The sequence below is a fragment of the Lissotriton helveticus genome, chromosome 2_2 (genome assembly GCF_964261635.1).
Source record: "Lissotriton helveticus chromosome 2_2, aLisHel1.1, whole genome shotgun sequence".
Lineage (NCBI taxonomy): Eukaryota > Metazoa > Chordata > Amphibia > Caudata > Salamandridae > Lissotriton > Lissotriton helveticus.
In genome coordinates, this window is record NC_136060.1 from 307,723,730 (window position 1) to 307,795,818 (window position 72,089).

The 72,089-nt window shown below is 49.3% G+C and overlaps 1 protein-coding gene across 1 annotated transcript; it reads left to right on the plus strand.

The window, feature by feature from the left end:
* The first annotated feature begins 43,322 nt into the window (after window positions 1-43,322).
* Window positions 43,323-49,092, plus strand: NKX3-2 (NK3 homeobox 2). Its single transcript, XM_078678988.1, has 2 exons — window positions 43,323-44,379; window positions 47,196-49,092. The coding sequence occupies exons 1-2, from the start codon at window positions 44,025-44,027 to the stop codon at window positions 47,672-47,674; spliced, it is 834 nt and encodes a 277-aa protein (XP_078535114.1). The 5' UTR covers window positions 43,323-44,024; the 3' UTR covers window positions 47,675-49,092.
* Window positions 49,093-72,089: the final 22,997 nt, after the last annotated feature.

Below are 72,089 nucleotides of genomic sequence, written 5' to 3' on the forward strand. Positions count from 1 at the left end.
GGTGTCTCTGGGAGTGTAATTTAAATTCCTAAACTTATGGTGAAGTCAGATTTTAAATTGCAGTTTACAGTTAGCCATGTGATGCCTGCAGCCTGTCCCGGGTCATATGACTGGGTGTAATTGACATTTGGGCTCTGTGCCTTCCACATGGACAGCCACATATATTGGGGAGCTTATTTGTGACTGGATGGCCCATCACTGGCAAAATGGGAAGGAGGAGCTCAGCCCAGCACCACTGTTGGTAATGGCCCTTTTTGCAGGTCTATCTCCAAACTTTTTGCGTCCTCCTCCTATTTTTTCCTGACCCGTCTTTGTTGGTTTTAAGATTCTGGGCACTTTTCCATTGCTGATCAGTGCTAAAGTGCATAGGCTCTCTGTATAAATGGTGTATTGGATTGGTGTTTCCATGATTGGCATATTTGATTTACTGGTAAGCCCTTAGTAAAGTGCACTAAGTGTGTGCCAGGGCCTGTAAATCAAATGCTACTAGTGGGCCTGCAGCACTGATTGTGCCACCCACATGATGAGTAGCCCTGAAAAGGTAGCTGAGCACTGCCACTGCAGAGTCTGTGCGCAGTTTGTAACTGCCATGTCGACCTGGCAATTGCACCCACTTGCCAGGCTGTAACCTTCCCTTTTCTTACAAATAAGTCACCCCTAAGGTAGGCCCAAGGTACCCCTGTGAGCAGGGTGCTGTGCATGTTAAAGGTAGGACATGTACTGGTGTGTGTAACATGTCCTGGTGGTGAATTACAGTGTATTTCGTTTTTCACCACTGCAAGGCTATCTGCCCCATAGGAAAGAATGGGAGTTTGACTTATAACATCTTATAAGCATAACTTCCCATTGGAGCAAGAAAGGGAAATAGAGTTTTGTGTGCCTGGACTCAGAATGTAAAAGTGCATCTTTTAGTGAAGATGATTTTTATGTTCTGTGTTTGAAAATACCACTTTTAGAAAGTAGGTGTTTTCTTTCTTAGCCATCCAGTGTGCCTCTGCTGGGTTTGTGGATTGGCTGTCTGGCTTTGGAGTGAAAGGGGCTGGGGTGTGCAGTTGCTCCAGATAGTCTGGGTGAGTTCAGGCTGGGCTGAATAGACATGGACTGCATTTAGAGTAGGGGGGAGATTTCCTTTCACATTAATGGGCCTGGTCTGCTTTCCGACATGCTGTCTCCACCTCCTGCCAGGAAGCTGGGCCACAGAGGACCGAACTGGTTTGGACTAAGCACAGACACTCCCTGCCTGAGAGAACAAAGGGATTTTGATCATAAATATTGGGGCTGAGACCCCTGATTTTTAGAACTTGCTGGAATCAAGGAACCTGCCAAGAGGAACAGCTAGAAGAGCTGCCAGGAGGAGTACTGCCCCTTTGCTGTGTCATTGCTTTGTTGGGTTGGCCTGCAGTTGCTGCTTCTGCCTAAGGCAGTGAAAGGACTGGACTGAACTTTCTTTTACTTGTGCTGAGTATCTCCAAGGGCTTGAAGTAGAGCTTGCCTCCTATTCTGAAGTCTCAGGGACTGCAAAGTCTTTACCGACCTCTGGGTACCGCTTCTGGAACTGCTGGTATGGTTGCCACAGAGAAGGGAAACGGAACCGACTCCGCCATTGGCTCTGTGTCCTGACGCACCGCAGAAGGCACCGTCCACATCTTGCACTGCAACCCTAGTCTCACCAACTACAACGACCGACACCAGCTTGCACCTTGACCTGTAGGCACGCACACCGCACTGCTTCCCTTCACTTCGCCATCCTGGTATCACCGACGCCATCACTGCTGCTGACTCTGACACCTGTGAGTGCATCGTGGCTGGGGGCACCACTCGTAAGTTTCACAACGCACCACCTCATCCCACACAGCAATCTGGGCCACCCGACGCCAGCTCCCACTAACCGGCTCTGTCGCTTGCACCGCATCGAGCACCGCCTCACCTAGCACCGTAAGATTGGTCTCACCAACACCAACTGATGACCATCACCGAGCCGCTGCCTGCACTGCATCAAGAGGGCACCGCACCATGCGCTGCTTCCATTTTGCAACGCAACCGCGACGGTTGCCACGACCGGCTCACACAAACGTGCCAGCCACAACTAGAACTGTACTGTTACCGCGTCTGCGGACACATTCACTAGTACGTACGGATGCGGTCGGCTGAAACTGTTAGACTCTGTTGTTTTCTGCATCGAGGTAGCCCCGGAAGTAAAGTATAGTATACATTTTTAAGTACTTTATGTTGGATTCTTATCAGTTTAGTCTTGTTTTGAACATATAAAATATTGGGTATTTTTCTAGACTGGTGTGGTGTCCTTTTGTGTTGCTGATATTGTATTAATGTTGGTTAGGTGCGGGGGGCGGAGCTAGCCAAGCTACGAAATGTCGGCGCCTTGAGCGAGCTCCTCCGGGAGGCTTTAAACAACATCCCTATCCTGCACACATAGCGTACCACAGACCCCAGAACAATGCTACCATAACCGGAATGAAAGACCCCCTACCTCCGCTGTAACTTTCGGAGCGCTCGGCGGTGTAGAAACGTAGGGAACACCGATCGGAGGCTGGCGTGTTGAAGGGCCCGAAGCACCGACCCACAGCTCGAAATCAAGCCGTGACGCACGGCACGCACGCCGGATCGCGGCGGCCGGCCCCGCCGGGAGATCGGGAGACAAAAACCCGGGCCTCTTGCCGGACACTAGATGAGGTCAGGAAGTCAGCGCTGACAACGGCAATAGCGGAACCAGGTGAGCTGATCCCTATCCCGTGCCTGTATACTCCAGACAGCCGCAGCGTCGGAAGGACAGGAAAGACCCGGTAGGCACAGGACTCTGCCGACGCTGTACTCGTGTTACCGCTCAGAGTAGCGCACACCATGGCGGGCCATCGTACAGCACTGGGCACGGCCTCTGACAGCGGACATACTTTACTCCTGCATTACACTGGGGGCAAAGAGCAGTAGCACTATAGCGTGAACACCCGTCCCATCTGAAAAAGGAGGCTGTGGGCTTATATACAGCTGAAAGGGGGCACGAGACCTGCAGTAAACGTGCACGGCTGTGGGGGGAGAGCTGACATCACGGGATTAAAGGCGAGAAGTGAGAAGACCCCGAGATTGGAGCCACCCTCAGGGTCCGGTAAGTGCACACAATAGAAAGCACCTAATGGGACACTAGCGATTCCCTCCCCCCTGTGTAGAAAACATACATATAATAACTATTTGCGAACTACACTGGTGTATAGGGGGTGTACTGGACAGCGTGGAGCGTGGCGAGTATCCTTCATCGCTGGAAACCATATCCGTGGATGATTCTATACCCATAGTCTACGGGCTCATGCCCACAGGATTTACGATATAAAAAGCTGCCGCACTGCTATCTCTCCCGGGGCCACCACTCATTAGAGGTTGTGGACAACCACTGTGGCCTCTTGCATAAAACCTGTGGCTTTACGACTCTATACCTCCACATTGTGTCCTGAGAGGGAGTGGCACGCTAGACGACGCAACACCGGGTATACTGTGGTGACAAGATGGGGAAACCTGATAAATCCCAACCCAAGCTCACATTTGATCAATCCAAAAAGCAGGCGGAACAGACTGGAGAAGGCCAACACCATACCCTGTCCACGGCGAACACGTCCGGAGGGGCATCGACGGACAATATACAAGCAATGTTTCAGACCATCCAAACTGCACTGACCAACATAGATAGCAAAATAGACTCTCTCACACACAGAGTTGATCGTATGTCGGAGAGACTAGACAGACATACAGAGAGGATTGATATGGCTGAACGCAGAATCTCGGATGTGGAGGACACAACCACCCAAATTACGACTAAACAATCTGGAATGGACAAACAACTGGCTGCACTTTCTGCCAAAGCTGAGGATTTGGAAGCCAGATCCCGCAGGAGCAATATCCGCCTGATGGGCATTGCGGAAACCACAAATACGGGCCCCATGGAAAAGTACGTGGAGCAGCTCCTAATCACGCTAATGAGAAGGGACACCTTCTCAGAGGTGTTCCTCGTTGAAAGGGCGCACAGCTCCCTTGCTCCCAAACCTCCACTGGGTGCCAGACCGAGACCCATCATAGCTAAACTGCTAAATTATAGAGACAGAGATGCGGCATTGCGGAAAGCTCGCGTGATAGGTGCCTTACGACATGAGGGAATGGACATAGCGGTCTATCCGGACTTTACGCAAACAGTGCAGGAAGCACGGAAAAGGTATAGCCAAGCGAAACAAAAACTTCGTGACCTCCAAATCCCATACGCTATGCTGTACCCGGCGCGACTTAAGATCACGGACGACAGGACCACAAAAATTTTCAACGAACCAAAAGACGCCATGAAATATATACAACAGCGGAGACCGAAAGGAGAGCACAGACGATCACCTAGAGACAGACATGCAGAACAAGAGCCACTATCCGATGTCGAATGACACACATCTGACGGAGCCGAGCACACTGACCTGTTGGATGAGGACCTGATCTCACTGCTTTAGATAAATCTCTTTAGACCCTACCTGACAATTCGGCGGGCCTTGCCTCATAGGTTGTCGGAATGAGGATGAACTGCCTGCTGTTGCATCACGAAATGTACACTTGGTCGTGCGGAGGAGGCTGAGAAGATGACACGCCAAACAGCTAAGTGGTCACTGCGGGAACTATTATGATAATCAGGACAATGCTAACTGAAGATGTCACATTGTTATTAATGTTCTGCATAGTTCTTAATAAGCATATATTGTTGCTGAATGGGGGTAAGAAAGTCTGTCGAAGTTATGGTGCACAATAACGAGGCCATAAGACCTTCCCCTTCGCGCATTTTGGCAAAGGTGAAGGGCTTGGCAGCTACTGCCCACTCGTGTAAACCACACTTGTTTCATATTTTGGGAATTAGTTCTTGTTCTTGGAGGGGAGGGAGGGGGGAGATTTTGATTGAGATGCAGGGCAATGTCTTCGTTGTTGCGGGAATGACGGAGTGGGAGGGGGAGGGGAGGGGGGGGCACCACAAAAACCACCAGGCGGCGACAGTTGGGTTCATGCTACATGCTCATGCCTAATGTTTATGGTTTACATGCCCACATGTACAAGTAGACAGAATCACAATTATATTATATTGTGATGGATGTCAGACAAGTGAGAAAATTGACTTTAATGTCCTGGAATGTTAGGGGCCTACAAAATCCACATAAAGTACGCAAATTACTTGCCTATCTCGACAGACACAAAGTAGATGTGGCATGTCTCCAAGAAACGCACCTGACACCACACCGCGAATATAGAATGGGCCATAGGTGGGCACAATACCAGTTGGCGTCATCCTATTCAAACTATGCACGGGGAGTGTTAATATTGGTTAAACGCCAGAACCCGTTTACACTTATACATGCACAGACTGATGATCAGGGACGATATGCCATTGTGCGGGGATCTTTTGCGGGTACGGACCTTATGATTATATCGGTATATGGTCGTAATGTAGACGACCAGCAGTCCTTTGAAGATATTTGGTCCAAACTCAGAGACATACAGCCCACGACAATATTATGGGGAGGAGATTTCAACACATGCCTAGATCCCGCCCTGGATAGGGCATCGGGCGCCGATAGGTATGGTAGACGTGCAGCCAAATCACTACTGGAGGGCATCAAGGACTGGCACTTAGTGGATGTGTGGAGGGTGAGACATCCGAGACGACGGGAGGGAACGTGTACCTCAATGACACATAACACCTGGTGGAGACTTGTCTACTGGCTGACTACCAAAGAGGTTAGTACCTGGGCCACGGTGATAGAACATCTGCCAAAAACACTTTCGGATCATTCCTCGGTACGGCTGGAACTGGATGTCCCCACACACACGCCTAGACAATTCACGTGGCGTCTCCAGCCATCTGCGCTAAAAGATCAGGTGTTCCGCAGCGACTTGAAGCAGGCAATAATAGACTTCTTTCAACTTAATGAGGGCTCCGTGGACAGCGCTGGGACTTTATGGGAGGCATTTAAGACAACCATCAGAGGCCACTGTATAGGCAAACATGTGGGGATCCTTAGGGATATAAAGAACAAAGAGCCTGTAGGTCGAGTAACGCTGAGATACTTAAACTAACACTGGATTATTTGCACATCAGAGATTACATCAATAATCAAAAGTCAAACTGGCTACCAACAATTGCTGTTTGAGTCCTATCAGCCCACCCAAGTGGCGGAGCCTCATCATGTAGGACACCCAAACCTCGGTCTGTGTGCGAATGCCCAGATGTATTTTGGCTTCGCATCACTCGGCCATGGTCTGGTCACCGCAGTTGTTCTTGCAAATGGTGGAGCTGATATGTGCAGTGCAAAAATTAAATCAAGTGAAGTGTATAAAATGGCTGTCAAAGCAAACAAAGACCTTTATTAGTGTTTGCCTAGACGTCAGATTAAAAAATAGTGAAAGGACAGTGTGACAAAATCACTGTCTAAATTGCTTGGTGGAATTCTTAAATAGGGCCGACATGTTTCTGCCGTGTGGTGAGAGTTCACCGGCATTCATCAGGGCCAAGCTCTTATGTATGCTACTGCAATAACACTATCAATCGTGCGTGAAAAACACTTAAAATTGTTTTGAAAATCTAACAGACCATTAGCAGGAAAAGAAGAGTGGTCATTGAAGACCATCCTACCACATCTTCTCAATTGGCTCAACAGATGCAAGTGGTCTTCCCTGTAATAAATACAAAGAGAGAGAAAAAAAAAACATGTAGACTATGCATACACGTGCTGCTCATTAGAGAATAAACATAAAATAAGACTTAAGTGCGCACTTGGTGAGAAGTGCTATTCTTGTGCAAAACCAGTGATAGTTCAACTAAACTCAGCCATGCCAATCACACCTTAGTGATGGCCACTTAAGATGGGCGCTATATTATGTCGCCGACAGATAATCTGTGTATTATTTCAAAAACTTAATATAACACTTACCCAACAATGCGTGGGAAGAAAGCCTCACCTCACCCGGCAACTGCTCGGAAGAATAAGGCCCCGCTCTAAACATGTAAGTAAAGACAGTTCCTTGATTAGATACCTGTCACAGGATTTGGCTCTGTTACAGTTTAAAAACCCAACAGTTTTCTGAACTGTCCAACGTGGTCACCCCCACGGGAACCAAGATGGAAGCATTCAACGACTACAATTAAAAACCTCCTCTAGCGTGTCCTAGGTTGTAACTGCGTGGTGTTGAATGGCGCAGATCTATTTTACATCCACCAGCTGAGTGGTATTGCTGGTGATGAACGTGAAAATTTACCCTCGATGTACTCATACCTATAGGGGAGATGGTTCCTACAAGGGTTGTACCTCTCCTGAACCCCAGTGTTTGTAATAAGGTAATAGCTCAACCCCAGGTCATGAGGTTGATTCTTGCAAACTGAAGGAAAAGGGGTCACCCGTATGTGGAACGTTAATACCATTGTGTCCTTGTTATGTCAAGTAAAACGTGGCTAAATACAGAAAACGACTGAGATGGAGCAATAGATGTCAACGGGTCTTAGTTTAGCATTAACTGCAATAAGCTGCACTCAAAGTTGTGAAGGACATCAAGACTACCCCTGCCTATAGGTTGTGGAGTGATTCTGCATAGACCGCTGCAGTAAAAGCAGCAAGAGTTAAGCCAGCAGATTAGCCATCACTAATGTTAATTAACCATTCTCCCCTGCACAGAACATAGAACATACCATACACTCCTCTCTTACCTGTCCGTCGGTACCTCACGGCGTGATCTCGAGCCGAAAGGGAGGCACCGACGGTCAGGCGGGGATGCGATTATATACTAGTGATGAGTGCGTAATTGTGCTCAGCTGGTCGTCCCAACAGCGCGTCGACGCATGCGCGCTGGTATAACACTCATTGCTGTGGACAGCGCATGCGCAAATGACGAAGAGTCGTCAGACGCGCATGCGTGTTGGTGTCGCGCTCACCTCCGTGAGCCGAGCACGCGCAACCACCAAGCGTAGTTAGTCGCGCATGCGCGAAACACCGCAGCGCAAGGATGTCGCTACATGCGTAAGGTTATCACGGGATCCTTTGTCTAATTAACTGAATACTGGCGGCGAGCGCCCACCGATATCCCAGCTTAGGAGCATCATGACTCTTAGTGGCTTAAGAAAGTTCAGCTCTATGACCTGAACGGGCGAGTGCTGTGTGATTCAAAGAAGGAAGGATTGATGATCTGACCCTCCTAGATCCGAATATCCACCAGTGTCTACATGTCTTAGCATTGTGGATTAAAGACGGTTGGGGCCCACAACAGCGAAAACACGGTGCATACAATAGGTACAGAGCTGGGCCCTAAGTATAATAAAACGGGCCTTGTGTGACTTCCTGTCATAAGTCAGCTAAATGATATTTCTCATTTACTCAACTTTACAAAGACGCACGCAGTCTCAAGCGCTTAGGTCTATCAGAACTAAAAAAATCCTTTGAAAAAATATAAAATGACTACCATAATGGTAAAGATGCTGATAAAAGCACAAAGGGGTCAGTATTTATGCCCCTCGATGTTCAATGATGTCTATCTGTCATTATGAAGGGCCCTGTGGGTCAATTGAAAAAGGGGCTCTGATTGCAAAAGACAATGTAGAGACCTCAGATTAAAGGCATTGGATCAGCTCAAGTTACCGTTCCATGGAGTACCAGATGGCAAGTGTTGCACTCAGATCGAGACCCACAGGATGTTGTCATTGAGCCCGTTGATGTCAGACTTCAGTTTAAAAATCCACCGTTGCTCCTTGACAAAGAGAAAATGTGAGACATCAGCAATGTGTGGCGGGATGTATGGCTGTTCCAGTACCACCCATGTTAAGTCCTCTGCTTTATGTTTTGCTTCTAAGAAGTGATTTGTGAGGCCTGTAGATTGTTTCTTGCAACGGATCGTGCTTTTATGTTCGCTGATGCGAGACTTGATCATTCTCGTTGTGTGGCCCACATACTGCTTCTTACAGGGACAAGTGATCAAATAGATCAGTTTCTCTGAGTTACAATTCGTATGCCTTGTTAGCCGCCAGGGTCTATTGGTGCCAATGTCTATCGTTAGGGTCTTCCGTGTCTGTGGACAAGCCGCGCAGCTGCCACAGGGGTAATGGCCTTGTACTGGGTTGGTGTTCCAGAGGGTATTCGTGGCTTGCTTCATGTCCATCCGTGGTCTGGTGTGAACCAGGCTGTCCCTGATGGATGGTCCTCTCCTGAATGCGAAAAGTGGCCGAGGTATTCCTCCTGCCCTGTATTCTGATAGACCTAAGCGCTTGAGACTGCGTGCGTCTTTGTAAAGTTGAGTAAATGAGAAATATCATTTAGCTGACTTATGACAGGAAGTCACACAGTGCCCGTTTTATTATACTTAGGGCCCAGCTCTGTACCTATTGTATGCACCGTGTTTTCGCTGTTGTGGGTCCCAACCGTCTTTAATCCACAATGCTAAGACATGTAGACACTGGTGGATATTCGGATCTAGGAGGGTCAGATCATCAATCCTTCCTTCTTTGAATCACACAGCACTCGCCCGTTCAGGTCATAGAGCTGAACTTTCTCAAGCCACTAAGAGTCATGATGCTCCTAAGCTGGGATATCGGTGGGCGCTCGCCGCCAGTATTCAGTTAATTAGACAAAGGATCCCGTGATAACCTTACGCATGTAGCGACATCCTTGCGCTGCGGTGTTTCGCGCATGCGCGACTAACTACGTTTGGTGGTTGCGCGTGCTCGGCTCACGGAGGTGAGCGCGACACCAACACGCATGCGCGTCTGACGACTCTTCGTCATCTGCGCATGCGCTGTCCACAGCAATGAGTGTTATACCAGCGCGCATGCGTCGACGCGCTGTTGGGACGACCAGCTGAGCACAATTACGCACTCATCACTAGTATATAATCGCGTCCCCGCCTGACCGTCGGTGCCTCCCTTTCGGCTCAAGATCACGCCGTGAGGTACCGACGGACAGGTAAGAGAGGAGTGTATGGTATGTTCTATGTTCTGTGCAGGGGAGAATGGTTAATTAACATTAGTGATGGCTAATCTGCTGGCTTAACTCTTGCTGCTTTTACTGCAGCGGTCTATGCAGAATCACTCCACAACCTATAGGCAGGGGTAGTCTTGATGTCCTTCACAACTTTGAGTGCAGCTTATTGCAGTTAATGCTAAACTAAGACCCGTTGACATCTATTGCTCCATCTCAGTCGTTTTCTGTATTTAGCCACGTTTTACTTGACATAACAAGGACACAATGGTATTAACGTTCCACATACGGGTGACCCTTTTCCTTCAGTTTGCAAGAATCAACCTCATGACCTGGGGTTGAGCTATTACCTTATTACAAACACTGGGGTTCAGGAGAGGTACAACCCTTGTAGGAACCATCTCCCCTATAGGTATGAGTACATCGAGGGTAAATGTTCACGTTCATCACCAGCAATACCACTCAGCTGGTGGATGTAAAATAGATCTGCGCCATTCAACACCACGCAGTTACAACCTAGGACACGCTAGAGGAGGTTTTTAATTGTAGTCGTTGAATACTTCCATCTTGGTTCCCGTGGGGGTGACCATGTTGGACAGTTCAGAAAACTGTTGGGTTTTTAAACTGTAACAGAGCCAAATCCTGTGACAGGTATCTAATCAAGGAACTGTCTTTACTTACATGTTTAGAGCGGGGCCTTATTCTTCCGAGCAGTTGCCGGGTGAGGTGAGGCTTTCTTCCCACGCATTGTTGGGTAAGTGTTATATTAAGTTTTTGAAATAATACACAGATTATCTGTCGGCAACATAATATAGCGCCCATCTTAAGTGACCATCACTAAGGTGTGATTGGCATGGCTGAGTTTAGTTGAACTATCACTGGTTTTGCACAAGAATAGCACTTCTCACCAAGTGCGCACTTAAGTCTTATTTTATGTTTATTCTCTAATGAGCACCACGTGTATGCATAGTCTACATGGTTTTTTTCTCTCTCTTTGTATTTATTACAGGGAAGACCACTTGCATCTGTTGAGCCAATTGAGAAGATGTGGTAGGATGGTCTTCAATGACCACTCTTCTTTTCCTGCTAATGGTCTGTTAGATTTTCAAAACAATTTTTTGTTTTTTTCAAGCACGATTGATAGTGTTATTGCAGTAGCATACATAAGAGCTTGGCCCTGATGAATGCCGGTGAACTCTCACCACACGGCAGAAACATGTCGGCCCTATTTAAGAATTCCACCAAGCAATTTAGACAGTGATTTTGTCACACTGTCCTTTCACTATTTTTTAATCTGACGTCTAGGCAAACACTAATAAAGGTCTTTGTTTGCTTTGACAGCCATTTTATACACTTCACTTGATTTAATTTTTGCACTGCACATATCAGCTCCACCATTTGCAAGAACAACTGCGGTGACCAGACCATGGCCGAGTGATGCGAAGCCAAAATACATCTGGGCATTCGCACACAGACCGAGGTTTGGGTGTCCTACATGATGAGGCTCCGCCACTTGGGTGGGCTGATAGGACTCAAACAGCAATTGTTGGTAGCCAGTTTGACTTTTGATTATTGATGTAATCTCTGATGTGCAAATAATCCAGTGTTAGTTTAAGTATCTCAGCGTTACTCGACCTACAGGCTCTTTGTTCTTTATGTAGCTGCACTGGGGGTATTTACCTGTTTGGTCGCTAAACATTCCCTCGGACCCTCCACTACGAGTTGTTGTTTTATTGATCCTTAGGGATATTCAACAGCAATTGGTCAGGGTTGAAAGAGTCATTAAATCATTGGAAGAAGAATACACTAACACCTTAAACGTATCCCTCCTCGCGGAAATACGGAGTAAAGTAGACACATATCATGAGTTTGCGGACTCCGAAGTTAAATACCTTTCCAAGAGATATACGGCCAGGACATATGGCGAGGGGGGCAGACCGGGAAGAGCACTGTCCCCCAACATCAGACCCACCCATACCACAGCACATATCATACACATATCGCATACGGGGGAGAACTGGTCTACGACACCCCCTCCATCTTGTACAGCTTTCTGTCCTATTACTCCACACTCTACACCTCACGGACGATGGCATCCTCCTCGTCCATCCACGAGTATTTGGATGATGTTGGACTGGCGTGGCTCTCCGATACACACAGAGAATACCTCGGCCATCATATAACAGAGGACGAATTTCGGGAAGCCATTAACTCCTTGCCAAACAATAAAGCACCGGGACTAGATGGCCTGCCGGGCGAATCTTACAAGGAATTCCGGGATATATTTATACCTCACCTGGCCCGGATGTATGAGGAAGCGTATGAGGAGGGTCTACTCCCATCGACGCTTCGTGAGGCGCTACTAATAGCCCTTCCTAAACCGGGCAAGGACCCCCAGAAATGCGAGTCATATCGCCCCTTATCACTTATCAATGTAGACGCTAAAATCCTGGCCAAGATCATAGCAAACAGGATACAGCCATTATTGGGGTCTCTAGTCCGGCCAGATCAAGCGGGCTTCATACCCACAAGGTCCACGACGCAGAATATACATACTATATTTGCTCTTTATCATAGCCTAGACCCGGAACTACCTGCTGTGGCAGCTCTTCTGGATGCAGCAAAGGCCTTTGATTCTGTAGAGTGGGAATTTATGTTTACAGTTTTGACTAGAATGGGATTTCCGCCCCCGTTCTTGAAATGGATAGCCTTACTGTATAAAGAACCGAGTGCTAGGGTGCGCATAAATAGCAGCACGTCCCAACCCATGGCGATCAGTTGGGGTACGCGACAAGGGTGCCCTTTGTCCCCTATCCTTTTCGCGCTCACTCTAGAGCCCCTAGCGTGCAAGATTAGGCAGAGACAACCGGAAGCGGCTCTACAATTTAATCTTCAACCAATAGGGATCTCACTCTATGCAGACGACATGGTGCTCTACACCAGACACCCAGAGGTACACTTGAACCCTTTGATTAGAGAATATATTAAATATGAGACGTATTCCGGACTAAGCATAAACTGGGATAAATCAGTGGTGATTCCCTTGACCGCTGCGACTCCGCGACCTAGCTTAGATTATCCCTTGCAGTGGACAACTGACCCCGTGAAATACTTAGGTGTCTGGATTCACCGAGACCCTGAAATAGTGCTCCGAGAAAACTATGGAGTGGCCGTGACCAAACTAGATGACCAAATTGAGAAATGCATTAAACTGCCATTATCGCTGGCAGACAGAATTGCACTTCAGAAAATGATAGTGCTGCCCCGCTTCTTATACTTATTCTGGAACATTCCAATATGGCTCACGCAGGCCTTTTTTGTCAAACTTCGCACATCGCTGCAGCGCTTAACGTGGGCCGGGAAGCAGCCCAGAGTTAGCTGGAAAACACTCACGAAACCATACGATCAAGGCGGTTTTGCGGCTCCTGATCTACTGTTGTATTTTTATTGTGCACAGGCCCAACATGCACACTACTGGACACAACCCTACTCCCACATACCAAATATAACGGTGGAAACTGACAGCGTACACCCGAAACACTTACTACAATACATATCGGACCCCACTAGCTATTACCTGACTAACACCATCCACCCCGTGAAGTGCACCTCCAGAGCCTGGCACACTCTGGCGATGAGAGCGCGGAAACTGCCACCCTATGCCCCGGCCCTCCCGCTGGCGCACCATCCCAAAATATCAGTAACGCAGGAAACAAACATGAGATCGATCATGGGAGAGATGGGATTCACGACTATGGGAGCGTTGTTACCAAACGATACTTTTATCTTACTCCGCAATCCGGCATTATGCACACATCAAACTCCACTAAAGACGTTCGCGTACTTCAGGCTGCGGGCAGCGATTAAGGATCTATATGATTGTTTCCCTGCTGCACCTGAACAACTGCAGTCCTTACAGGTATTATTGACTGCCCCCACACGGAAAAACTTAGTTACACGCTTAAACACAACTTCCCAGAATGAACAGACGATAGGACAAGACAGATCCCGTCAGCGATGGGAGGAGCTTGTTGGGGTGTCCATCTCGGAAGATGACTGGAACTATAGTTGTACGCAACTGTCCCTACTTACATCGAACTGCAACTTAAAGATCATCCATTTTAAATTTTTTTACACCAAACATATTACACACAAGCTAAGCTACATTGGTATGGTCTCAGAGCGGACGACAATTGTCGACGCTGTGCTATGCCCGGGGCAGATTTCTTGCACACTGCATGGGCCTGCACAATTACTGGCAGGAGGTGACAACTGCGCTCACGCACATGTTGACTTAACAGATTCCGAATGCACCACTGGTATGCCTACTGGGTATGTATAAATTAAGGCTTGCTAAAAGACGGAAACTGCTGGCGGTGGCACTGCTACTTGCAAAACATCGAGTAGCTATTAAATGGGGAAGCAAACGACCACCCAGATTCAAAGATTGGCTGACTGATTTAACATACTGTAAGGAAATGCTGAGCGCCTATGCAGAGGAGCTGCCTCAGGCATCCAGACCTAAAGATTTCTGGCAACCACTAGTAGACTATTTACAGCAGCACACCCCTGACCCGTAGTTGGTTAGTGTTGGGACGGGAAGTCTCCTGCATGTCTCTGGAGAGAGTGCTTCCCCTGCCTTATGCTAATCTCCAGGCAAGTCACTCAAAAAGCTACTGTATAGTTTCTAGATCCCTACCTCAGTGAGCATGACAATCATACATGTCCACTGAGGGTCTCCCTGTTTACCTGGATTGAGACCCAAGAGCTGGGCTCTGAGGTCGAGGGGGCATGCCTAGTGCACCCCTATTTTTCAGAGAGTGGCTACTGCCCTCTCTATTATGGCTGTGGTAGACTGACAGTGGTGGCAGCAATAAATCTATAGTCAGGAGGGGTGAGTCCCTAGGCACCCTCCTGACCAAGTCTGTGCAGTTTGCCATGCCTGTGGGCCTGTTGCCGTTGTCTGGCTGATGTGTGTTTGAGAGCCCGTGGGTGTACAGGGGAAGAATGGTGATTTGAGCCAGTGTGAGGAATGCGAGCTGTCCTGCTGGACATCCCAGCTCCCCCGTCCCCCTCCCTATTTCCTTGGAAAGGCCTGGTGGGCTGGGGGAGACCCTGAGCTCTTATCTGGGTTTAGCTGCACTAACTGTGTGGATAGGACCCTCCCTCACTTGTCAGGGCCTCCTGGGCTGGAGTTAATTAAAATTCCTCTCTAGAGGGTTGCGCAGCCTGATACCAGAACACGACCTGCTACATGCTTTACCCATGCATTGAACACGCGGTGAATGGTCTGTGATTGGAGGTGTAAAAAGTAGCAGACCCTCTGATTGGATGAGCCTATCAATCAGAGGTGATAAAAGTCTGGCCTGAGTGGTCAGCTGTTGTTCAAAGACTGGGCTATGACAGAGAAGATAGCCAGGCACGGACCCCGCTGGTGTGAAGACAGATGATAAGACTCTGTTCACTGCGGTCTGGAAGGAAGGTCATTAAGGACCAGCTGTTTGTGAGGCTTGGATGAGCGTTCGCTTTGGACCAAGGAAATTACAGACAGCTGCCTAAGGTGTGGGAAGGAAGCTTGCGGCACATCACCCAGTGTGGAGAGGAAGCTTACAGCACATCACAGAGGCTGGTGGAAAGAAGCTTGCAGCACATGACGAGAGCCAGAGAGGAGGATGCTTGATTCTAGTCCTTGAAGGTGAGATCAAATCCCCTCTAGGCTCCTCCCTTGCGCTGTGGGAGCCTGTACAAGCAGTAACTGGGAAGAGAGGCCAGTGAAGCAGACCCCACCTTTCTTTTTGTGAACTATGAGGGTATCAGGGTGAACTGGCACTCTGCCCAGCCACTACCCTTCTTCAGCTAGCCAGTGGCTACTGGACTAGTGGGACTCCAGTAAACTGTGCCAAGACATCCGGCACCTCTGATCAGATCCCTGACACCTCTAGAGTAGTGTCCTCACTCACAATGGGAGGGCACTTCTGTTGCTTTGGGTGGGGGGTTATGGGGCTGATCACGACCATTTGACTTTGCATCATATGCTGAAACTATATCCTTTCAATACAAAGTTTGGTATCAAGGCTCTAGTGAATGAGAACAGCCCTGTGTAACATGATCTGTAATATGCAATGCTTACTGTGTGTTTTCATGTTAACTGTGTTTTTATAGTGCTTGGCGTCTAGGCGCTATAATAATGTTCGGGGTCAGAACTCTGCCCCAGAGGGTTGTAGAGACTTCGGGTTTTCACTGTTTATCCTAGTTTTATGTGTAGAATAATTATCTTATGTGTATTAAAGTACTTTTCTTTTATAAAAAGTAAAGCACTGACTGGACATTGAGTTTATCAGCTGGTGGTACGGTTTACACTGTATTCTGAATGTCTAACCCCACCTCACCTCCTTGAGTAAGCCTTGGACTGCTCTGTCTCGCTACCCTGAGAGAGTCAAGTGCTGGAGAGGAGTACTTGGTTATCCAGTTTTGGGTCCTTTAGTACTGAGGCCCCAGGACATCAGTGAGGGAACACTCCAGTTAATGCGATTGGAGCGCAGTTACCCCTGAGTGCCCTGGTGCCCAGGAAGCCGGGTCTAACATTGGTGGCAAGCGGTGACGGATCACTAGACTTCAGGCTCAGTGGACACTGAGGCCAGTTGATAATTCCAGTAGATATCCATAAGCTATATGTAAAATGGCAGATAACATTGGAGAGGATTTGGAATTGCAGAACTTGACTGTGGAGCAGTTAAAGCAAATGTGTGCTGAAAGGGGGTGGAAGGTCCCAAGGTCTAAGGACAGAGAACACCTGATTAGCCACATGAGAAAATGCTTTGAGCAAGAAGTCACTGTTGTGCAAGAGTTGGAGAGCACTGATACCACAAGCCTGCCAAGTCAGTCAGTGCAGGCTTCTCCTGTACCAGCCCCAAGGCATTCCCCAAGGCTTTCCCCCATGCTTTCCCCTAGGTATTCCCCTAGACCTGCCCCTAGACTTTCACCTCCCCCTATCTCCAGGGCTACCTTTTCCCCTGTCCCAGGATTCGCCTCCTTAGGAGGGACTGAGCTAGCAGAGACCCTTAAACTTCAGCTGAAACTCCAGGAAGCTAAGGATTTAGCAGAGGAGAAAGCAAGGGAGTTTGAAAGGGAGAAGCTAAGGATGGCCCGCCAGGCAGAAGAGGAGCAGCGAAGAGTCACACAGGAAGAGTGGGCTTGGAAGGAGAAGGAGAGGGAAAGGGAGAGGCTGGAGAAAGAGAAGGAGAGGGAAAGGGAGATGCGGGAGAAAGAAAGGGAGAGACAGGAGAAAGAGAAGGATAGGGAATTGGAGAAAGAGCGGATAGCCCTAGAGAAAGAGAAGCTCAAGTTAGCAGCTGATAGAGGGCTTAGTTCTGTGGATGGTGCATCCACTTCAAAGTCCCAGGGAAAGGAAAATACCACCAAGGTACCAAAAGAATTGATACATATGTATGTCCCTGGCACTGATATTCTCAGTTGGATGCGTGCCTTTCATTTAGCATGTAAGGCTCAAGGTCTTAGTGGTCAGTCCAAAGCAGCGACTTTACTGAGTCGCCTCCCTCGGGAAGGGACTGAAGTGATTGAAAGAATGCCTGAGAAAGACAGTCTGACATATGAGTGCATGAAGGATGCTTTGATTAGGCGGTTTGGGTTGAAACCAGCCCAGTACTTACAGAGGTTCCGTGAGAACAAGAAGGCAGAGGGGGTTCCTTTTGAGAATTGGGTCCATGACATAGTGAGAGACTGGAATGAGTGGGTGAGAGGGATGGAAGCAAATGATTACCAGTCCCTAAATCAGGTGATGATTGCAGAGCGTCTCCGGGAGGAGTGCTCTGTCCCACTCAGACAGTATTTGTCTGACCTTCCTGAGAGGGATCCTGAGAAACTTGCAGTGATGGCAGATAAGTGGCTTGCCAACAGAGTGAACAGGGGGCAGGGGCAACCCCTTTCCAAACCCAAGGGGGAGAAGAACTCCCAGCAGGCTGGCCCTAAACCAGAGGGGAAGGGCCAGAACGGTTCCCAAGGCTCTCAGTCAGGACAAGAGTCTAAGGGGAACGGGGCCTCTAGTCATTACCAGAAGGGGAAAGGAGGAAAGGGTCCTTTCACTCCGAAGGGGATTAAATGCTATAAGTGCCACCGAGAGGGACACTTAAAGCCAGACTGCCCAGTGAAGGACGTGGTGCCAGTGGCACCCGTGATAGCAAGTGTGCTTTCAGTGGGGGCAGACGTGAAGGGAGGCCCAAGTGAGTTTAACTTAGTCACCAGGGACATCTGGGAACTTGACCCAGAAGCCCTTAAGCATATTCACCCTAACTCAACGGGGTATATGAGTGTGGCACGTATCAATGGAAGGAAGGTTCCTGCCATGAGGGATACTGGTGCCCACAGGACTATGGTTGAACGCAAATATCTCAAACCCGAAGAGATCATTCCTGGTTCCAAGGGGTATGGACTTGTAGCTAGTGGTGATGACATGGAGTACCCTCTTGCTAGAGTGGAGGTAGAGGTGAATGGCAGGAAGGCCATGGTTAATGTTGGGGTGCGAGAGAAGCAGGGTGCTGGGTGTTTTCTGGGGAATGATCTTGTTGAACCCGGGTTAGTACCAGGCCCTGAGGCCTATATGGCCTGGATTTCATCAGCTGTGCTCACTAGGGCACAGAAGGTAAAACTGCTTCCTAGTGAAGTGGGGACAACCCTAGCGGAAGAGACACTAGAGGGGAACAGGCCCGAACAAGGACCAAGGGCAGATTCTGAGAAGGCACCTGTCCTGGTGTCGGCACGTCCTGCTTCAGTGGGAGAGGAGGGTGAGCATCCAGAGGCGGATAAGGTGTTGGAGTCTGGGTCCCTGCCAGAGCTGCAGGAGCTGCTTGCGGCAGGCGGACCGTCCCGTGAGGAGTTTTGTAAGGCGCAGGCTGAGTGTCCTACACTGGTGGGCCTGCGGAAAGCTGCTCAGGAACAGGTCTCTACTGGAGTAGTCGGAAAGCACAAGGTGGCTTGGGAAGATGGACTCCTTTACAGTGAGCCTGCTGACCCAGAGCCAGGAGCCAGCAAAAGGTTGGTGTTTCCTCAGGCGCACAGGAATTTCCTGCTGCAGCTAGCCCATGAAGTACCCCTAGCTGGGCACTTGGGCATCAAAAAGACAAAGGACAGGTTAGCACCTCTGTTTTACTGGCCAGGAGTTGGTCAGGATGTGGAGACATTTTGCCAAACCTGTCTGGTCTGTCAGGCCAGTGGCAAGTCTGGTGGTCAGACAAAGGCACCCTTGGTGCCCCTACCTGTTGTGGGGGTGCCCTTTGAAAGGGTGGGGATTGATATAGTTGGTCCGTTTGACCCTCCATCATCCTCGGGCAACAAATACATTCTTGTTGTGGTGGATCATGCCACCAGGTACCCTGAGGCTGTGGCTTTGAGGAGCACTACTGCTAAGGTGGTAGCTAGGGCTCTTCTCGGGATCTTTTCCAGGGTTGGATTTCCACAGTCGGTGGTGACTGATAGGGGAACCAACTTCATTTCATCTTATATGAAGGCCATGTGGGAAGAGGTCGGGGTGACTTACCACTTCTCCACCGCTTACCATCCCGCAACCAACGGTTTGGTGGAGCGCTTCAATAAGACCTTAAAGAGCATGATGGGGACTCTGTCTGATCCCCTCAAGAGGAAGTGGGATCTCCTCTTGCCATGCCTGTTGTTTGCTTACAGGGAGATACCACAAAAAGGGGTAGGGTTCAGACCCTTTGAACTACTTTTTGGGCATCCTGTCCGAGGTCCCTTGACATTGGTCAAGGAGGGCTTGGAAGGCAACACTAAGTCCCCTACCCATGATGTGGTGGACTATGTCTTGGGCCTCCGTAGGCTGATGGCCCAGCTCATGAGTAAAGCAAAGAACAATCTTCAAGCCAGCCAACAGCTCATGAAGGAGTGGTATGACCTGAAGGCTATGCTGACTGGGTACCAGGAGGACCAGGAAGTTTGGGTCCTGAAGCCGATTTGTCCCCGGGCTCTGGAGGACAAGTGGTGTGGCCCCTACAAAGTTGTTAGGAAGATTTCTGATGTCAATTATCTAGTTGACACAGGTGCTGCACGGGAGCCCCAAAGGGTATTCCATGTCAATCGGCTGAAGCCGTGTCTTCGCAGGGAGTACACGGTTTCTTTGCTTGCAATTGCTGAAGAGGTGGAAGAAGAGAGTGAGCCCCTCCCTGACTTATTGCAAGGTGATGAGAAGGATGGTTCAGTTGAGGGAGTTAAGCTTGCCTCTGAACTGACACCTGAACAGCAGGTGGAGTGTAAAGAGCTGCTGGGGAGATTCTCCCATCTCTTTTCACTTACTCCTGGACTGACACCTGTCTGTGTGCATGACATAGACACAGGGGACACCCTGCCTGTTAAGAGCAAGACATATAGGATGTCGGACCGGGTTCAAGAGTGCATCAATACTGAGGTGGCCAAGATGCTTCACCTGGGGGTTGTTGAACACTCCCGTAGTCCCTGGGCCAGTCCAGTGGTGCTGGTGCCTAAGCAGGGGTCAGCTGAACTGCGCTTTTGTGTGGACTATCGCGGTTTAAATACTGTGACAAAAACTGATGCCCATCCTATTCCCCGAGCTGATGAGCTGGTGGATAGGTTGGGTGCCGCAAAGTACCTTAGTACTTTTGATCTAACCAGCGGTTACTGGCAGATTGCATTAACACCTGGTGCCAAGGAGAAAACAGCATTTTCAACCCCAGGGGGCCTCTACCAATTTAAAGTTATGCCTTTTGGATTGAAGAATGCTCCCGCCACTTTCCAGCGCCTAGTCAATCATGTATTGGCAGGCCTGGAAGAGTTCTGTGTGGCGTACCTGGATGACATTGCTGTCTACAGCTCCTCCTGGGAGGACCACATGGGACACCTGGAGCAGGTGTTGGTGAGGATGCACGGGGCCAAGCTGACCATCAAGGCAACCAAGTGTCAAGTTGGGCAGTCCTCTGTTGTTTATCTTGGACATCAGGTGGGTAATGGGAAGGTTCGCACCCTGGAGGCTAAAGTCCAGGCGGTGCTGGACTGGGAGACTCCCACTACTCAGACCCAGGTAAGGGCCTTTCTTGGCCTTACTGGTTACTATCGGAACTTTGTAGCAAACTATGGGACCATTGTTGCTCCATTGCCAGCCCTGACCTCTAAGAAGCAGCCCAGGAAGGTGATCTGGACTGAAGAGTGTCAGAAGGCATTTGATGAATTGAAGACTGCACTATGCAATGCACCTGTGTTGAAGGCCCCTGATTACAGTCAGACCTTCATTGTGCAGACAGATGCTTCAGACAAGGGAGTTGGGGCAGTTCTTGCCCAGCTCAATGCAAAGGGAAGGGAGCATCCGGTGGCCTTTATCAGCCGCCGACTACTCCCCAGGGAGCAGAACTGGTCTGCAGTTGAAAAAGAATGCTTTGCCATAGTGTGGGCCCTTCGAAGATTCAGGCCTTACTTGTTTGGTGCAAAGTTTGTGGTTCAAACAGATCACAAGCCCCTCAAGTGGCTTATGGCAATGAAAGGTGAAAATCCAAAGTTGCTCAGGTGGTCCATATCTCTGCAGGGACTAGATTTTACAGTGGAACATAAAGCAGGCTTACAGCACGGCAATGCCGATGGACTTTCCCGCCGGTTTATCCAATCAGATGATCGGTCTTCTCCCACTGGGAAGTAAGTACCGGCCATTCTGATCTGGGGAGGGCATATGTTGGGACAGGAAGTCTCCTGCATGTCTCTGGAGAGAGTGCTTCCCCTGCCTTATGCTAATCTCCAGGCAAGTCACTCAAAAAGCTACTGTATAGTTTCTAGATCCCTACCTCAGTGAGCATGACAATCATACATGTCCACTGAGGGTCTCCCTGTTTACCTGGATTGAGACCCTAGAGCTGGGCTCTGAGGTCGAGGGGGCATGCCTAGTGCACCCCTATTTTTCAGAGAGTGGCTACTGCCCTCTCTATTATGGCTGTGGTAGACTGACAGTGGTGGCAGCAATAAATCTATAGTCAGGAGGGGTGAGTCCCTAGGCACCCTCCTGACCAAGTCTGTGCAGTTTGCCATGCCTGTGGGCCTGTTGCCGTTGTCTGGCTGATGTGTGTTTGAGAGCCCGTGGGTGTACAGGGGAAGAATGGTGATTTGAGCCAGTGTGAGGAATGCGAGCTGTCCTGCTGGACATCCCAGCTCCCCCATCCCCCTCCCTATTTCCTTGGAAAGGCCTGGTGGGGTGGGGGAGACCCTGAGCTCTTATCTGGGTTTAGCTGCACTAACTGTTTTGAAAGGACCCTCCCTCACTTGTCAGGGCCTCCTGGGCTGGAGTTAATTAAAATTCCTCTCTAGAGGGTTGCGCAGCCTGATACCAGAACACGACCTGCTACATGCTTTACCCATGCATTGAACACGCGGTGAATGGTCTGTGATTGGAGGTGTAAAAAGTAGCAGACCCTCTGATTGGATGAGCCTATCAATCAGAGTTGATAAAAGTCTCGCCTGAGTGGTCAGCTGTTGTTCAAAGACTGGGCTATGACAGAGAAGATAGCCAGGCACGGACCCCGCTGGTGTGAAGACAGATGATAAGACTCTGTTCACTGCGGTCTGGAAGGAAGGTCATTAAGGACCAGCTGTTTGTGAGGCTTGGATGAGCATTTGCTTTGGACCAAGGAAATTACAGACAGCTGCCCAAGGTGTGGGAAGGAAGCTTGCGGCACATCACCCAGTGTGGAGAGGAAGCTTACAGCACATCACAGAGGCTGGTGGAAAGAAGCTTGCAGCACATGACGAGAGCCAGAGAGGAGGATGCTTGCTTCTAGTCCTTGAAGGTGAGATCAAATCCCCTCTAGGCTCCTCCCTTGCGCTGTGGGAGCCTGTACAAGCAGTAACTGGGAAGAGAGGCCAGTGAAGCAGACCCCACCTTTCTTTTTGTGAACTATGAGGGTATCAGGGTGAACTGGCACTCTGCCCAGCCACTACCCTTCTTCAGCTAGCCAGTGGCTACTGGACTAGTGGGACTCCAGTAAACTGTGCCAAGACATCCGGCACCTCTGATCAGATCCCTGACACCTCTAGAGCAGTGTCCTCACTCACAATGGGAGGGCACTTCTGTTGCTTTGGGTGGGGGGTTATGGGGCTGATCACGACCATTTGACTTTGCATCATATGCTGAAACTATATCCTTTCAATACAAAGTTTGGTATCAAGGCTCTAGTGAATGAGAACAGCCCTGTGTAACATGATCTGTAATATGCAATGCTTACTGTGTGTTTTCATGTTAACTGTGTTTTTATAGTGCTTGGCGTCTAGGCGCTATAATACTGTTCGGGGTCAGAACTCTGCCCCAGAGGGTTGTAGAGACTTCGGGTTTTCACTGTTTATCCTAGTTTTATGTGTAGAATAATTATCTTATGTGTATTAAAGTACTTTTCTTTTATAAAAAAGTAAAGCACTGACTGGACATTGAGTTTATCAGCTGGTGGTACGGTTTACACTGTATTCTGAATGTCTAACCCCACCTCACCTCCTTGAGTAAGCCTTGGACTGCTCTGTCTCGCTACCCTGAGAGAGTCAAGTGCTGGAGAGGAGTACTTGGTTATCCAGTTTTGGGTCCTTTAGTACTGAGGCCCCAGGACATCAGTGAGGGAACACTCCAGTTGATGCGATTGGAGCGCAGTTACCCCTGAGTGCCCTGGTGCCCAGGAAGCCGGGTCTAACAGTTAGTATATTGCGATTCAGTGCTATATGAAGGAGACTGCCACCCCAGAGGGCCCCATGGACGTATAACATTAGCTATGACTACACTTCATGCTTTATGATGCGAAGATGCGTCTTTTACGCATAATCCTCATTGATTGTATCACGCCTCTATCAGAATAATACCAGATGTTGAAATTTGTTATACATTTCTGCATTTATTACACATTCTGTGTCTGATAACTGTTTGTGGACATGGATATTATGCTTCGAATGAATACATATGTACTGTAGTGTGTATACCCTGTACTGCTGCTTGGTGATAAAAAATAAAATTTGAAAAAAAAAATGTTGGTTAGGTGCAAATGCTTTACAAGCTGCCTCTGAGATAAGCCTTACTGCTCATGCCAAGGTCACAAGGGGTGAGCTGGGTTATTTTAAGAGTGTACCTTCCTTACCCTGACTAGGAAGAAGGGTCCCTACTTGGACAAATGTACCTACCTCTGCCAAATGGAGACCCCCATTTCTAATACCCACTTACTCTTGAATAGGCTGTGTCCTGTCTCCACACAAAGTACTGCATCACCCCTGTAGGTATTCTGGAGCCAGGAAGGCATTGCACCTGTGAACTTCAAATGCATGCCTCTAGAAGCTTCTCCCCACTTCAAAATTACAACTCAGTGTATGTATACTGGACCTCAGACACCACCATTTGAGGTACACTTCTGGACCTGTGGCTACTCTGCTAGGAAGATGACTACTGTTTTGCTGAAAGGACTGCCACTCTGCTGGACTCCTGCTCTGAAGGAATGCTGACCTGCTGCCCTCTTTCCTGGGTGAGAAGGACTGGGCCTGCATCTCTTGAACCCAGAACCCAAAGTACTCCAAGGCCTAGTTTGCTATCGTCCTAATCTGAAGCCTTCGGAACATAACAGGTTTCTAACAACCATGCACCTGCACCTGGACTTTGCTATCTGTGAGTCTACCTTGCCAGGTGGTGCCCGCCAGTCCTGGAATTGGGCCTATGGTGCTCTACCACCCTCCATGGATCCAGCGGAACCAATGCATCGCCCATGCTGCATGGCGCAAACACGAGCAAAACCGATGCAGTGCCGCTGCTGCGTGGATTGGACCCATCACAAAGACTCGCATCGCCCTGCAGTCCATCAGAACTGCCACTGAGCAACGTATCCTCGGTGCAGGTCCTCACAGCCACGTCAATGATGCAGGACTCCGCATTGCAGAATATTATCTCCTCTGAACTGACGCATCACTCTGACTGTGTGATGCATTCACAATGCTGGACTTCTCATAGCAAGCCCAGTCAACGGGTTTCTCGATGATGAGACAGGCCCTCGCGTTACAGCCTCACCGCATCTCAGAACCGCTGCATCACTTTGGCTGTGCGATGCATTTTCGACACGGATCTTCGCAATGCACCACAAACCAAGATTTAAGTTACTCTGTTCGGCGAGCCTGACAGGGTCCCGGTAGCCAGACCACACTCTTACAATCGGCGTGAACTTGTGACTTTGTCCCCGTCCGATGCAACCAGAATATACACAATTGGCACTTTGTGCTTTTTGGCACTATTTTCACCAAAAATGTTAAACTGCATCTCTCCGTCAGGATATTTGTCATTTTGGTATTGTTTGTTTTATCAAAAGGAGCTCAATGTTTCCAACTTGGTGTAAGATCCTTTTTTGTGTGATGTTTTCACTTCATTACTGTTTGAAGTCTTTCACAAATACTTTAGACGTTGCCTCTAAGTTAAGCCTGATTTCTCAATGCCAAACAAACAGGTGATTTAGCACAGGTTAATTTAGGGTTGGCTTGTGCCTTACCCTGACATGGATTACTGCTCTGTTCCATGAAAGCAGGCTGCTCTGTCCTCGTGAAGGCAGACTGCTCTGTCCCCCTGAAGGCAGGCTGCTCTGTCCTCATGAAGGCAGACTGCTATGTCCTCGTGAAGGCAGACTGCTCTGTCCCCGTGATGGCAGGCTGCACTGTCCCCGTGATGGCAAGCTTCTCTGTCCCTGTGATGGCAGGCTGCTCTGTCACCCGTGAAGGTAGGCTGCTCTGTCCGCCTGAAGGCAGACTGCTCTGTCCGCCTGAAGGCAGACTGCTCTGTCCCCTGAAGGCAGACTGCTCTGTCCCCTGAAGGCAGGCTGCTCTATCCCCGTGAATGCAGACTGGTCTGTCCCCTTGAATGCAGAATGCTCTGTCCTCCTGAAGGCTCTGTCCCGGTGAAAACAGACTGCTCTGTCCCCATGAAGGCAGACTGCTCTGTCCTCGTGGAGGCAGACTGCTCTGTCCTGTGAAGGCAGGCTGCTCTGTCCCCATGAAGGCAGACTGCTCTGTCCCCGTGAAGCCAGGCTGCTCTGTCCCATTGAAGGCAGGCTGCTCTGTCCTCATGAAGGCAGACTACTGCTCTGTCCCTGTGACGGCAGGCTGCTCTGTCCCCGTGAAGGCAGACTGCTCTGTCCCCATAAAGGCAGGCTGCTCTGTCCCCGTAAATGCAGGCTGCTCTGTCCTCGTGAAGGCAGACTACTCAGACCTCGTGAAGGAAGACTGCTCTGTCCCCATGAAGGCTGACTGCTCTGTCCCCCGTGAAGGCAGACTGCTCTGTCCCCGTAAGGACAGACTGCTCTGTCCTCGTGAAGGCAGACTGCTCTGTCCTCCTGAAGGCAGACTTCTCTGTCCCCGTGCAGTCTGCTCTGTCTCCGTGAAGGCAGACTGCTCTGTCCCCGTGAAGGCAGACTTCTCTGTCCCCGTGAAGGCAGGCTGCTCTGTCCCCGTGAAGGCAGACTGCTCTGTCCCTGTGATGGCCAGCTGCTCTGTCCCGCGGGCAGTCTGTCCCCCGGGCAGGGTTCGTTGGAGCACTGGGTGCCATCACAAAGGCCTAACTCGTAATTGTTACAGGATAAAGGGATCCAAAAATATAAAATGCAGTTTCAAGAGCCTGGTGTTTTACAACACAGTTGGTCAAGTGTCCGGAGCTCCGAGAAGGTCGTCTCATAAAACGAATTCCCACTCCAGTCACCTTCAAAAATCCCGGGGCAAACAGGAACAATGATAGGTAGAGGGGTTGGCCTAACGGCTAAGGCGCTCGACCTCGGACCTGGGGCTCTGGGTTCGAGTCTCGGTACTGGGAAATCACTTACTCTCCCCGTGTCTAAAATGAAAGTGTGTCCTCATGTAACGTAACTGGTGCTAAGTAAAGCGCTCTGATAACTGATTCGGTTCGGTTCTAGTTCGCGCTATATAAAACTCTGCAAAAGAAAATGCGCAGTGAAATTATAACAACTTTTTTATGTAATGCAATCAAATCCTATATTTAACATTCAAATCGTGTGTATATTTTTATCTAGTTTCCCGTACCTTCCTATTTTCAATATTCGTGTTTTTATTCTGTTTATGTCACTTTTTAAAACGTGACACGGAGTCATTTACATAATTATTTATGCTGAAACACATTTCCTTTTTCCACTGTCAACTTCTGTGCGTCTTTTCGTTTTCTAGTAGCTTTAATTAATTGTCCACGGAGAGAGAGATACTTAAAATGTGTTTTTTTTACGAAGCGCAGTCGTGCCAGCGCGTTGCACCCTGTTAGTAGCACAAGTGAATATATTCCTGACAGAAAACCGTGCGTCCTCCCCGCGCCCCCCTTGCTCACTGCCTACGAAATATTTGTTTTTTTGTTTCTCGGTGAGCAACTTCGAGGGTTTGAAAAATGTCACTGGCTTAAAGCAAAGTATAATTTAATTTCCCGAAAGAGCGCGCCGAGGAAAAAAGGGTTAACGGTGAATCGTCCTAAACCCGAGTATTTTCCCGGTAGTTCTCTTAAAGCTGCGCTGACGTCACAACCTAAAGCCCTAGTGCCCGCGACCCGTTCTGTACCTATGGACCGTGCAGTTCGGGACCCATTCTAATCGAACTCCAGCCGCGCGCGACTTTAAAGGGCCCCAACAAATGTTAACTACACAGTGAGTAAAGACAGAATGAGTCCATGGCAGCGGGGTTCTGCGTGTCCAGAAAAAAAAGGGGAGGTGAAGGCTGATCATTTGAATAACAAGTCCTGACTAAAGTCGAAAGACATCGATACAAACGGAATATTCTGAAAGAGCAGGTCGATAAATGTCCAAACCACGGAAGCGCTTCGAGATCTCCGCAGTGGTATGTAATGCGCTATAATGTTCTAATACAGTCGAATGCGTACACTATTTCTATATAGCGCTCACTTTTCCCCGAGGTGTCAGAGCGCTTTTCAATTGTGCGGAGTACATTACATAAGGAAAGAGAGTAACATGGTAGTAGGTATCACTACTTGTGTGTACACAAGATACCCGTGTTGAGAGTTACTGATTAACAAGTTACATATTCACTCAAGAATTCAAATTAAGAAAAGGTGGAAAGTGTACAAATGGCGCGCAACTTCTCAGCTAAACCCTCCTGAAAGGCTTCTGCTCAGTGTTTGCAAAGGCGGTAAAGCTTCGGCCGCTGTGTGGAAAGATTGGGCCATGATATTTTTTTACTTCATGACGCCCTGTTGGGGCGATGGAGGTGGCTGCTGTGCGGGCCACATTATGCGACTCACTTAATCTCAAATTATTATTGATACAGTAAGTAAAAATGTACTACAATTACTAAAAACCATAAACATTACAGTACGTTTATTTTATTTAGACAGTTGTCAATGAAACATTCTAAAACACAAATGACAATTAAGATAATAAAAAACGTTCCATCCTAACTACCCAACCCCCTTTAGTTTATCATTAAAACTCTGTTTAACAGAGAGTAAAAACCGAGCAGTTCCTACAGCCATATTTAGATAATGCATAATAAAATGTAAACTACAAGGCAATTTAAAGCAATCGGAGGCAGTGTACCATCAATTGGGGGATGCATCCCGCCAGAAATAAAATGCAGCGCAGATAAAAATAACAATAAAATAACAAGTCCGAACATTTATCACATGGATTCCCCTAGAGCTTCCAAACTTTACTTGCAGATTCTAACTAAGATTCCTACCGCGGGGCAAGCTCTCCTTTCACCCACCCGAGTGGGTCGCCCTCGGCACTTTCTAGCCTGACATTGTTTGAAATGTATTTAATATATGCTGGTTATGTCCTGGTCGGCGAACTAATGCAAGCCATGGCACTGGGTGTGGAATAGGGCATTACACATTAGAATACCACTACAAGAATGTTTGAAAACAGCTTGCAATGCAAACAGTTGCTTGCACTGCGGAGTACGGTTTTAATATGTGCTGCTGGGTGATTCTCTGTCCCCGGGCAGTGCCTGCAGTGTGGGTAAGAAACACATCTCATTCCACACTGAGGCTGCATACATGTCAGATGATGGTCATTAAATGGACACATCTAAGAAGAAAGGGTTAACAATAACAGCTACGACAGGTTAAAACGCCATGGTGGTGAACACGGTGTGTCTAGGGGGCAACAATTGCAGTGTGTGGGGCGTTGCCACCAGCTGGACAGTGTCAATGGCCAGCGTCAGCAGCGGCATCCGTGCAGTGCATGATGATACAGTTACACCTCATATATAGAGTTGGAAGTGTCCCCTGTGCAGTGCTTGCAGTGTCACCCGTGTAACCTGTAGTACGCAAGCAGTGCCTGCGGTGTCACCGGACAGCACCGACAGTGCTGTCCGTGGAGTCTCTGCAGTGCCACACTTGCAGTTTCTGTAGTGTCACATTAACTGTCCCTGCAGTGTCACCAGACAGCGTCTACAGGTGCCCTTGCGGTGCCTGCAGTGTCACTGGGCAGCGTCGGCAGGTGCCCTTGCGGTGCCTGCAGTGTCACTGGACAGCGTCTACGGGTACTATAGCGGTGCCTGCAGTGTCACTGGACAGCGTCTACGGGTACTATAGCGGTGCCTGCAGTGTCACTGGACAGCGTCTGCAGTGCCACTATAGATAGCCGTGCGATGCCTGCAGGGAGCGCGTTTGCAGTGCCTGCAGTGTCACTGGACAGGCTCTGCAGCGTCATCTTTGCAATGGTGTCGGTGTCAGCGTCAGCCCCAGGGAGGGGGCCTCGCTAGGCCCCATTTCATGCAAACGTTACTGCTTCAGACGGCGCGCTTGAAATACAGTAGTTTCTTGAAACACCGTATTAAATAAAATGCAAATCCCCCTAAACAAAGGCCGCGTGATTCTTTTACAAAACCCGGCGTTCCAAACACGACAGAGCATAGCTGTAGTAAAATCACATCAGAAAAGCGATTGCGCGCCTTATAAACGTGCAGTTGTGTGGGTGCCATGTTGTGCCAGTCACTTCCGGCGTGCATAGAAAGCCCTTGCTGTGGCGGTATCACGCGGGGTCTGAGGCGGTCGTTCCGTGGAACGTGCTCCCCATAACGATGTAGCAGGTCGAGGGTTCGAATCTTTCCTCGGCGGACTGGCCCTACCGTTCATGCTTCCAGCTCAGTAAAATGATTTACTGTGATTTGTAAACGAATAAGTGTAGGGGGCCTTGGCTTTGCTCAGAAGCCTGCGCCTAGCGTACCCGAAGGTCGTGGTTGCCGAATACCAAGGCTTCTTAATACTCACTCTAACTCAAGCCTTTTTCGATCACTCAAACAGCATCCACACTGTCTCCCCCAGCGGTATCTGGGCGATGTGTCTTTTATGCTTCACCAGATTCTCCCGGCCGCTTACCTCACTTTTGCAGGTTGTTTTTGGCCCCCTTACCTCACTCTTGCAGGTAGTTTTTGACGCCTGCTTGTCCCATTATCACTGTTTTTCGTCTTTCTCTTCCTTTTCCTTTCTCCTTTTTGCGTTTTTCTCTCTCTTGCTGTGGGTGAAGGACTGATGAGAAACAATAGGTGCCAATCCCCAGAAGGGAGCGCCTGTGTGTATCTCCTCCCTCACAAAGCAGGATGTCAGGGCACTTTGCATTACATGAATGCATGTTACATTGACAATAAATCATATACCTGTGTAAAACAACTTAAAGGATGTGTTACGTAAGGCTTACAAGGTGCCTTAACCACATAAGGTATTTTTAAATGCAGAGTGTGCAACCAATTAAATAGCACATATTTACTGACATGCTTCTCCTTGTTACCAAATTCTTTGCAGAGGCGTTTTGAAAAATAAATATATAAGATGAGGCCCAGACGTTGCATCGGACTTGCTTTGGCACAATCCTAATGCAAAATCTAATTTTTAAAATATTTAAACACACTAAAATGCACTCATGGTGGAATTTCTAAACATATGTGTGAGGTCTTAGGATCTGATGTCACTTCTTGTGATGCCACTTCCTGTGAGGCCACGTGGGATAACAAACGCTGTGAGGTCACACGTCGTGATGTCACTCGCATACTGCCTAACTTGGCATTACAGTTTCAACTTTCTCCAGACTTGGCAACACAAAGCACTCGAATGCAAGGGCCCTGCTGGGTGTCTAATCTTCCATATCATGGATAGCTGAAGCACATGTTGCATAAAGAGAAAATGTAAAAGCCCGAAGATACCTGTGTTTGCGTAAGAATTAGACACAAAACCATGCACTGGCGTTGCAGGGGCGCCCGGGCCCCTCGTACGAGCGAGGAACACGGGCCCTCTTGTCACAAGTAAGTGTTGAAATACAGCCAAGCTTCGGGTGAAGAGAGCCACTCAGGCGCGAGGTCGCCGGTGCCACTGCACACGTTGCACTACAGGTAGCTACGCCGCTGCAAGGGTGGTCTGCGGAGGAAAACTCAAAATGAGCGGCTTGCCTGCGTAAATGTGAGCCACTGGCGGTTACTTGGACCCGCAATCCAGAATTGTTTTCTCGCCCACCACGCACTCATTTCTCGTAACGCGCCGCGTTCTGCAAAGCTTCCTCTAAATAATAAGAGTAAGAAACGACTTCGTGAAATATGTCTCCCAGATTCAAGCCGCTTCTGGTCGGGCAGTAGGTCCCTGTAAACTTTCAGCAGGATTCCATAGAGGTCTTATGTGTGAAATATTCGAGCGCATACCCTAGCCATACGATTTGCAGAACCGATGCTAATCTGAATCCCTGCGAGCTTTCCGGACATGATAAAACTATCAACTCCCCTCCCTCTTTTAAATGTCTTCATCACAGGGACAGTCAACCTCAGAGTGCCATGAACAGGCTACTTTTCCAGTATGTGGAGAGGCCATACTGTAGTGTGTTGACGTTCTACCACTAGATGGCGCGCCTTAGCTATCACTGGACCAGTGACTATTTTCTTTTCCTGCCCTGTTTCTCATTTAGGAAAGGTCGGAGAGAATGAAAAATCGTGTTAAATGTTGATAATCCTATTTACGGTGTCATAACTTAATCGATATTACGACACATTGCCCAACCATCTCTAACTGGGAACGTTTGTAGCTTGCAAACGATGAATTATATATTTTACTTTATTCATTTAGTTTACTGGACCGTATTCGACAGAGCATTCATATATGGCTGTCCACTGAGCTGAGCTCACCGCGAGTTACTGTGTGGTGGCATGTTGCTTGCAGGAGGTTGGGGTAGGGGTGTTATCTTGGCTTACGTCATCAAGAAATCACATTTCATGCTGTCGAGTTTCATTTCTAAGCAGTGTGTTCTGGGAGCTGTAGTCACGAGTTGCTTCGATGCCCCAGCTGAAGTGACACATCAGCTGACAATGACTGTTAACAGAAATGCCCTGGACTGGAAGCAAGGTGTCTTGAGACACTGAAGTCAGTGATACATCGAGGCGTGGGCCCTAACCGAGGGGGTGGTAGTTGGTACAAAGGATTGTTAAAAGAATGGGGCACACCTCTCCTGGCCAGGAGAGTCTGTGCATGTGTGGTTGATGCAGTTTGGGACGGCTGGCATAGCGAGAGTTTTTTATTTAACAGAATAGATTTCCCCAGGTTTCTTCTCTTGGCGCTGCACTGAGGTGCAGACCAAAGTCTGCAGTTTATTTGTTTTTTATAGCAACAGGGAACCATAAACTAAACAAGGAATAAGCCAGGAGGCCTTCAACTGGATGCTAAATGTCTCCCATAATTTGACTGCAGTGGGTTCCATCTACCGCTGATCGGGTGCCACTGCACCTGCCGCACTAAGAATAGCTACAATTGGTGGAAAAGTCCTGCAACTTAGCCTCTGTCCAGTACGTGAAGGTGGCATGGTATGTAGGGGGTGTTTGTTGCCTGTGGGTATGACTCAAAGTTTGAGAGGGTCGTGCAACCTTTCTGCGACAGCAATGTATGCCATTCTTTGTTGGGGAATTCGTTGCTGGGAAAACTGCAGGGACTTTTGGGTCTTACTACACACGGGACACCGTGTGGGCATGGCAGGGTTTCTTGTGTGTTTGGTCGTCCCGCCGGGTAGTGTTACTGTTGGTGTGGGCGTGTGCCCCAGTGGACAGTGGGGTCTGTGTGGTTGGGTATCCCAGCAGGGAGTGTTATCTGTTGGTGTGTGTGTGTCCCAGCGGAGAGTGTGTGGTCGTGTGTCTCGGCGGGTAGTGTTGTGTGGTGGGTACTGGTGTCTGTCGCTGTGGGTGTCCCTCTGTGGGCAGTGGTGTCTGTGCGTTCCAGCGATAGTGATGTCTGTGTGTTTGGGTGTCCCAGCGGATGGTATTGTCAGAGAGTTGATGTGTGTTACCCGGCAGACAGTGCGGTATGTCTGTGTGTGTCCCCGAGAGGACAGTGTTGACCGCGTGGCCCTGAGGAGTGTTGTCTGTCGGTGTTTGTTGTCCCAGCGGACAGTGTTGTCTGTGTGGTTGGGTGTCCTGGAAGGTAGTGTTGTCTGTGGGTGGGTGGGTGTCCCAGCAGACAGTGCCATCTGTCGCTGCAGGTGGCCCAGTGGCGGCGTTGTCCGAGTGGCCCTGTAGTGTTGTCTGTAGGTGTGATATCCCAGCGGACACTGGGGCCTGTGTGTGTGGGTGTCCCGGCGGGTAGTGTTGTCTGTAGGTGCGGGTATCTCAGCGGTCAGTGGTGTCTGTGTGTTTGGGCGTCCTGGGGGTAATGTCTGTAGGTGTAGGTGTCTCAGCGGTCAGTGGTGTCTGTGTGTCCCAGCGGACAGTGGTGCCTGGCGGGGGGGGTGTCTTGGAGGGTAGTGTTGTCTGTGGGTGTGTGTCCCAGCAGGCAGTGCCATCTGTGGCTGCGGGTGGCCCAGTGGCAGCGTTGTCCGCGTGGCCCTGTGGAGTGTTGTCTGTATGATGTCCCAGCGGACACTGGAGCTTGTGTGTGTGGGTGTCCCGGCGGGTAGTGTTGTCTGTAGGTGTGATGTTCCAGCGGTCAGTGATGTCTGTGTGGTTGGGTGTCCTGGGGGTAATGTCTATAAGTGTGGGTGTCCCAGCGGTCAGTGATGTCTGTGTGGTTGGGTGTCCTGGGGGTAATGTCTGTAAGTGTGGGTGTCCCAGCGGTCAGTGATGTCTGTGTGTTTGGGTGTCCTGGGGGTAATGTCTGTAAGTGTGGGTGTCCCAGCGGTCAGTGATGTCTGTGTGTTTGGGTGTCGTGGGGGTAATGTCTGTAAGTGTGGGTGTCCCAGCGGACAGTGGTGTCTGTGTGGTTGGGTGTCCTGGAAGGTAGTGTTGTCTGTGGGTGTGTGTCCCAGCAGACAGTGCCATCTGTCGCTGCAGGTGGGCCAGTGGCGGCGTTGTCCGAGTGGCCCTGTGTAGTGTTGTCTGTATGATGTCCCAGCGGACACTGGGGCCTGTGTGTGAGGGTGTCCCGGCGGGTAGTGTTGTCTGTAGGTGTGGGTGTCCCAGCGGTCAGTGGTGTCTATGTGATGTGTTTGGGTGTCCTGGGGGTAATGTCTAAGTGTGGGTGTCTCAGCGGTCAGTGATGTCTGTGTGTTTGGGTGTCCTAGGGGTGATGTTGTCTGTAGGTGTGGTTGTCTCAGTGGGAAGTGACGTCTGTGTGTTTGGGTGTCCTAGGGGTAATGTTGTCTGTAGGTGTGGTTGTCTCAGTGGGAAGTGACGTCTGTGTGTTTGGGTGTCCCGGCGGGTAGTGTTGTCTGTAGGTGTGGGTGTCCCAGCGGTCAGTGGTGTCTGTGTGTTTGGGTGTCCTAGGGGTAATGTCTAAGTGCGGGTGTCTCAGCGGTCAGTGATGTCTGTGTGTTTGGGTGTCCTAGGGGTAATGTCTAAGTGCGGGTGTCTCAGCGGTCAGTGATGTCTGTGTGTTTGGGTGTCCTAGGGGTAATGTTGTCTGTAGGTGTGGTTGTCTCAGTGGGAAGTGACGTCTGTGTGTTTGGGTGTCCCGGCGGGTAATGTTGTCTGTAGGTGTGGTTGTTTCAGCAGACAGCGTTGTCTGTGTGTCCCAGCGGACAGAGTTGTCTGTAAATGTAAATGTAAATGTAGTTGAGCTTATATAGCGCACAGCTACCCGCAGTGGGTGTCCCGGCGCTTGCTTAGGGAACCCTTCCTGGTATTCCCCTGTGAGATAGCAGGGTATCCACAAGGTGAAAGTCAGGCATCCCGCCGCGAGGGGCCGTTGTGTGGTTGGGTGTCCTGGAAGGTAGTGTTGTCTGTAGGTGGGTGTCCCAGCAGACAGTGCCATCTGTCGCTGCAGGTGGCCCAGTGGCGGCGTTGTCCGAGTGGCCCTGTGTAGTGTTGTCTGTAGGTGTGATGTCCCAGCGGACACTGGAGCTTGTGTATGTGGGTGTCCCGGCGGGTAGTGTTGTCTGTAGGTGTGGTGGTTTCAGCAGACAGCGTTGTCTGTATATCCCAGCGGGCAGTGTTGTTTCTAGGTGTGTAGACTAGGATAAAGAAGCGTGACGCGCACACAGGATGAGACCCCGCTATTCAGACCCACTGACACTGCCCGCCTCTGTACTGATGTCAGGATCCAAGCCGCCCACCCACGCACAGCCGAGACCCTTGCCTCGGACTCCAAGCCCTGAGAAACCCTAAAATGCATAGGGCGGAACGCGTGCTGGCTGGGGTCCATGGAGTAGAACTACAGAATCTGTAAATAACCCTTGGACGGCATTGGCACAGCCCAGACCCCTAAAGAACCCCCTCGGAGTCACGCATTTCTCCCATTCTTATACTGTGCTCACAGTTCGCCTCCGCCGTGTGATTTCTTCTACAAAATTACCAACCAGCATAAGATATTGTATTATTTAACCCCTAGTTCACACGGTCTACACCTATCCATGTTTGATAAATGGTCAGTGTTGTCTGTAAATGTGGGTGTCTCAGGGGACAGTGCTGTCTGTGGGTTTGGAAGTTGCTACGGGCAATGATGTCTGTGTGTGTCCACCTCACATTGTTGCTTTTGGCTGTTCCCCGTACTGTTTTGTCAGTGGGTATCCCCGGGGGACAGTTTTGACTGTGGGTGTCCCAGCTCACGGTATTATTGTCTTTGGGTGTGCTGGTGGACAGTGTTGACTGCGGATGTCCAGTCTCACAGTGTTGGTGTCCAAGGTCAAGGTGTTGTCTGCGGTGTACTGGTGGATAGTTTTGACTGCGGTTGTCCCAGCTCACGGTGTTGTCTGTGGGTGTGCTGGTGGACAGTGTTGACTGCGGATGTCCAGTCTCACGGTGTTGGTGTGGATGTCCAAGGTCACGGTGTTGTCTGCGGTGTGCTGGCGGGCAGTGTTGACTGCGGGTGTCCCAGCTCACAGTATTGTCTGTGGGTGTGCTGGCGGGCAGTGTTGACTGCGGGTGTCCCAGCTCACAGTATTGTCTGTGGGTGTGCTGGTGGACAGTGTTGACTGTGGGTGTCCCAGCTCACAGTATTGTCTGTGGGTGTGCTGGTGGACAGTGTTGACTGTGAGTGTCCCATCGCACGGTGTTTTCTGTGGATGTGCCAGTGGACAGTGTTCACTGTGAGTGTCCCATCGCACGGTGTTGTCTGTGGGTGTGCTGGTGGACAGTGTTGACTGTGAGTGTCCCATCGCACGGTGTTGTCTGTGGGTGTGCTGGTGGACAGTGTTGACTGTGAGTGTCCCATCGCACGGTGTTGTCTGTGGGTGTGCTGGTGGACAGTGTTGACTGTGAGTGTCCCATCGCACAGTGTTGTCTGTGGGTGTGCTGGTGGACAGTGTTGACTGTGAGTGTCCCACCCAGCTCACGGTGTTGTCTGTGGGGGTGCTGGTGGACAGTGTTGACTGTGAGTGTCCCATCGCACGGTGTTGTCTGTGGGTGTGCTGGTGGACAGTGTTGACTGTGAGTGTCCCATCGCACGGTGTTGTCTGTAAGTGTGCTGGTGGACAGTGTTGACTGGGGGTGTCCCACCCAGCTCAGGGTGTTGTCTGTGAGTGTGACTCTCTCATGGACAGTCGTGTGGGGTTGTGTTGGTCTCTGTTAGTAGGGGTATTCCAGCGGACAGTGTTGTTGATATGAACGGATATCCGAGCGGACAGTGTTATCGGCTGGTTTGGGGTACTGGCGCTCTGAGACGGGCCAGGAATACCGTGTTTATTTCACAGCCTTGCACGAGGACACGGGCCCCGGCCAAGGTATAATGAAATCTCGGTTTTCTAGAGGGGGACAACCCTGGGGCAGAGGCCAAGCGCTGACTTTTAATTTAGGGCGTCCATCTTTTCCCACGAGTCTGCTACACATCGTGATTCCTATTACCACAAAAGTGAGGTCCGCCGTCCACAATTAATTTACTATTGCGAATTGCTAAACGAATCATTCGGACAAGAGGGTATGTTTAGGGGTTGTCGTTGAGCATACAAGACCCGCAGTCATTATAGAAAAGCTGGTATTCTCAATTGCTGAAGCACAGCGCCTCGACTGCCACTGGTTGCTTCATAGCGGCCTTTGGTGTCGACGGACTGACCCCGGGCCCTCCTTCCAGCCCCTTTACGGAGTTCGATTCCTCCACGGACTGCGATTGGTGGGCTGCGGTGGTGGCTCTCGGACTCTGCGGGCACGAGGAGTGACCGCGGCTCGCGCACTCTGACAACGCGAGGTGTGACTGCGGCTCGCGCACTCTGACCGCGCGAGGTGTGACTGCGGCGCGCGGACGGCGCTCGCGGACAGGAGGGCTTTGGCGGAAAAGTTGCATTTGAAGGCACGACTCGAGCAGCAATGGCCGCGGTTCGTGAAGGGATAACCCCCGCTGCACATATCAAAAGGACGGAGGGGGGTTAGCTGAGCTCTGTCTGATGTAAGCCTGTTTAAAAATAAGTGATAGGAGGGAATTTAAAGAAGTACATACAGTGAGGGGAAAGCGAAACAAAACCAGCGAAATATTCGGATGTCGGGGATCGGGTCATGTAATACAACAGGGATTTTAGTGTTTGGGATTTCTTTTAGTAGTACTTTCTAAGAATATATTTTTTGTGAATTACAGAATATAATTCATGGTTTTGAATTGTAGTATCTTCTGTCGGTCCAATTCTGCACTCAAGAATTGTTCTATACAATGAAAATTAATTTTACATTAAAGGGAAATATTTTAAAACTATATTTAAATATCTGTGGGTGAGCTTGCACGTCCGCACACATATAAACAAACACGCTGTCATGTTGTTATTACACAATGTGCAGTAGTATATAACTAATTTTTATAGGACCAATAAAATATGAAAAATATTTCACAGGTGTCTATGAAATATGGAAATATTCAACTACTCCCGCCTCCGTGAAATATGGGTTTCGTCGTCAGCACAGCCCAAACCTTACTACACTGCTTTTACAATTGCCCATGAATAAAACAGCTGCATTCGGGAAATGAAAGCTAAATAAAAGTCGGGCAATTTAAATTACAATTAGTGACCATTGGCTGCACGTCGAAGAGAACAACACCAACAATCTGACCTTCCTACAGACTCAATGTGTTTTTAACAAAGCAAAGAAAGGGTTTTCTAAAATTCTACATTGTTAATTACATAATCAAGAAGTGCATTATCTTCTAAAGCAAACAGAACAATATAATTTGGTAGTTCTCTTACATTTTTTTTAAAACTGTTCAATGTTTTAAGAACAACACATGCTCACCTTTTCCAAAATAAAATTATAAAATGGTGCTATAAAACCTACATTACAGGTAATTTGTGTAGGAGCCTTTGACACTGTGGTATGGTTTATAATATCTCCCAAGCCCTCCCTTTCTGGAGGTACATAGACACAGACAACCGTTACCGAGGGGCACCCGGGCAGCGGCTCGAGGTTAATTTACTTGACATTAAAAGTTGAAGACATCTATGCGTTTCGGCTGTGAAAAACAGCGGCACATCTGGTGTTCTGGGTGCACGCTGGCAACCACGAAGGGGTGGGGAGGGGATGGGGGTTACACACTGTGTGTGTGTGAGCATTTATGACAAGAGAATGCAAATAGTCAAGAACTGTTATCACTGCAAAGTGCACATTGAAAAGATTTTCAAAACCCTTAGTTCACATGAATAAAAGTGTATACTCAAATAATTGTCCAGATATTCTCGTTAATAAAGTATTACCTAAGCATGAAAGTGCTTCTAAATATGCAAACATCACAAATACTGTGCAATTTACGGCAACTACATACAAACAGTCGCCTGGTTAGTCTGAAGTCGAAAAGGCAACTGCAAAAGTCATCCAGACGAACATGAAACAGCATGTTTATACAGCACCGTAAAACTAAAACACCGCACTTAAACACCGCCTGCTAATGGAAATTGACCTTTTACTATTCTGAGTGCAATGAAAAGTCAAATAAAGTCACTGTTTTCACTATGTTCGTGTTTAAAACAAAACATGGGAATGAAATTACTCAAAACTTGTATTTAAATAATGAATGGTAAATCTTGCACTGTGCTCCTGAAAGGACATTTCTGGGACACCATGACGCACCACTACCCTTCGGTGTCAGTGTGTGACCAAGAAACGCAGGGATCCGTGATACACGTGTGGGGGTGCATGTGTGCGTGCATACATGTGTATGTAACAGAAAGCGGTGTCGATCGTGTCGTGACAGAGTTGGTTCATGACAATCGTCTCGCGGTGGCTGTTCTAGTCTGACGGTGACCTTGGACGTGGTTTGTTTCTCTCGTCCGCTCATGCAATCCTGGGCCGGACAAGAGAACATTCAGACCTGTCACCGGTGGCTCTTGGGCGGCCGGGGACCCGTCTCTAGAGCTCAGGATGGGGGGCTGGGGACGGGAGGGGTGGGGGCCTGAGCGCTCTGCGCTCTCCGTCAGCCGCGGCCCACTCAGTACACGGGGCTCTGGCAATCTCCGTCACAGACTGCCTAGGACTGCCTAGGAGTGTACGGGGCTCTGGCAATCTCCGCCACAGAGTTCCCAGGAGTACACGGTGCTCCGGCGATCTATGCCACTGTGTATTAGAGCTGGTGTGTCTAGTAGTACATGGGGCTCTGGCGATCTCCGTCACGGACTGCCTATACGTGCACGGTACTCTGGCAATCTCCGCCACAGAATTCCCAAGTTTACACGGTGCTCTGGAAATTTCCGACACAGAATGCCCAAGAGTACACCGTGCTCTGGCGATCTATGCCACTGAGCATTAGAGCTGGTGTGTCTAGTAGTACATGGGGCTCTGACGATCCCCGCCACAGAGTGCCCAGGAGTACACGGTATTCTGGCGATCTCCGCCTGCCCAAAAGTACACGGTGCCCTGGCGATCTCCGCCACAGAGAACACGGTGCTCTGGGGATCTCCGCCACGGCACCATAGAGCTGGTGTGTCCAGGAGTACACGGTGCTCTGGCGATCTCCGCCACAGAGTGCCCAAGAGTACACGGCGATCTCCGCCACAGAGTGCCCAAGAGTACACGGTGCTCTGGCGATCTCCGCCACGGAGTGCCCAAGAGTACAGGTGCTCTAGCGATCTCCGCCACAGAGTACACTGTGCTCTGGCGATCTCCGCCACAGAGAGTACACGGTGCTCTGGGGATCTCCACCACGGCACCGTAGAGCTGGTGTGTCCAGGAGTACCCGAGGCTCTGGCAAACTCCATCATGGAGTGCCCAGGAGTACACGGTGCTCTGGAGATCTCCGCCACGGTGGATGAGAGCTGGAGTGTCCAGGAGTACACGAGGCTCTGGCGATCTCCCCCATGATGGCTGAGAGCTGGACTGTCCAGGCCTTATAGTCGGGATTGGGTAATGGCTTAGAGGGAATTACCAGAAAATACGGTTCTCGCTTCACGGGCCTGTACCCTCAGTCCATGCGGCATGGACGATAGCACAGAGACACAGCTGGCCCTGCCCCTGCCTCCCTGGGCCCAACGGTGCCCCTATATCTCTGTTTGGAGTGAACTGTTTCCTGGTGCCCGATATAGCCCTCTGCCAACCTAGGCGGCTTGAAGCCTGACATAGGAGCGATCTATCCAAGAAGAGCGGCACAGTTTATGTTAAAGGTGTGCACGTGCGTATCTTTCTGTTTGCCGGTTTATGTATAATCACATATGCATGTCTGTTCGTGCTCTGTGTGTATGTTATGTGTCTACCTGTCTGTGCGAACATGTGAGTGTTTTGCGTCTACTTATATATGTGTGTGTATCCTTTCTGAGTATATATGTATGAACTAATCTTGGTGTCTGTCTCTGTCTGAAGGCATAAGTTCGGTGTATTTGCATGTTCATATATGTGAATGCCAGTGTGTTGTTTCTGTTTGGGGTGTGTGTGTTAAATCCATCCATGTGAAGACGTTTCTTTGTGTTTGTGTATGTAACTGTGTGTATTTCAGTGTGTCGTTTCTGTGTATGCATATAGCTGTGTTGTGTGTGTCTGTGGTCTGTCGGTCGGAATGTGAACGTTTCTATGTGTGTGTGTGTGCTACAGTGCTAGCATGTTCCTTACGTGCGTTTGCGTCAGCGGTCTCCGGTTCCGGCGAGTGTGTCAAAGTGTTGTTTTTGTGGGGGCCACCTGTGTGTTTGTTTTTCGTTTATCTGCGTCTCTCTGTCTCTAAACATTGCAGTATAGTGTATGTGTCAGGGATTGTGCGTGAATAGTGCCTGTGGGCCCATGAATGTGTGTGCAATGTCTCGAGAGTCTGCGTGTGCGCACGCGCAGGTCTGTGGGTGCCACTGCTGTGGACGCTCGAGGGGCGCCGGGGAGCAGTCTTGGTAAATTAGCAAAAAATAAATCGAGCATTGTAGCTACTCAGGAGGAATTTATAAAAGTTTGGCCCAAGGACTTGTAAACTCGGAGCCTGGTGGGCTATAAATTCCCCAATTGCAAAAAAAAGTTTCCACCCTGTTATCCAAAATAGGAAAGTGTCTGCGCATGAACACACACTACACTGTGTGCGCCTCGAGGTGCGGACATTAATGACTGCCCGGAGGCTGCGCGTGCCGCGGTGGAAACAAATTATGAGAAATGGACAACACCGGCCAATACACTGCGTGCCCTTCCACAGACGCTATTTTGGGGGGCTAAATAATTACAGCGGTCACTCCGATGACACGTCACGGTGCCAACCCCGGCACCCGGCCCACCGGCCACTCGACCGAGTGTTTTATTTATAATCTCGGAAAAGAACCAGACAGGAGCAATTGATTATGAATATATATATATATATCATCAAACGTTATACTGCCCACGGTGAATCCTTTCGAAACACAAAAAACGGTTCCACCGTGGACGCACAATCGATGCACACCAGTCATCCTTGGAAGGTATGGGACGAGCTATCACGGGTGGGTTCATGATCCAAGTCAGTTAATGGTTTCAAAACATCCAAAAGCCCAGTATTAAACATTAGCGCTGTGATGCCACACCAGCCGCGCTATGCGCTATAAAATACTAATGCCAAACACCATTGAAAGAAATACTTTTTGTGTTTCTCTACAATGCAAGGATTTCTATGTTAAGGCAATTCATTGTCTAGACTCCACGCCTTCCCATATATTGTATTCCTTACAACCACTTGTTTTCCCGCTGTGGTGCTCATCGGGCCTAGTTTTAATAAAATATAATAAAAGCTAAATGAATCCATAAATACAGATGCAAAAGCTGCCCCCCGCCCTCCCTGAAACTCCCCCAAATGTCAGTTACACGTCTGCAGTCGTTTCCTGGCTCCGCTCAGTGGTAAAACATGAAGCCACCAACAAATACAGAAGCATTTCCTATCTTGTGTAACCTGCGAGGTTTCCACCTGGAAAGTTATTTTTATTTCCACTTACGCGCTTCCCTGTAAACTCTTTAACGCCGCGCTTTTCCGACGCTCTTCGGCCGCCTTACCGGAGGCGAAGAAGCAAAACATTATTTCATGGCTCGCCTTCTGGCCGTCAGCAAACGTGTTAAATGCTTGTGACAGTTCAAGGGTGAGGCTTGCAGGGCGCGGCCGTGCCATGGAGCTAGCCGGGCACCAGAGGGCACCGCAGGGCGCTGACCCTGCACGGGCTCAAGGGCCTTTCCATGGCCAGCTGGCATTATCTGGGTACGGAGGTGGCTCACACCGGGCCAGAGAGAGTTATTAGCTGGCCAGCGAGAAGTAGCAGCGCCCAGGGGGTTAATAGCCCCCCGCCCGCTCCCCCCCTCCCCCTGTCCTCCTGTCACTGAACGTGCAGGTCCCGGCTTCAGAGTCAACACTCTCCCAGCCGGGGCCGTCCAATGGGAGGGGTGGGGGCCGGCGCTGTCAGTCACAGGTGAGGAGGGAGGTGTGGGGGAGAGCGCGAAGGGAAGGAGCCTGCAGCAGAGAGCCCAGGGAGAGCGGGGGATCAGTGCCGCGGTGTGCACGGGACGGGCGGGAGCGGGGCCAGAGCGCTGCCGGGCTGCAGAGTGCACTCATCCGGAGAGGTGCACACAGATCTGGGGGCAGCGCTGTGCACAGATCCAGAGTCTGCGTGCCTCCGAGTGCACGCACTAGAAGGGGTGCAGGGACAGTTAGCTCCAACAGTGTGCACGGGTCTAGGGTGCAAGGGTGAGTGCTGCAGCAGTGACCACAGATCTGGGGTGTTGGCGCAGTAGCTCAGTCGTCCACGGTTCCAGTGTGCACAGATCTGGAGGGGTGCCCGACAGTGGGTGAAGGAACTGATAGCTCAGTGTGCGCGCACCTAGGCGTGCAGGGTAGGGGTGCAAGATTGAGTACTGAAAAAGCTGCCACAGCTCTGAGAGACTTGTTGCAGGGGCCCAGTGATCCAGCCTTCCTGTGTGCACAGATCTAGAGGGGTGCAAGGACTGATAGCTCCCGCTTGGTGCTCAGATACAGGGGTGTTGCTGCAGGGACCCAGTGATCCGGGCGGAGCTGCCGCTGAGGCTGAGTGTGCACGGAGAGTGCACAGAGCCGGAGGAGTGCAGGGCTGAGACCTGCAGCAGTGCTCGCTGGCCGCGTGTGCACAGAGCCGGAAGGTGCAGCCGGAGTTGTAGGAGGGCCTCGGGAGGGTGCCGGGAGGAGGATGGTATTCCCCGGCTGAGCCTCGCCCGGCCTGCAGCTCCCTCCCCCTGGTCGCCGTCAGAGCCGGGGCCCTCGCCTCGGCCTCCCGCTTCTCCCCGGATCCCAGGCCCATGGCTGCGCTGCGCGGAGGGGGCGGCTGCGCCCTGACCCCCTTCTCCATCCAGGCCATTCTGAACAAGAAGGAGGACGAGCGGCTGGAGCGCTGCGCCCCGGGCCCGGCCTGCGGGGGCTGGAGGCGGCTGTGCGCCGGGCCAGGGGCGCAGCCCCCCTCCCCGGGGCCCGAGGACGTGAGCGGATGGGACTCGGACTCGGCGGCCAGTGAAGGCGAAGCCTACAGGAGGAGCCCGCAGACCCCCGGCGGCCGGACAGGGAGGACGCCGCGCACGGACCCCACCGAGGGGGAGGAGGAGGAAGAAGAGGAGCCCCCGGGGCACAGCGACAGCGACATGTCCACCGGAGCCTCAGGTACTGGGCGGCCACCTGTGTACTGGGGGCAGCAGGGGGGCACCGGAAGAGTTTAGGGGGGGAGGGGTATCCTGGAGCATAGTGTGCAGAGCTTAGAACAGAAGCTGGCAGGGGCCCTAGAACACAGAACCCAAGAGAAGCAGGTCTGAAGAGAGAGCAGAGGGAATCAAGAACTGACTGATTAGGAAGAGCATAGTGCACGAGGCATAGAACCTAGAACAGAGGAGGGCGGCCTGAAAGAGAGGGCAGAGAGGCGTGTGAGCCAAACCCTGGTAGAGACTTAGAGTCTAGAACTTAAAACAGAGAAAGAAGAGTCCAAAGAGAGAAACAGAGCCGATTAACTCCAAAACTACGTGACTGGGAGTGAGGAAAGGAAACTAGTGTATAGAACTTAGAACAAGAACAATCAGCATAGAATAGAGATGTGACCCCTGACTAAACGTGGGGGCCTCGTACAACGTGCCAGTGACGTAGAACCAGTGAAGGAGAGCCTAGAGGAGGAGGTGAGAGCACAGACCTGGAACCGAGGTCGAGGAACAAAAACACAGAGAGCAGGCAGCTTAGAACAGAGGACAGTGCTTTAACGCAGGTGAAGATGGCCAGAGGCAGGCCTAGAAACGAGGGTTGGGACTTAGGAGGCCTACAAGTGATGGTAGACAAACATAGAGCAGAGGAAGGCGGCCTAGAACCTCCTGTGGGTAATAAAACAGTGTGCCTGGGCCCTAGAACTGACGGTCGGATAGCCTCGAAGGTATGAGGTGAGTCTAGAACAGCGTGCATGTGTGTAGAACTGGGAACAGGCTCGTAGAAAGAAATGCAGGGCCTAGAAATGGAAATGTGAGTACAAATCAGATGGACGGGAGCCATGCATGCCAACACCACCTTTATAGGAAAACATTGTTTTTACTTAAATAATATATATTTAGCGTTGTTTTACTCTAGCCTACGTCAGTAGGGTGTAAGTAAGAGGGTCAGCATTTCTCTCTATGTATCCGAAAACGCTCATTTGGGTGTGCCTAGATGTTGCTATATCAGGACACCTAAACTAGAGAACCTAGGCCCCAGAGACTAGAAATCTAGAACACAAGCAAGTGGCCATGACCAAACTGCAGGCCTGAAAGCAAACCTAGACTAGTTAAGGAGCTTGGCCTAAAACCAGAAGGTTGGCGCTAGAGCTGAATGGAACGGGCTTTCTTCGAAGAAAGGGTCTTGCAGTCCCGTGGGCCAGAACCGCGGCCCTCCTGCTCCTTCTATAGCGCGGAGAGCTACCCTGCAGCCCAGGGGGCGTGGTCGGCACAGAGTCTAGAACCGAGGGTGGCCCCGGAGAGTGCCAGAGCCAGCGCCCACATCCAGCTGTCTGTCAGCGTGGGAGGCCACGGGGACCCGGGTCAGAGGCTTCCCTGCGGCCTGCCCCCCCCCCCCCCACTCCCCTCTCCGCCTGTCGGCGCAGGCCTCCAGCGCCAAGAGATGCGTGTGGGCGCTGCTCTGCTCGGCAGGGGTTGACTGACAAACACAAGGCAGGCCCCGCAATGCGAGCGCCTCCTGGCTCAGGCCTCACAAACAGCCCACGCCATGTGCATTTCCCCAGACTGTACTTTTAGCCCCAAACTACGCTGCTCGACGTTTTCTGCGAGTTGGCGTTCTGTTAGTGATGACCCCGCATGCCGAAAGCGCTACGAAGCCACCTCAATGGCAACATATGCCCTCTACAAAAGGCAGCACCGTTACATGGCGTATCTAGTGGCAGGTTTTAATAAGTAGTTGTGTCAGGGCTGATGCGCGTCTTGTGACGCGCGGAACCTGGTGCCATCTGGCAAAAATAATGTGGGCCACGCACTGGTCACGCAATCTATGCGGAGGTAACTCCCGTCAGCACCACAAGAGAAGGTGTCCCTCGATCATTTGGAGCGGGGGCGCCGCGGAGCGCCATGCTATGTGCACCGTGGTTCTGTTTGTCCAGCGAGGCCCGGCTGAAGGTCACAGGTCACCACTTCCCATAGGCGTGTATGTCTGTGACGTGTTTGAACTTGCACGTGGCCTTCGTGGACTTGACCGCGTTACTAGCGGCAGCAACAGTAGCGCTTTCATAATATCAGTAGCATTCCCGTCGACAGTATGCTTTTTATCGCCATTTTTAGCAGAAGTTGCAGGGGTAGAAATAACAGTAGTAATAATACGTCTAATAATATTAGAAACAGTATACGATTTGATGCTAATATCAGTGGTGTTACTACTATGGAGCTGCTAGGTATTTAGGATATTGTTAACATTTTTATAATCCATATTAGGAGTAGAACGAACAGCAATAAGAATGACAGTAGACGTTGTGCAGGGATTTATGTATGCCAGAGCAATGCGTTTATTAAGAGTGTTACACTGTTGTAATAAGAGTAATAATACTGCCATAATAATATTGGTACCCATCATTTGCGTAATATGTAGGAACAGTAGCTGCAATAAAACAATAGTAGTAGAAATTGTTTTATTACTATTAGCACTATTAGTATTTACATTTGGACGTTACGTTGTTAGTATTGGTAACAGTAATACATATAATAATAATAATAAGAGCAGAAATATAAAATTACACTGCTGCTGTGACTGATTCACGACTAGAATGTATTATTACTATTATTGGGATTAATAATTATATCATTTTTAATTATATGTTATTATTATGATAGTAGTGAAAGGTGTGGTGGGGTTGGGATGGCGAGACTCATTTCTTATGATCAGCCTGCTTTGATAATGCTTTGATTATTCCACCGTGCCCGCCTCTCACGATCCCTTCTGTCTCCCTCCTTCCCTCCCCACAGAGCGCAGCCCCCCGGCCGGGGACCCCCGCGCGGAGCCGCTGCTCCTGGCCGAGGGGGCGCCGCGGACGGCCGGCCCCCAGCAGCGGAAGAAGCGCTCCCGGGCCGCCTTCTCGCACGCGCAGGTCTTCGAGCTGGAGCGCCGCTTCAACCACCAGCGCTACCTCTCGGGCCCGGAGCGCGCCGACCTGGCCGCCTCGCTCAAGCTCACCGAAACCCAGGTCAAGATCTGGTTCCAGAACCGGCGCTACAAGACCAAGCGGCGCCAGCTGGCGGCCGAGCTGCTGGCCGCCGCCCCCGCCGCCGCCGGCGCCGCCAAGAAGGTGGCAGTCAAGGTGCTGGTGCGCGACGACCAGAGACAGTACCAGCCGGGCGAGCTGCTGCGGCCCTCGCTGCTCTCCCTGCAGCCCTCCTACTACTACCCCTACTACTGCCTGCCGGGCTGGACGCTCTCCGCCGCCTGCACCCGGGGCGCGCCCTGACCGGGCCCCGGGGCCCGCAGGACCGGGGCCTGGCGTCTACAGCTCGGCTGCACCGGCGTCTGGCATCAGCACAGGGAGTAACGGACCCAACATCTACAGGACAGCTCCACTGGGGCCTGGCATTTACAGAATGACTGCACCGATGCCAGGCACCCACACCATGGCTGCAGCCAGGGGCCTTGTGTCTACAGAAGGGCCTAAAGTAACCTCACTAATGCTACACATCGCACAGGGGCCCCTTGCCTTTACAGAATGACTGCACGGATGCTTGCTTGTCACCTACAAAATGTCTGCAGGAGGGGCCCTGTGTCCACAGAGCGGCCTAACTGAGCCCTGGCATATGCTAAACCTTTCCACTTGGGCCTGGCATTTACAGAACGACTGTCACCTACAAAATAGCTACAGAGGTTTCTACAAAACGTGTGCACCAAGGCCTGAGGACTGTACAGCGTCATTGGGCCAACAAAATCTCAACAAGGGTCCTTGGGTCGACACTGCAGCTGCATGGGGTCCACACTCTTCTGGAACGCTTTGCCTTCCTACGAGCCACACTGACTGGCTTTGCCCTCACACAACGGCTATACCAGTGAAACCTTGAAAATAAAGGTAGGACTCACTTGCCCTTTGAACTCCCAGAAAGGCTGCACCGGTACTTTTCACCACAGAACTGCTGAGCAGGAACTCTGGGCCTACAGGTATCAGGCGGACTGCGCAGACGGACTGGAGGGCGCGTGCACTGGGGGTTCGAGACCCCTCCTCGGCATGTGAGCTCTCTTAACCTCCTGTCACAGGACAGTTGGAGGGGTGAAATGAACTATCGCTCAAGGTGCAGAACCCGAGAATTGTACATAAACTCTTAGCATTCATGTTGCCTCTATTCCTTAAATTGTTTTATTTTTGTATGAATCTATAGCGGCAGAGAAAAGTAAACGGACGCAAAGCAGCAGCTCTCTCACGCACTACCCTCTAACTGACCCCCTTCTTCCTGCGGAAGGATAGTGTGACCTCTGACCTGCCTGCAGCCGGAGTGCCCCGGGAGCGTGCGCGAGTACGGAAGCCGCTGACCTGTCCCACTCTAGCTTGGCCGCCATGACACTTGCATTAAAAACACAGGCCGCTGTGGATTATGAAACCTGACTTTATTGTGAGCTATTGAGGGGTCAGATTTTATTTAGCACTTTCCAGAAGCAACGAGAAGGTCATTATGTTTTCTTAATGTGAATAGTGTTCCTTCGCATTCCCTCACCTATGGTGCTTTTACCGCTCAGTGCCTTTTGATACCTATTGATTATGACATGCAGATATTTTAAAAAAAAACTGTTTGGTTTCTGTCTTCCCTGTTGGGTGCCTGAACTGCAAACAAGTGTGAATCTTTATAAGCTTCTTGCTGTGCTTATTTATAAACTCCAGTTTTAACAGAGTTAATGAAATGTGTCTTATTTACAATGTTAATTCAGAATATAATCTGAGATCACCAATGACGCCCACAACTGGCTAGCTTGGGAACTTGAATAGCAATTCATAGATTTAATACACGAATAAGGTTATATTATTGTAAGCATTCCAATTACATTGAAACAGGTATACGTTTAGGTTTTAAAAATGTTTACAAAATTTGGTCCATTTAGAGCTCCCACAGTCGAATTGTTCATAAAGTGCAATTCTTTTTTCTAATATACAGCGTCTTTTCATTAGGATACATAAATATGCACTCTTATGGACGCGTAGAATATATAATTACATGACGAATTAGCATTATTACAAAAATGGTTTTTGTAATTGCAAGCTCATAATTAATTTTTAATGAAATATATATAATTCAGGCGTCTACAAGGAGTAGCTCGTGAGCTACTGCTAGCTCTCCAGCAGCCTATGGGTAGCTCTTCTGTGATTTGCCTATTAAAGTAGAAGCTTTTACTCGGTTGAATTAATACATGTATACCAAAATTGAGAGTGTGTGTTCGAGAAGACAATGCATGCATATTCAGAACTCATAAGCTGATGTTTTTAGAAAAATTGTTCCATTTCCAAAATATATTTAAAGCTGATATTTGAGTGCTAAATAATGTGGCATTGGGGAAATGTATTACTTACAGTATAACCTTGGTATCAGGGGTACTGCAGCTAGTGCTGTTATGTATTACACGAGTAGAGGCATTCCATATTGACAAAGCCTTTTTTACATTACTGCTCATAACCATGCCTGATGACCTGAGGCAGTCACTGCTGGTACCCTTGCATTCGGTGTACACTAATGTAATTTGTCTGATCTGGTCGCTATTACAAAACTAATTACTTGGTAGCTCAGGAGGATTATTATTGAATGCAAGTAGCTCTCGTTGTAGAAAAGGTTTGTGTGTGTGTGTGTGTATATATATATATATATATATATATATATATATATATATATATATATATATATATATATATATATATATATACATATATATATATATACCACAGCAGTAACAATAAATGTTGGCCATTAACATGTTATTTAGAGCAACTGCACTAATAAACACACATTCAAACATTTATTACTACACTGAGAAAGTCAAATTCTACTTTAGTACCACAAACAGTGCAGCAATATTAACATCTGGAAATATTGTTTAATCCCTCCCCTGTTACTGTACTGAAGGAAACAACTCTCCCAATAGTCAGGAGGCCTATTGAAAGTAATTTTACCTTACTGCACAAATTTTAAATCATTGTATCGTAGTTTCGTTAAACAACAGTTTTAAAACAAATAAGCGTTTAAAAAATGACAGGCAGCATAAACCATATATGCAGATGCGGAGACCAAAATATGTGGACTTCCCTGCTGTGAGCTATGGCCATTCGTAATGTCAATAATGATGACATGTTAATAATTACCCAATTGCACTCTGCACATCTGAGAGAGTGTGTGTGTGTACATATATATATATATATATATATATATATATATATATTATATATATATATATATATATATATTATATATACACACATATACACATATATAAATATATAAATATATATACACATATATAAATATATCTGCGCAAACTCCAAAAACAGCCACTACTGGTTCCCTTAAACATCGGAACCCTCCGGGCAATAAGGAGACGGACCACAAACTGGATACACAGCTGTTTAATGTGCAGGGGGTTGAAAATAGCGAGGGCAAAAAAAAAATATATATATATATATATATATATATATATATATATATATATATATATATATATATATGTGTGTGTGTATGAGTAAATATATATACACACACATATATATGTGTATGTGTGTGTGTATATATGTATATATATATATATATATATATATATATATATATATATATATATATATATTATACAGCCAAGGCACTATCCACATAATTGTGGATTTGCCTCATTTGTCACATAATCCATCATCTGCTGCATAATCTACAGATTTTTAACAAAACCTCTGTTTCTCGCTCAAACGCATCAAAAGTTACTAGATTTACAGCAAAACATATTGGTGGCAGTGAAAGACCGTATGCAAAAGGTTGACTGGTCATCTTTCAGTTACTTTAATATTTTTTTTGATGGTAAACTGGTAGTGATGATGTTAAACCTTTTTGCCCAGACAGTGTTAACATGGGAAAAAATGACAATATTAGGAAGTTATACTATCACCATATGTGGTGCATTATATAGCACAATGTTCCCTTTCTTGTCACATAATTTAGTCAACCCTGGAGCATAATTTGATCCTTTCATGCTGGATAATTCCAGTGGTCCTGGATAAATTGGTCAAATATTGTTGCATTGATAGGTTTTGGTGACACAATAAGCCACAAGGCCAAAGGCCAAGTGATTTGTAAATGTCATCAGAAACCTGAACTGGTAATAGAGGACCATTGTGTGCATGATATCAATCATGTATTTTTATATTAAATGTTTATTTGAGGGGTGTTAGTTTGGAAAAAGAGTTTTCTTCAACATGCAATTAACAATAGCAACAGACTGGAATTGGAATGTTTAGGTTTTGTTTGCCTTTCATGACTACACTGTTCATAAAACAATGGGCGATGGTGAGAGCCACTGGAGTTATGTACTTGCATGGTTGCATGGTCTGCCACATTAATTATGTGTTTACCAACTTTCCCACACATTTTTTCACATAATTTGCATAATTTACATATTTCACTAAAGTGTTTCTAGTTCAAATGGATGGAAGTAATACTGACGGAGAAGTCACTTAATTTGCTTTTTGCTGCTTAATTAAAATAACCTTGCTGCATAATTTGATCAGTCTTTATGCATAATCGTAGTTGCCCTAACAATAATAAAAGTCTAAGGAGTAGCATCCAGCTGTCATTATGATATAACCCACCTTTCACATTGACCAACAAAATATTTTTCATATTATACCGTTAATACCCTGTGAAATTAGTTTTGGCAGTATTGTTTTGATCTATTGTGCCAGTAATAGCATTTTTAGGTAAAATATGCAAATGGTGTGGTAAATCTATAATTATGCGGTAAATGCTGCTGCCAGTGAGTGACATAATCCCGCTCCCCTACAAGTGTCCATTTTTTATTCACAATCTATTCAGAAAGGCAAACATTCTAATTCCAAACAGTGCCCATTCTTAGCTGCACCTTGAAGAGAACAGATTCAACCTTTGAAAATAAAAAAAATGTCCTCGTTCTACAGAGAAAATGTGATGTTGTGCAACACAAAGGTTGTTTCCCTAAAACTCTATATACTTGACTATGAGTCTAAGTATGGTTCCCTTCTTTTTGCTGCAGCCACCAAGCGGACAGCCCTGTATTTCACTTGCTAGTTTCAAAGAACAATTCGTAACACGTGCAATAATATGGTCTTAGATTGCCTTGCCGGGCTCTGGTGACATGTACAGACCACTCCGTCTCCGGCCTGCTGGCATACTCTGCCACCAGAACACACACAGACGTATATAATATCATATAAATCACAGGTCATGGCATTAATAGCAAACACGCATTATGCTCTTTTTTTCCTATGAATTACATTAGACAATTATTACTATAAGCTGACGCATTGCCCGTCACTGTTTCTCATGATATGTTTTGTTTCCCAAAGGCACTTGACTAATACTAGACGTGTAATATTGATAAAAGTAGTATGGTTTTATAGTGCCACCTCACTGTCCTGATGATTTTGCACTCCACTAACCGTCCGGCTGCTGGGTTATTACACCAAATAACCCCAAAATGTTTTTACAGACCCAGTTACCCATTATGCATTTGATATAATGCGTCTTTAATATTAATATTATCAAACATTCATTGAGAGCATTGCCAGAAAACATGAATGTTCGTGGCGTCATTGGTTGGTGCGTGCGTGCAGATTCATGTTTAAAGGTGTTTTTTCTCTCTAATTGTCCACTTTGCCTCTCCACTCCACAGCACGGCCGGGAGAGTTTCCGTGAACCGAGCGGACTCGAGTCCGTGTTCACCGCACTGGAATGTGCGTGGGCCGCGCGGGCCCGCTGGTCTCCGTCCGTGTGCGTGGAGCGCTAATCCTTCCTTCCCGGCTCCAGCGAGGGGCTGGCGGGCGCTGCCAGCGTCAGCCGGGGAGGGACGTCCGCCTGACGGGAGGCCACTGAGCTGGATTTTCCACCGCAGCCCTCCTGCCCTGGGGGCAGCACTGCCAGTCACGGGGCGCCGCCCGGGGACAGGCTGTGAATGCAGCATCTGCAGTGCAGACTTCCAGCGGTAACTCTGCGCCTCTAGGGGTCTGCACGGGGGAGATATGTACCTGCTTGGATCTGCACGGGACAGTTCTGTGATGTCGGGGGACTCGGTCCAGGACAGGTCTGTGGGATCTGCACGGGGCAGTTCTGTGATGACAGGGGACTTTGCCCGGGGCAGATATGTACCTGCTTGGATCTGCACGGGCAGTTCTGTGATGCCAGGAGACTCTGTCTGGGGAAGATCTGTACCTGCTTGCATCTGCACGGGGCAGTTCTGTGATGCCAGGGGATTCTGTCCGGGGCAGATCTGTACCGGCTTGGATCTGCACGGGGCAGTTCTGTGATGCCAGGGGACTCCGCCCGGGGCAGATTTGTGGCTGTAGTGATCTGCACGGGGCAGTTCTGTGATGCCAAGGGACTGTGCCTAGGGCAGATCTGTACCTGCTTGGATCTGCACGGGGCAGTTCTGTGATGCCAGGGGACTCTGTCCGGGGGAGATTTGTGGCTGTAGTGATCTGCACGGGGCAGTTCTGTGATGCCAGGGGCCTGTGCCTAGGGCAGATCTGTACCTGCCTGGATCTGCACGGGACAGTTCTGTGATGCCGGGGGACTCGGTCCAGGGCAGGTCTGTGGGATCTGCACGGGGCAGTTCTGTGATGCCAGGGGACTTAGCACGGGGCAGATCTGTACCTGCTTGGATCTGCACGGGGCAGTTCTGTGATGCCGGGGGACTCGGTCCAGGGCAGGTCTGTGGGATCTGCACGGGGCAGTTCTGTGATGCCAGGGGACTTAGCACGGGGCAGATCTGTACCTGCTTGGATCTGCACGGGGCAGTTCTGTGATGCCAGAGGACTTTGCACGGGGCAGATCTGTACCTGCTTGGATCTGCACGGGGCAGTTCTGTGATGCCAGGGGAGTCTGTCCGGGGCAGATCTGTGGGATCTGCATGTGGGCCTCTCTCCGCCTCCTGGGGGCTCTGCCCAGCACGGAGTCTGCGCCTTTAGGGGGGTGCATTAGGGCAGCTCGGAGAAGGCCGAGGCCTCGGCTTGGCCCCCCTGCACAGCATGGCCAGCACTTCATTTGTAACAACCACATTCAAGTGCGGGCGCAAAGACTGATGATTAAACCACGGCCCCCACAAATGACTGCGGGCGGCGCCCACCACCTGAAACCAGCTCTCCAGGGCACGGGTTCTGCCCACGAGCAGCTCTCTGAGACGCGGGTGCCCCCCCTGGGCAGGTCTGTGAGGCGCGGGGGTGGCAGCACTTCTCTCGTCGGTGGGGCGCTGCCCCACGCCGCTCCGCCTCACAGCTGGTCTATGCGGCATGGGGCCTTGTGCGGCACCGGGGGCGCGGCAGCGTGTGAACGCACCGCAAATCCATGATGGAATTACTGCAGTTCCGTTCCTGGTCGAACCGCCCATGCTTCATTCATCCCGTGTCTGATTTATTTTAACCCTCAAAGTGTTCTTTTGTATTGAGATGAATTGTGTCGGTTGCCCATTTATACCACGCGCACACCGGACGATATCCGCAACCGCGGCCACTATTTAATATGCTCGTATCGTTAGTTTTGCTGCTACCTGATTTGTCCCCCCTCCAAGCTACCCTCATCTCCATTTTCGAATAACTTCAAAAATACACTTAATTTAAAAAGAAAAATGCAAGTATGTCACTTTTTATTGCAACGCAGTTGCCAGTATACACATGTTGAACATTGGCAATAAAAGAACAGATGACGCATTGATGAAATGTGCGCATAGTATTGTCCCGCCTGACACCAAAATAGAAATTATTTTTTGAAATAGTAATTACAATTGAGAAAATACGTTAATGCCACATACAATTATATTTATTTGTCCAATTTCGCCACAGATTTTTCGGTCGACTGCCACTGCCACTGGTGAGTTTTTCTTCTCCTTTATTTCCAGAGAGCAAGGAAAATAATGAGTGCAATGAATAATGTATATTTCACTTAAAACGACAATAAAAATAGTCGCGCACAACTTTATAGTTGTCCAAATTTTAAAGATATGGCTTTATGTCAAATTATTTCTCACACCGGTACAAATTAATGCGTCCTTGTGTAACATAACTGGTGCTCATGCAAAGCGCTCCAATACCTCCGGGTCGAGTTCGTGCTATAGAAATCTGGAAAAAAAAATAAACATTTAATGATAAAATGTCGCACACGAGTGACTAAACCACAGGATATTATTTCCCCTCCACATAAAGCATTTCAAAATAGATGACAACAAAACACTTTCGGGTGGAAGTAGGGTGAATAAAGTGCACAAAATAAAATTTAAATAAAAAAGAAAAGTTGTGCCATATGTCAACCAATACCTATTTTGTGTTTACCGATTTCGACACTTAGCAATCCCAGTGGACAGACGCTGAAGACTGAGCAGAGTTTAACTCACAGTCTGCGCATGCACTGAAGGCAAACACCCCGTAATTTAGTTTGTTCCACCTCGTTTTACAAATAGCAGCAGAACGTCGAGGGTTACTTGCAAAAACGAACACCTAACTTTAAATGAACTACAAATTGTTCACTTTATTCGCGACAAGGCCAACTTCCAAACACCAACTAACTCTTTAGACATTTCATTGCTTTCTATTGCGGGACGCTTAGATTGGTATGGGAGAGTCTGGGTTCAGATATAAACTTTTACGTGCAATATCCGCGTCCACGCTGAAATAACAAGACAGCCGTTCTAGCAGCGTTTTCTACAACACTCAGGGAAAGTTGCCAATTTATATCCGGGAGGCTAGACTTTCAGCATGCCCACACGAGGTACATTTAAATACTTTATAAATGAAGGTCATTTACAAGGCTGGCGATTGATTACCCTGAAAATGTGCCTTGAGTCCAGCACTATTTTCCGCTCCTTGACAGAGGCTGAACTTGATTGACTAGGAGTGTTAAAAATTGTACATCTCGGCAAACTATGAACTGCAAGGATGCCACTGTACATTTGGAAAGTCGTTTTATTATGTTATTCTGAGACCGCCTGTGCTTGTTGTCATGCTAGAAATTTGCCGTGTCTGCTCTGGCGGTCCCTGATCTCGGCCGCAGTTCAACGCAGGGTTATTTTTTATTTTTTTAGCACGAGCGTCGCTCCCACTGGGGCACAGAAGTCACCGAGCTCTGCTGCTGAAAGTGACGTCAGAGGCGAGGAAACGCCCTGGCCTCTGACGTCACTCAGCAGCGGCAGGGTCGATGACCTCATGAGTGGGTAGACTGTGGAACAGGAGACTCTGAGCCCCGCAACCGCTGAAATCTAAGCAGGTGCGTGACACCATAGCCTATGGCACTGGAAAGAAAGGGTCGGACTGAGATGGAACATAGGCCCGGGCCTGGTACCATATTAAAAAGTGGTCCGCAATAGCAAATCAAATGCTTTAGAAGATACAGAAGATAGTGTGCATTTGTGCTTGCTGTAGGCAATGTCTGTAGGCAATGCTGGAAATGGAAAAATGTAATCCTGGAATAGGGTGACCAGGCGTCCCCTTTTTGCCAGGACGGTCCCTATTTTTAACCAACTGTACCAGCAAATTTCAAGAAATTTAGCTCATGTCCCCGTTTTTGGAGAGGGTCGACTGAAAACTTTGGGAGGTGTTTTTTATGTTTTACAAAGCAGGGATAGTTAGCAGTTGTTTCAAGAAAACAATTTAATTAACAGGCAAGCTACTGGGCTTAAAAATTGCATTTTATGCAGTGGTCGAAGTGGGAAAAAAAAGTAGGGGAACTGTGGGTGGAGAATCAGGGGGCAGAAATAACCGAAGATTGAATCAGTGGGCAGAGTCAGGGGTGTGGCTAGAAATAGCAAAACATACCAATTTTTAGTACGTTTAGCATTTCACTGACCAGTTACAGCTTATAACGTTATTTAATTCAAACAATGGATAAACATGTTTATTTGAGGTTTAATTCAGGAAAAAGCAAACACTCATAGGGAATACAGGTTTATGTAAAGCGTGTGAAATATAAGCAGGAACAACATGTTACCTTAATGCATTGTTCAGAAATCCATGATTATTTTTTGTCTCAAACATTGAGGTCATGAATACAGGGCTCCTCCTGTACACATGTGTTAAGCAGGGCTCAGAAGAGAAAGGGACTCGTCAGGAGAATCTAGACTCATGGAAACCCACAAAGGCTCCTGCATATTCATGTCAGCCAGCTAGCTGCTCAATCATAATATAGCAAAAAGAACAGCTGGTGGACAGAATGCAGAACAATATCATACATTCACCCCAGTACAGAGATCTGGGCCTAAATCCATTGTTTCTTTGCTCACCATGCCATTCCAGTTTGGACCCAGACATATGCAAATCATTCTTGACCCTGAGCCTCATGGGAACAGCCCAGCCTGAACTGCCAAGCCAGGGCCTCCCTGGACTGGAAACAAACATCCTAGGACCGGTTTTGGGATTTCAGCCCTCATCAGCCAGGATAGCTTTATTCCAGTGGCATGGAGAGCACGGAACCCACGTCTGGGCATACCCGTCCCACTCGGGGTGACAAATGCAAAAATAACAATTGATGGACAGAATGCAGAACAATCTCATACATTCACTCCAGTTCAGAAATCTGGGCTTAAAAATCCATTGTTTTTTGCTCACCACCACTCCTGCCCCGTCACCTCTCTTGCCCCGTCACCTCTCCGGCCCGGTCACTTCTCCAGCCCGGTAACTACTCCTCTCCTGCCCTGTCACGTCACCTGCCCGTCATGTCACCTGCCCGTCACCTGCCCGTCACTTCTTCTGCCCGGTCACTTCTCCTGCCCGTCACTTCTCCTGCCCGGTCACTTCTCCTGCCCTGTTGCCTCTCCTTCCCCATCACTTCTCCTGTTCCGTCACTTCTCCTGTCCCATCACCTCTCCTGCCCTGTCACCTCTCCTGCCCATCACATCACCTGCCTGTCATGTCACCTGTCCGTCACTTCTTGTGCCCGACCACCTTTCCTGCCCTGTTGCATCTCCTTCCACGACACCTCTCCTGCCCTGTCGCCTCTCCTGCCCCATCACTTCTCCTGCCCCAGCACTTCTCCTGCCCCGGCACTGCTCCTGCCCGTCACTGCTCCTGCCCCGTTCACTGCTCCTGCCCCGTTCACTGCTCCTGCCCCGTTCACTGCTCCTGCCCTGTTCACTGCTCCTGCCCTGTTCCTGTCCTGTTCACTGCTCCTGCCCCGTTCACCGCTCCTGTCCTTTCACCGCTCCCGCACGGTTACTGCTCTAACTCATGACCCGTCACCTCTCCTGCCCCGTCACCTCTCCTGCCCGTCACCTTCCCTGCCCCATCACCTCTCCTGCCCGTCATCTCTCCTGCCCCATCACTTCTCCTGCTCCATCACTTCTCCTGCCCCGTCACTTCTCCTGCCCCGTCACTTCTCCTGCCCAGTTACCTCTCCTGCTCAGTCACCTCTCCTTTCCTGTTGCCTCTACTGCCCCGTCACTGCTCCTGGCCTCTCACTTTTCCTGCCTCGTCACATTTCCCACCCCGTCACTTTTCCTGCTCGATCACCGCTCCAGCCCCATAACTTCTTCTGTCCCACCACTTCTCCTGTCCCATCACTTCTACTGCCTCGTTCACTGCTCTTATCCATTCAGAAATCTGGGCTTAAAAATCAAATCCATTGTTTTTTGCTCACCACCACTCCTGCCCCGTCACCTCTCCTGCCCCGTCACCTCTCCTGCCCCGTCATCTCTCCTGCCCCGTCACTTCTCCGGCCCGGTCACTTCTCCAGCCCGGTCACTACTCCTCTCCTGCCCTGTCACGTCACCTGCCCGTCATGTCACCTGCCCGTCACCTGCCCGTCACTTCTTCTGCCCAGTCAATTCTCCTGCCCGTCACTTCTCCTGCCCGGTCACTTCTCCTGCCCGGTTGCCTCTCCTTCCCCATCACTTCTCCTGTCCCGTCACTTCTCCTGCCCCGTCACCTCTCCTGCCCTGTCACCTCTCCTGCCCATCACCTCTCCTGCTCATCTCATCACCTGCCCGTCACTTCTTGTGCCCAGCCACCTCTCCTGCCCTGTTGCCTCTCCTGCACTGTTGCCTCTCCTTCCACGTCACCTCTCCTGCCCTGTCGCCTCTCCTGCCCCATCACTTCTCCTGCCCCGGCACTGCTCCTGCCCCGTTCACTGCTCCTGCCCCATTCACTGCTCCTGCCCCATTCACTGCTCCTGCCCCGTTCACTGCTCCTGCCCTGTTCACTGCTCCTGCCCTGTTCCTGCCCTGTTCACTGCTCCTACCCTGTTCACCGCTCCTGTCCTTTCACCGCTCCTGTCCTTTCACCGCTTCCGCACGGTCACTGCTCACACTCATGCCCCGTCACGTCTCCTGCCCCGTCACCTCTCCTGCCCGTCACCTTCCCTGCCCCATCACCTCTCCTGCCCCGTCATCTCTCCTGCCCCATCACTTCTCCTGCTCCGTCACTTCTCCTGCCCCGTCACTTCTCCTGCCCCGTCACTTCTCCTGCCCAGTTACCTCTCCTGCCCAGTCACCTCTCCTTTCCTGTTGCCTCTCCTGATCCGTCACTGCTCCTGGCCTCTCACTTTTCCTGCCTCGTCACATTTCCCACCCCGCCACTTTTCCTGCCCCGTCACGGCTCCTGCCCGTTCACTGCTCCTGCCCGTTTACTGCTACTGTCCGGTCAGCACTCCTGCCCGATCACTGCTCCAGCCTCATAACTTCTTCTGTCCCACCACTTCTCCTGTCTCATCACTTCTCCTGCCCCGTTCACTGCTCTTATCCATTCACTGCCCCTATCCATACACTGCTCCTGCCGGTTAATGCTCCTGCCCATGCCTAATCACCACTCCTGCCCCTTCACTTCTCCTGCCCCATCTCTTCTCCTGCCCAGTCACTTCTCCTGCCCCGTCACTTCTCCTTTCCTGTCACCTCTCCTGTCCTGTCACTGCTCCTGACACGTCAACTCTCCTGCCCCGTCGCTTCTCCTATCCGTTTCTTCTCCTGCCCGTCACTTCTCCTACCTGTCACTTCTTCTGCCCGGTCACCTCTCCTGCGCTAGTGCCTCTCCTTTCCTGTCACCTCTTCTGTCCGGTCACTGCTCCCACTGTTCCTCCCCAGTTCAATCCGTGTACAACATTGACAAATTACACAAGGTGTCAAGTTCCCCACAGTACTCTGTCTGGGGAAAGCTCCTCTGTAATCACCAAGCCCGAAATGGTCATAGCGGGCACCGGGAGTTTCCCCGGTAGGCTGCTAGGGTGGGGGCCGGTTTTGGGCTGATTTTGTTACTGGGGGCCGGCAATATCGGCCCCCCTGTAACAAAATCAGCCAAAACCGAAATGGAACTGGAAATATTATCTGTGACCTAATACTGGTACTTTGTGAATTTCGCCGAAAAGAAATAAAAAATGTATGTATGAAACTGTTTTAATGTAAAGTGCTCTTATACCTATTATGTTAAGTTTGCACTATATAAAACTATAAAAAATAAATGCATAGTAAATAAATAAACAAATATAACGCAGGGATGGGGTTGACGGTGATAAGGACTAATTTCAAAAGAGAGGTAATCCTATTGATTTGCAAATGACTGATGATGAGAAAATCAAGAAATGTCTCTCAACTCCTGACAATAAGGACCGCTGAACACTCGTGGCAATGGGTGGTGGCAAGTAGTAAAGTACGGGAAGGTACAAAGCATTACGACATTAGTGCAATGAAGCTTTTTGTTATAGGTCTGGGTGAAACTGGTCTCTGAAATACGATTACTAATTCTTATTTGTGAGTTCACTTGGTAGAAGGCAGATTTATTGCCCAAAACAGAAAGCACATAAGCTCAAGCTGCTGGGCTGCACTCCCCCTCACCCCAGGGGAGGCCCGCTGAGCAGTTTGCCAGGGCCGGTTTCTGTACCCAGTCCGGCCCTGGTAATCACCAACTCCGATCTCACTCACTTGATATGCTAAAGGCAGAGGGCAGGCGCATTGTCATTCCAAAGGGGATAATCTGCCTCAATCGAATGATAATGGGCCTGCCCTCAGTCTGTGCGAGCTCAGGGAGGGGCTGCTGCAGCCTCTGGAGTTCACAGAGAAGTGCGAGCAGCCCCTGGAATCTGAATGAAAAAAGTTATCGTTTTTTAAGTAGGACTATTCTTGCCGTCCCGGGATGCTTTTTTGAAAGTAAGAAGTAGGGGAACGGACCTTCCGTTCTCGCCCACTTCTACCACTGATTTTATGTATGTTCTTACTGCCTGTTCTGTAATTCTCTGCTGAGGAGCACTTCATCGCTTGAAGTAAAATTGTAGTCCTCCTTCTATTTTTGTGAAATGTCCCAGTTTTTGGCTTTAAAATTCTGGTCACCCTATCCTGGAACCCTTACATTGGGGGGTCGCGGAGTGGCAAAGGAGAGTGGGTGGAGTCACGAGAGTCAGGGCTTGAAAAGCAGAATCTCACTGTCAGCCTATGCATTTATTAAAAAAAATTATTCCTGGAAAGAAATTGACAGGAAGGACAAAGTAAACAGTAAATATGTTCTAAATTATTTAATTGGTGTCAAAAAGGCTGAATTTTCATATATCTTACAGGGTTATTTATTTATTTGCAAGCTTATACCGCGCTGGGAATCGACTCCCTGGGGAGTATCTCCGCGCCTTTGGCAACATCAGAAAGCAAATAGCCCTGTCATGTATTAATAGTGTACCACCGTATCAATAGTTAAATAAAAAAGTTTTTAACTTTTTCCTGAAAGGAAGATGTTCCCTGCAAGCTCTGATTTCCAATGGAAGTTCATTCCAAAGTTTAGGGCCAGCCACTGATAGAGCCCTACCACCCTGACGTGTTTTCCAAAATCTGGGGACACATAATAGTTCATGGTCTCCAGATCTCAGAGTTCTTGCGGGAATATAAGGGGTGAATTTCTTAGTTAAGACCTCCGGGCCGCTACCAGACAGGCACTTGTGGATAGTGCAACAGATTTTAAACAGCACTCTCTGTTTTATGGTGAGCCAGTGGAGTTTTTTTAGAAGTGGTTTTGAAGGGGTCCTGGCCAGGGCATTAAGAACAAGGCGGGCAGCCGTGTTCTGCACGACTTGAAGTCTAGCGATGACCCCTTCATTGGCGGCTAGCAGCAGACCGTTGCAGTAGTCCAGTCTACTCAACACGAGTGACTGAACTAAAGTTTTTCTGGTGGAGTCAGGTAGCATGGGGAACACCCTACGGAGAAGACCAATAACATGAAAACAGGAGCCTACAACATGAGTAGCGTGATGTTTTAAGGTAAGCTCCTGATCCAGTTTGACTCCCAGATCTTTCACTACCATTTTTGGCTCTGGGACTGGGCCGAGATCAGAGGGCCACCAGTCCGGAGTCCACAGTCGCTTTGCTTCCCCAAAGAGCATCACCTCCGTCTTGGAGACGTTGCACTGAAGGAGATTTGCTGCCATCCAGTGTGCCACTTCTTTCATCCCTTGGGCAAAGGAGTGGCGCACTTCAGGAGTCAAAATTTTAAAGGGAAAGAGGAGTTGTGTGTTGTCTGCATACGATACAGGGATGAACCCGTGGGATCTAACGATGTTAGCTAGGGGTGCCACGTAGATATTAAATAACGTAGGGCTCAAGCAGGTGCCCTGTGGCACCCACTTTGAGATCTCCACCTCCTCTGACTGGTAAGAGCCCAGTATTACTCTCTGAGTGCGTATGCTGAAAAAACTCCTCAGCCAAGCCAGAGCCTTGCCACCCAGACCGATGTTAACTAGTCTGGAGGTCATGATCTCGTGTGACACCGTGTCAAACGCCGCTGACAAATCTAACAGCACCAGGATAACGGAAAACCCCTTATCCTGTAGCATGCGAAGATTGTCAGTGACGGACAGCAAGGCGGTCTCGGTGCTGTGCCTAGGCCTGAAACCCGATTGAGAGGGATCTAGTTCCCCTACACTCTCAATATAGTTGGATAAATGCCGGTTGACAAACTTCTCGGCAAGCTTCCCTAAAAAAGGGAGAAGAGAGATGGGTCTCAGGTTCGTGAGGTCAGTCCATGGGATGGAATTGTTCTTACGTAGCGGCCTCACCAGAGCACGCTTCCAGTTAAGGGGAACATCACCCAATGCTAAGGATAGATTAAGCACCTGTTGAATCCCTTCTCTTAGATCATCCCTTAAAAGAGACATGATCCGAGCTGGAACAATATCTAACGGGCTGCCACTCTTAGTTTGATTGATTAGAGTGCCTATTTCCTCGATAGATATAGGGGGGAATTCAACAAGTTTATTAGCATTGACTTCTGTTGTGCAGGGGTGAAGTGGAGCCATACTATCCACAGTACACAAGATGTTAGTGGAGGCGTTCGAGGCTAAGATCTTTGCGTAAATGCCTTCAATTTTCCTCACAAAAAACTGCGAGATGTTGTTACAAAGTACTTGGGACTCAATGCCCTCGGTCTCACAGGCTGCAGGCTTGACAAAGGACTGTAAGATCTGGTAAAGTACTTTTACATTTTTACCTGCCGCTGTTATTTGGTCTGCTATATGATGTTTGCGAGCAGATCGAATAGCTTTATGGTAATTTTTCTGGGCAATCCTATAAGTGACTTTATCCTCAGCCTTGTGAGCGGCTCTCCATTGTTTTTCCGATTTCCGTGCGATAATTTTTAGTTGTCTAAGATCTTCTGTGTACCAGACTTCTTGTCTTGGGGCAGGACGGGGTTTGTATGTTCTGAGAGGAACAACATGATTAATGGAGGTAGCTACTGCTTCATTGAGGGCAGTTAGTGCCGCATTAACATTGTCGCCATAAACAGCCCAGTTAGGTTCAATAAAGTTCACCCTGAAGCTCTCAGGCGTTAGTTTATTCCAGGGTCTTCTAACATCAGCCAATATTTTCTGTACTCCCTTAGGCACATGAATGAGTCTAGTGTAGAACTCAAGAATGGAGTGGTCAGTCCAATCCACTTGGCAGGGAGGTAGACACTTTATAGAAGCAGAATTATATAACACAAGGTCCAAAGTGTGACCGGCTGAGTGCGTGGGACCCTGATTAACTTGGTGCAGTCCTAAGGTGGTTAGATCTGCCAAGAGTGTCGGAGCCTCCACACAGGAGGAGAGTTCACTGTGGACATTGAAATCCCCTACCAGGATAAAATCAGAATCTATCTGTATGTGTGGGGCCAGTGTTTCAACAAGTTGGAGAGAAAAATTCCCAAGTGGACCCGGGGGTCGATAGGCTAATGCTCCCTTCCTTGTTTTTTTAGAGTTAGGGTTTACAGTGAAGATGAGGAGCTCCATTTGCGAATTACATACGGTCTCAGTGACCACTACCTCAAATTCTTGTTTGAAAACAATAGCTAATCCCCCACCAGTTTTAATGGGTCTGTCCATCCGTACTAATTTGTATCCTTGTGGTACCCCCATAGTAATAGCCGGAACAGAATGAGGCTTAAGCCACGTCTCTGTTAAAAAACATAAATGAGGCTTTTCAGATGTTATCAGATCCCAGACCTGGGTAGAGTGGGCAGCTAAAGAGCGAACATTGCACAGTAGGTTCTTGCAAGACAAAGTTAAATCATTCGAACTGTCAAGCAAATTTTGCTGACAGTTGGCAGATTGTAGGTGGCAGGGAGTAATTACAGTATCGCTAGTGAATTGAGTGTGGCAAATAATGCAAGAGAACGGTCCCTCCAAAGTACCTGATACCCTATGTGAGCATAAAGTGACAGCGTACCTGTTTAAGGCAATTAGGGATTGACTAGTGTAGGTAGGACCATGCCGAGGGCGCGGCTCGAGGACGTGTACGGAAACCGCCATAGTCCCCTGCCCCTAGCCCCGTCCTGTCGCGGACGGGCGCAGACGGGCTGGTCTTAGGCTCGTCTTCGGCGCAGGATAAGGCGCCACACTGGGCGTCAACACTGCGCGTTGGTGCCGACGAGTTACTTTATAGCCTTGAGCCTGGGAGAGCTAGAGCGCGAAGCGCTCGCCTCCCCGGATGTTCCTGGCTCTGCCCCGCCTTCCGCGCCCGTGATTGGCTGGAGGGTCGGACTGGGCGGGCAGGCACAGATCTAACAACACAAGACACCTGTTGCAGATGTTTATGCGCCCAGGGCTTTTGAGGGGGTTATAATAGAGGTCAGATAACTCTAGTTGTTAACGCAGATCTATTTCTTACCAATCAAGGAGTTGCATGCAAATTGTAAATCATGGGTTTAGATAGTTCCTTATTATTTTTTTCTCAATCTGATTTTAGTCTAAGATTGCAAAGAAGGGTTCCTTTGGAAATTGACATAGTCTTGTTAGCACAGACAACCGCAACCACCATGTTACGTTTTATTCCCTGACTTTAGTTTCTCCTAACCATTTACTCTTAACATATACCATCTAGAAGTATAGACAATTCCTGCATGTCTTGTGTAACATTTACTGTACATTAATTTACACACTCTTATGACTTAATGTGTCTCTGTGTGATGTAAACCACTCTGGCACCCTACACTGGGGTGAGTACAGCTATAAAACATAAGAAAATAGAAAAATAGCAGGAGCCACTGAAATAATTTTTTCTGTAAATACACACAGGTACATCTGACATTCTTACAATGCATGATCAGCTATAACATATGTGGGGTTTGAACAAAATGTGAAACCTGCCTCCAATAGTTTCTCCTAAGAACTTGTGATGTGATTACAAGCTGTGTACTTTTCTTTTCTTCCATTGCATTATTGTCTAGGTGTAAGGTTCGAAATGGCTCTCAGCCAGAATGAAACGTCAACAAAAGAAGGGCTGATGGCCCTTTTAATCAGGCCTTTGTTCTGAGTCCACCTGAAAGTTAAAATAAGAAAGCTTTTCTTGCCACCTACTGATCGCTGCTCCGAATGAATGGAAAACAGATAATGTGGGGGCACTGCTGAACCAGTGCATGTAGAGACGCTGAGCCCTGGTCCCACTGACACCAGTGCATGTAGAGATGCTGAGCCCTACTCCCACTGACATCAGTGCATGTAGAGATGCTGAGCCCTACTCCCACTGACACCAGTGCATGTGGAAATGCCGAGCCTGCTGTTACTGACATCAGTGCCCATAGCGCAGGAGACGCTGAACCCTGCTCCTACTGACACCAGTGCATGTGGAGATGCTAAGCCCTGCTCCCACTGGCATCAATGCATGTGGAGACGCTGAGCCCTGCTCCCACTGGCACCAGTGCATGTGGAGATGCCGAGCCCTGCTGTTGCTGAAATCAGTGCCCGTAGCGCAGGAGACTCTGAGACCTGCTCCCACTGACATCAGTGCATGTGGAGAGGCTGAGCCCTGCTCCCACTGACACCACGGCATGTGGAGATGCTGAGCCCTGGTTCCACTGACACCGGTGCATGTAGAGACGCTGAGCCCTGCTCCCACTGACACGAGTGCATGCAGAGACGCTGAGCCCTGCTCCCACTGACACCAGTGCATGTAGAGATGCTGAGCTATACTCCCACTGACACCAGTGCATGTGGAAACGCCGAGCCCTGCTGTTGCTGACATCAGTGCCCATAGCGCAGGAGACGCTAAACCCTGCTCCCACTGACACCAGTGCATGTGGAGATGCTAAGCCCTGCTCCCACTGGCACCAGTGCATGTGGAAATGCCGAGCCCTGCTGTTGCTGAAATCAGTGCCCGTAGCACAGGAGACGCAGAGCCCTGCTCCCACTGATATCAGTACATGCGAAGACGCTGAGCCCTGCTCCCACTGACACCAGTGCATGTGGAGATGCTGAGCCCTGCTCCCACTGACACCAGTGCCCGTAGCGCAGGAAACGGTGAGCATTGCTGTTGCTGACGTCAGTGCCCATAGCGCATTAGACGCCGAGCCCTGCTGTTGCTGACATCAGTGCCAGTGATGCAGGAGACACAGAACCCTGCTGTTGCTGACACCAGTGCATGCGGAGATGCTGAGCCCTGCTTCCACTGACACCAGTGCATGCGGAGAGGCTGAGCCCTGAACCCACTGACACCAGTGCATGTCAAGACGCTGAGCCCTGCTCCCACTGACACTAGTGCATGTAGAGATGCTGTGCCCTGCTCCCACTGACACCAATGTATGTGGAAACGCCGAGCCCTGCTCTTGCTGACATCAGTGTCCATAGTGCAGGAGACGCCAAGCCCTGCTGTTGCTGACATCAGTGCTTGTGGCTCCAGAGATGCTGAGCCTTGCTCCCACTGACACCAGTACACGTGGAGACACTGAGCCCTGCTCCCACTGACACCAGTGCATGTAGAGACGCTGAGCTCTGCTCCCACTGACACCAGTACATGTGGTGAAGCCAAGACCTGCTGTTGCTGCCATCAGTGCCCGTGGTGCAGGAGACTCTGAGCCCTGCTCCCACTGACACCAGTGCTTGTGGCTCTGGAGACACTAAGCCATGCTCACACTGACACCACTGCACGTAGAGATGCTGAGCCCTGCTCCCACTGACACCAGTGCATGTAGAGATGCTGAGCCCTGCTCCTACTGGCACCAGTGCATGTGGAAATGCTGAGCCCTGCTGTTGCTGACATCAGTGCCCGTAGCGCAAGAAACGCTGAGCCTTGCTGTTGCTGACATCAGTGCCTGTGATGCAGGAAACGCAGAGCCCTGCTGTTGCTGACACCAGTGCATGCGGAGACGCTGAGCCGTGCTCCCACTAACACCAGTGCATGTGGTGATGCTGAGCCCTGCTTCCACTGACACCAATACATGTGGAGATGCTGAGCCCTGCTCCCACTGACACCAGTGCATGTGGAGATGCTGAGACCTGCTCCCACTGACACCAGTACATGTGGAAAGGCTGAGCCCTGCTTCCACTGACACCAGTGCATGTGGAGAGGCTGAGCCCTGGTCCCACTGACACCAGTGCATGTAGAGACGCTGAGCCTTGCTCCCACCGACACCAGTGCATGTGGAGATGCTGAGCCCTGCTCCCACTGACACCAATGCATGTGGAAACGCCAAGCCCTGCTGTTGCTGACATCAGTGCCCATAGTGCAGGAGATGCTGAGCCTTGCTGTTGCTGACATCAGTGCTCCTAGTGGAGAAGACACCGAGCTCTGCTGTTGCTGACATCAGTGCTTGTGGCTCCAGAGACGCTGAGCCCTGCTCCCACTGACACCAGTGCATGTGGAGACGCTGAGCCCTACTCCCACTGACACCGGTGCATTTCGAGACGTGGAGCCCTGCTCCCACTGACACCAGTGCATGTGGAGATGCTGAGCCCTGCTCCCATGCACTTACACCAGTGCATGTGGAAACGCCATGCCCTGCTCTTGCTGACATCAGTGCCCATAGCGCAGGAGACACTGAGACTTGCTGATGCTGACATCAGTGCCCGTAGCTCAGGAGACGCCGATCCCTGCTGCTGCTGACATCAGTGCCCGTAGCGCAAGAGACGCTGAGCCTTGGTGCTGCTGACATCAGTGCTTGTGGCTTCAAAGACGCTGAGTCCTGCTCCAACTGACACCAGTGCATGTGGAGACGCTGAGCCCTACTCCCACTGACACCGGTGCATTTCGAGACGTGGAGCCCTGCTCCCACTGACACCAGTGCATGTGGAGATGCTGAGCCCTGCTCCCATGCACTTACACCAGTGCATGTGGAAACGCCATGCCCTGCTCTTGCTGACATCAGTGCCCATAGCGCAGGAGACACTGAGACTTGCTGATGCTGACATCAGTGCCCGTAGCTCAGGAGACGCCGATCCCTGCTGCTGCTGACATCAGTGCCCGTAGCGCAAGAGACGCTGAGCCTTGGTGCTGCTGACATCAGTGCTTGTGGCTTCAAAGACGCTGAGTCCTGCTCCAACTGACACCAGTGCATGTGGAGAAGCCAAGCCCTGCTGTTGCTGACATCAGTGCCCGTGGTGCAGGAGACGCCAAGCCCTGCTGTTGCTGACACCATTGCTTGTGGCTCTGGAGATGCTGCGCCCTGCTCCCACTGACACCAGTGCATTTAGAGATGCTGAGACCTGCTCTCACTGGCACCAGTGCATGTGGAGACGCTGAGCCCTGCTCCTACTGACACCAGTGCATGTAGAGACACTGAGCCCTGCTGTTGCTGACAGCAGTGTCTGTGCACAGAAGATGCTGAGCCCTGCTCCTACTAAAACATGGTTCGAAGGTTGAGTAAGAACAACGCACACTCTAATTAAGACGGAAGAAAATGTATCTCTGTCAAAGAACAATGAAGTGGGATTCTCTTCACTAGCCTCGTGGCTGTCACTCCTATAAAGCTAATTTTCCAACCTTTCATTTCATTACACAGTTAGCCATAGTACTACTGCACGGCCAACAACACATACACATGACACATTTCTCATTGAACAATAAAAACACAAAATACTCAAGACACAAAAGTACTCTCACATTTGTATTCCACCCTCTTCGCCACAGAAACTCTCTAGACCTTCATACACATCACCCTCACACAAATACTGCTCACACTTCCTTTCAGCATCACTTCCATGATGTCCTAAATCCATCTCGCAATTCTGCAATGCGCTTCTCCCTCTGCTGTGATCTTTCCTGCCCTTTCCTTCCTTTCACACTCAGGAATCCAAGCCCCACCAGATACATCTTGCTTAATCACACTTGTCCTCCATTACCTATTGAAACATGGCATCCTCCAAAAGTTCAGACACTTCTCTCCTTAGCTGATATCTTTCTAAAAGGACCCACGATGTCTAAAGCTACTCATATCCAGGGTTTAATGAGCCTTCCAACGGTGTCATGAACTTCGAACACACTCTCAAACCACAATCTGCTCCACAACTCATTACACACCTCCGCCATCTTATCATTTTAATCACTCAATCCAGACCAGAGATAAAATGTCCACATTAAACACTTCATTCCATACCATGTCCACACGTTCCAATGACAAAATTCCCTGTGTATACCCAAAGGTGAAAACTAAACTGACCTTTGTAAACAAAACTACTTCCACGAAAAGTTGTGCTGCTCCTTCTCACATACCCTTCCACTACCTTGGTGCTCTTCCAACTAACTTGCATGCACTCTTTATTATGATTATTATTACCTGGCATTTCTAGAGTGCATAGCTACCCATAGGTATCCCAGCACTAGCGGCTTTAGCAGAGAGAGTGGGTGGGTTTACCGACTAAGGTTCTGAAATAGCCACGTTTTCAGATGCTTTCGAAAGGTGAGAAGATGGGTCTCAGATGGTAGCTTCAGGGGTAGAATATTCCATAGCCTAGCTATGCTATACGAGAATGAGCTACCCCCACTACGTGTCCTGTGAATTTGGGGGATGAAGGCCAGCCTCATGCTCGTGGAGCGGAGAAGTTTCCTGGGGTGGTAAAAGGTAATGAAGGATTTAAAAATAGTGGGGCCTTTCCCCATCACGATTTTGTGGGCTATGCAAAGGGATTTGAATTTAATTCTTTCCAGAGTAGGTAGTCAATGTAGGGCTTTCAGACATGGTTTCACGATTGCGTTCTTGGCACTTCAAGCAGCACCCTGGCTGCACAGTTCTGGGCCACTTGGAGTTTGCTAATGGTGGATTTGGGTGCACCCAGATATAAGGAGTTACCATAGGCAAAGCGTGAGAGAACCAGGGCCTGGACCACCGTTCTTCTTGCCCCAGTGGGTAGAATGGGGAGAATTTTCCTCAGCCTTCTGATGATGCCATGACATGCCCCAGTCACTTCCACAGCCTGCTGCCCAAATCTTACAGAGCTGTCAAGCCATACTCCCAAGCTTTTTATCTTGGGTTTTGGGGTGGGTGCTTGTCCCCGACATGTGGGTCATTGCAGTTTGAAGTCAATATTAGGTAAATTACCCAAATACATGACTTCCGATTTGCCGCTTTGAGCTTAATTACCTAAGAAGGGTATATCCAAAATTAGTCTCTGGGACCTGGGTGCAAGACAATACATAGGGGCAATGGTCCCAGAAAATAACCATACACAGTAAACAAATTCAAAACAGAACATAGAACACAGAGCATTTTGTTAGACACAGTGTTTAATTCACACTGAGCACTGTTCTCTCAATGGAAATATTTACATATTATTATATGCAACAATGTCCCAAGACGGGAGCATGTTGAGGGATGGGAGAAGGGAGGGTCGGGTAAAGGTGCTTCAGTGAGGGTAGGAAAGTGATTGAAGGACCAAAGTGCCAATCAAAAACAGTATGTTATTTACGATACATGAGACTCATTACTTGAGCCAATCAATCGCTCTTTCAATATAAACAATATAAAGCCATGTTTTCAACAGTTGCACAGTATGAAATATCTGTTGATTGCTGGCTTGTGCAGTAAAATTTCGATTTTTCGACCCTATGGAACTGCAGGTTGTTGCATCCCTTACGTCAGGGTCTTCTTCAGGACAAAAAGTGAGGGGGTGATCATAATGCCTCTGCCCGCAGGCTAGGGGCGTAGACAGGTGTGCTGGCTCCAGTGGGGAGAGAGTGACCAAGCACCTTGGTACTCGGTAAATGAAGTATCTGATTAATGGAAATGGGTCTCTCGGCTCCGATGCATCTTTATGTCTCTGTTCTTGATGAAAGCCTCCGTTCGAGTAGAGGTACTTCATTTACTGAGTCTTGGGACATTGTCGCATATAATAATATGTAAATATTTCCATTAAGAGAACCGTGTCACTGTGAATTAAACACTATGTCTAACAAAATACCCTGTGTTCAATGTTCTGTTTTGAATATCTGTTTTGAATTTGTTTACAGTGTATGGTTATTTTCCTGGACCATTGCCC

Bases quoted from the DNA above. Each gene is read 5' to 3' on its own strand.
- NKX3-2 (XM_078678988.1), top strand. From the start codon at position 44,025: ATGGCTGCGCTGCGCGGAGGGGGCGGCTGCGCCCTGACCCCCTTCTCC. The intron at 44,380-47,195 runs GTACTGGGCGGC...CCCTCCCCACAG, and splicing joins CATGTCCACCGGAGCCTCAG to AGCGCAGCCCCCCGGCCGGG.